This window comes from Nesoenas mayeri (assembly GCF_963082525.1).
Source record: "Nesoenas mayeri genome assembly, chromosome: 8".
In the NCBI taxonomy this organism is placed as follows: domain Eukaryota; kingdom Metazoa; phylum Chordata; class Aves; order Columbiformes; family Columbidae; genus Nesoenas; species Nesoenas mayeri.
The window spans coordinates 35822704-35894305 of record NC_137554.1 but is presented as its reverse complement, the minus strand read 5'-3'; the positions used below and the strand labels follow the sequence as shown (position 1 = coordinate 35894305).

At 42.5% G+C, this 71602-nt stretch overlaps 1 protein-coding gene and 1 long non-coding RNA gene across 3 annotated transcripts; one reads left to right on the top strand and one right to left on the bottom strand.

The window, feature by feature from the left end:
* Nucleotides 1-245: 245 nt before the first annotated feature.
* On the bottom strand, nt 246-1748 carry LOC308042894. Its single transcript, XR_013922430.1, has 4 exons — nt 1674-1748; nt 1408-1492; nt 1065-1195; nt 246-264 (listed from the first exon to the last, which is right to left on the bottom strand). It is a non-coding gene; the product is annotated as an uncharacterized lncRNA (long non-coding RNA).
* Nucleotides 1749-12524: 10776 nt separating this feature from the next.
* On the top strand, nt 12525-63469 carry EPS15 (epidermal growth factor receptor pathway substrate 15; the record flags this gene model as incomplete). 2 transcript variants are annotated; one of them, XM_080348661.1, is made up of 25 exons in its annotated part: nt 12525-12566; nt 20092-20133; nt 21488-21577; nt 21908-21955; nt 22939-23034; nt 23434-23499; nt 23965-24090; nt 24526-24585; nt 28268-28468; nt 30015-30160; nt 31043-31202; nt 35104-35189; nt 42403-42475; nt 46407-46568; nt 47174-47371; nt 49553-49750; nt 50309-50386; nt 50719-50809; nt 52257-52292; nt 53169-53305; nt 54435-54504; nt 55649-55722; nt 56219-56381; nt 61175-61353; nt 63219-63469. In XM_080348661.1, 25 exons carry the CDS (start codon nt 12525-12527, stop codon nt 63363-63365), a joined length of 2769 nt encoding a protein of 922 aa, XP_080204787.1. In that variant the 3' UTR covers nt 63366-63469. The 2 variants fall into 2 exon arrangements, with proteins under 2 accessions (XP_080204787.1, XP_080204786.1); XM_080348660.1 differs by lacking the exon at nt 12525-12566 and adding an exon at nt 12798-12888.
* Between the last annotated feature and the right edge of the window lie 8133 nt (nt 63470-71602).

Sequence of the window (71602 nt, the reverse complement as noted above, 5' to 3'; positions counted from 1 at the left end):
ACAGACGTCTCGTGCTCTTTCACCAGCGCGTGCAGCAGCAACGAGAAATCTGGAATGAGCGTCTACAGAAACACGTACGTATTTACCCAATTCAGAACAATGCGTTACATCCGCTGGCCGTACTTCATTGGCAGTAACCCCTCCTGGATTAACACCCTCTGTGGATGGCGTGGGTGCCAACTGTTGGCAATCAGGGCAGGACATAAGAACGCTCCTGGCCTGATCCACTGTCATTTGAAATTGTCGTTTTAACGCCTTTGCACTCTGGTGAAAGAATTTATGTGATCATTTACCTTGCTCCAAGGCTTTAGGCACAGTGAGCGGCACAGCTCGTGCATCGGCCCTCCTACTGCCTTCCGCAAGCGGTCCTGGAAGGGCCGTGCGAGAGCGAGTGTGCATTGCATAATAATGATGATGTCTATGAATCATTAGAAATCATAGCATTCTCAATTCAGCCATCGAAAAAGGATTATCTTCTTCCTTAAGAAAAGAAGCTTCCAGGCGGTTAAGTATGCCAGCTGCATAATATGAGGCAGTGACAACATTCAAAGGCTCGTTACAGAACACCTCAAAGCGATCCTAACAGCTGGCAGCTCAAGAACTTGTTTGACTCTTGGTCTCTTTTTCTACCTTGTGTTTGCAGCACTGGGTATCTGAGTTTAGCCACGTCATTACAACTTTACATGAGCGACCAGAGGCATCAGTAAATACAGTCTTGTTGCTTACTGGTCATTGCTGACAGCAGCATTTGCTACACAACGGTAAATTACCAATTTCAGCCCACAGTTTATGTTGAGGGTAATAAACTGGTACGTTCCCTGCATATGTTGCCAACGCAATCTGGAAATTCACATCCTCAGTTAATTACCATTGCGAATTCTCCTTTGTTGTAGGAATAAATATACCTTCAGGTCTATCCCATACATAGCATATAAACATCCTCTGCCTTTACTTATCGGTTTTGCATACATTTCTTTTACTATCCAAACTGTTTTCATTGGGGTGTGAGCTAGAAAAACCCATACGGCCACAATCACCTTCCTCCCTCCTTGAGCTCTCCTGACCTGCGGTTCCACCACCGGTGTCTTCCTCCCTGATCCCTCCTGCCTGGCAGGTGCGCTCCAACCCTCTTTATCCATCACTGTTCCTCATGGGTTCGCCTCCTTCCTTGCTTTTCCTTTGCACGCTGCTCCACCTGAAGAGAAACACACGAAGGACTGAGCTACACCAGCAGGGACAGATTACGATAGACAAAAGATGTGTTATTGGCAGTAACTTTGGTGGGAACACAAAATACTTCGCTTATGTAATGTCTAACTTAGCTAATCAGCAAATGCTTGAGCAAGCATCATAGCGAGTATAAATGCAAACCTGAGTTTGTAATTACTGCCTCTCACGGCACCTTACCGTGAGTCACGCCAGACTCGCTACACTCTTCCTCACAGGCTCACCACCTTCCTCTGATTCCTTTTTCCTTTGCACGCTGCTCCACCTGAAGAGAAACACACGGAGGACTGAGCTACACCAGCCCAAGGGCACTACAGTCAGACAGGGGACAAGTCTGGGGGCTGACACCTCCCCACACCCCACAGCGCGCCCACCTTGCCTTGGCCCCGGCCCCTGCACATGCCTTAGAGATGTCACAGCTCAGTACAAATGCCCACGGTCCTCACCTGCTCTTTGGTACTTGCTGGACCCCACTGTCCCGGGTTAGAGATGTCACAGCTCAGTACAAATGCCCACGGTCCTCACCTGCTCTTTGGTACTTGCTGGACCCCAGTGTCACGGGTTAGAGATGTCACAGCTCAGTACAAGTGCCCATGGTCCTCACCTGCTCTTTGGTACTTGCGGAGGGTCACGTCGCTGTGCCCCAGGGCACTGGCCTGCACGGCCCTGCCCGGCAGCGGGAGCGTCTGGAGCTGCCGGCTGGTTCTCCAGCTTTAGGGTCACCCGCAGCAGCCCGCTCTCCTCAGCTCTGCACACCCAGCCCGTTGCGCCGCCCAGGCAAAGTCAGCTTCACCCTCTGCCCTGCACCTCACCTGCAAACAGCCAACTCTTCAGCTGACAACCGCCCAAAACCCACCGACAAACCCTCCAAATCTCAGCCTTTCCCTTTCAGCTGCTGCCTCTAGTGCATCTCACAGACAAGCCAGAGAGGGACACGGACCCCACCAGGGGAAGAGGCCGTGGGCGTCACTCCTGAGGACGGGGAAGGTGGCGGTCAGAGGGAAGGCGCCAGGCGGGCAAGGGGAAGGCGTGGGGACTAGCCCCTGCCCTGAGGAGGAGAAGCCATGAGCACCCTGCAGCCAGCGTCGCCCCTTGTACAGGCAGGAGCCGCGGGCTGCTGGGACAGCTCCAAACCAAAGCTCAGGAGGGGCCTTGGGTACCTGGGGAAAGGCACCGGGGAGAAGCTAGGGCTGATGGCAGAGGCCCTGCCCTGCCCAGGGGAGAGCTGAGAGCTCCTGGGGACAGGAGGGAGGCAGCAGCGACATTAGTCCCACCTGAGCAGCAGGATCAGCGCTTGGGGACACAGCTTGCAGGGTAGAGATGCCGTCAGACAAGATCCCTCTCTGCCATGGCCCCGGGGAAGCCCGGGGCATGGAGGGGAGCCCTCATTCCTCGCCTCACCTCATGGTCTTCCAGCTGTTTCAGTCGAGATTTCCCAATGGCCACAAAGGTGTCAAGAGCCTCAGGGACAGTCCCGGTTGCCCAGTCTTTGTCCTCAGGACTGGAGGCTCTGGACGGGGGACACACGCATGGACAGAGAGCTGGAAGGGAAGAAGGAACCAGTATTGCTGTCCGCAGAGCTTCCAGCAGGGGGGTGAAGGTCTCCCAGCCTCCCCAGCACCACCAGCCTGTGCTGGGCTGGCCTGGCAGGAGCAGTCGGTGGGATGAGAGGAGGGAATGTGCCCCTCGCTGCAGCACTGGGCAGACCCCCTGGGGGACTGGGCCCAGTCGGGGGTCCCCAGTGCCAGGACAGCAGAGACATGCTGGAGGGAGCCCAGCGCGGGGCTGAGCTGGGCAGGGATGGGCACGGGGCTCTGCCAGGGCGCCGGGAGGGCTGGGGCTGGGCAGCACCACAAGAACTGCCGGGCCAGGCTGTCTCGGAGCCATCCCAGGCTGCTCCATGGAGGGCCGGGACAGGACGGAGCCCTCAGGGAGGTGCCTGGCAGCAGGACGGGAGTGGAGGTGATGGGGACACGGCCCCCAGCATCTGGAGGGACAGATGCTGCCTCAGCTTCCCGCCAGCCCCTCACCTCGTAGCGCCCTCATCCTCCTCATTGCTGCAGATCTCCCAGATCAACGCTCTCTGCTCACCACGTTCTCCTCCCTCAAATACCACGAGAAAACAAGGCAACAGCAGCCCCAGGAGGAGGAGATAGTACCCAGACATTGTGACCTTACTGCAGGGCATGGTGCCTGGCCCAGGGCTGCGGTGGCACAGGGACACGTGCTGGGGACACACCGTGGAGCAGGGACCAGACAGGACCAGAGCAGGAGGAGTCTCTGGTAGATCCCAGATGCAGCAGTTTTCTCCAAAAGAGAAAAATCATGTCAGGTGGCTTCACTGGAGGAGTCTGGGGTTTCCACCTGGGGTCTCCACTTCCTATAGGAAGTGAGGTGACTCTGCGAGTACCTGGGAAAAGTCGTGGGTGGATCCTGCAGGACAGAGTTTCCACTCAGAAAGAAAAATCATCTTGGGTAGATTCACTGGAAGAGTCTGAGGCTGCCACCCAGGATCTTCTGTTCCTAAAGCAGAGGTCAAAATACTCCAGGAGATGCCTGGGAGGAGTTTTGGGTTCTTCTCAGAGAAGCGAGCTTCTAGCCTGAGAAAAGTCATCTTGGGTAGCTTCCTTGGAGGAGTCGGGGCAGCGAGCTGGGATCTCAGCGAAAGCAGAGCTCCAACAGCTGCAGCAGAGTCTGGGAAGAGTCTCGGTGCGTTCTAGAGGTCAAAGCTTCCTGCAAAAGAAAAAAGTCTTCTCCGGTAGCTTCTGTGGAGGAGTCTGGGGCTGGTACCAGGATCTTGAGGCACTGTCAGAGGAGCTCTTGAGAATCCAGGAGATGCCTGGGTGGAGACTTGGGTGGATCCTGGAGGAGAGAGATTCCTACAAATAACAAAAACATCCCAGGTAGCTTCATTGGAGGAGTCTGAGGCTGCTGCCCTGCATCTCAGATGCCTAAAGCAGAGGTCAAAATTACTCTGGGACACACATGGGAGGAGTATTGGCTGTGTCCCGGCAGAAGAAGCTTCTATGAAAAAAGAAAAAATCATCTCGGACAGCTTCCTTGGAGGAGTCTGAGGCTGCTACTGAGAAATTGAGGTCCCTAAGGCAGAGGTCCAAAGACTATGTGAGATACATGGGAGGAGTCTCAAGTTAATCCCAGAGGAGGGAGCTTCTAGCAGAAGAGAGAAATCATCTCAGGTAGCTTTCCTGGAGGGGTCTGGGGTAGCTCCCCCATGAGCAGGGGTGGCTCCTGCACACAGACCTGCTGAACAGAGTGGGTTTCCGACACACATGCTGTCCGGGGGGGGTTCTGACACGCACAGGCTGCCCGGGGCGGGGAGTTCTGACATGCACACGCTGCCCGGGGCAGGGGGTCTGACACGCACACGCTGCCTAGGCGGGGTGGGGGGCGGGGCAGTTTCTGACACGCACACGCTGCCCGGGGTGGGCTGGGGTGGTGGTTCTGACACGCACACGCTGCCCGGGGCGGGGGGTTCTGACACGCACGCTGTCCAGGCCTTGCATAGAACAACTCATGAGGTTCAATGTGCTGGTATTTTACACATAAGAACTTTTTTCCCCAAAATATGAAGGGGGGGGGGGAGGTGGGTGGAAAATAACTTTTGTAAGCAAACACATTAATTTGTCTATCACTTCACTGAATTTTTTTTTTTTAATTCAGAAAGCAATATATACAGCTTAGAAAGCTTTTTATGTCTTACTATAAATAGATATATCTAAGCAATAAACTTGAATGTCATTCCATCAAAGCTCTCCAAAGTATAAAATGAAATAAAAATCAGTCTGATTTGAAAACCAGCCAGATCCATATGGTTATCATCTTCCACAATGACACCACTTGCAGCACCAATACAAATATTTGTTTACATTGTTGCCTGAAGTACTATAAATCACTTTACAACATATAATTTTGTAGTCTAATGAATTCTAGATTCATGAAAGAATGCTGTAAGTCAGTTCTATCTCACAGTGGCCCAACAGTTTTAAAATCTGTGTCTGAAACAATACACATGGGGTTTTTTTGTTTTTTTGGTTTTTTTGAAGTTGACCATTCTTTTTAGAAAAATGACAATAAAAGAGTACAAAGAATCATGTCCAAAACCTCTCAGTTTGAGAAAGATCTCCCTTTGAATGTACGGAGTTCAACTCCTAGAACTCATACAATGACCTGGGACATGTTTGTTATCTGCAGTTTCTTTTACGCATGTATCTTAAGACTTATCCACATTTTAAGTCCTGCAAAATCTCTGTTTCTCAGATCATTCTTTAGTATCAATAAATTATTTTACAACATTTTGCTGATTTTCAGTTCTCTCGACTAAAAAACAATATCGCATCCTTAATCTAGGTTGGATAATCGCTTTTTAAGATTAAAAAATAAATAAATAAACAGAGGATTTCAGCTTAAAAATTAAAAAAATTCAGGTATTAAGAGACATACAAAGCCAAATAGCATCCATGTAGATTTTTTTAATCAGTTCATTCAAAGTTTGGCAGTAGAGACTTTGCCATTATCTTAGAGTGTACCGAATCTGGCTTAATATGGGGAAAAATATAATTTAAAAAAACATACGAACCAAGCCACCTGCAGGTATTTTTTAAAACCAACATTTAACACATAAATTATGCCATACTCCTATTAGCAATCTAACAGGTTTGTTGCCTTTTTTTGTTGTTTTTTTTGTAGGACTTGTGACTGATAATGCACATTACCTGAGAACATGTTACCTGTTCCAAACTTATGCCTAATGGAGATGTAGGTACCTCAGAATACATTTCAACAAGCACTAGAAGTATTTCTAATTCTTTTTATAGTTGCTCCATTGAAAAAAAAAAAACAACCTATAATTTGAACAATTTTTTCCTGCCTGAGAAGCCAGGCTTCGCGAGCAGGGCCAGGTTTGCTGAGCGGGCTGAAGCCCCCGCTCAGGGCACAGGAGCCGCTGAGAGGTCTCGAACTCGCAAAGCAGCTGCACGCACAGGGCAGCGCCTGCAGCTGCGGGGTCACAACGTCTCAACACGTCCCGGATAACGGCCCTAAAAGCCATTGCAAAGGGCAAGCCGAGAAAACCGAACACCTCCAAAAACAAGCAGCCAAAAAACAATCACAAAACCAAAATCCATAACCAGCTGAAACGTGGTTCACATCTCCAGTAAGGCAAATATCGTGCTGCAATTCAGACCAGTTTGTGATCCCAGCAGGGAACTCGGATACTGCGATATTTGGTAAAGAAAAATAATTAGTTAAATATTTGCAAGAAACGACTACCATTGTCACAACAGAGGAGCTGTGCCGGTGCTTGGAACCGACCAGCAGAAAGGCAGCTGGGTAAAAAAGGGGTAGAGCCCCGCAGGGAGACGGCAGCGCCGCCGCCCCGCCTCCTCAGCCGGGAACCGGCGGCTTCGCCCCGGCAGCCCCGCCGGCAGCGAGGGCTCCACCGCAGGAGCCGCCCGGCCCAGCCCGGCCCCGCCGCTGGAGCAGCCGCCGGTGCTGCCCCCCGTGCTGCCCCCCGTGCTGCCCCCCGTGCTGCCCCCCGTGCTGCCCCCCGTGCTGCCCCCCGTGCTGCCCCCCGTGCTGCCCCCCGTGCTGCCCCCCGTGCTGCCCCCCGTGCTGCCCCCCGTGCTGCGCGGCGCCTGCAGCAGCCCCAGGGCGTAGCGGGACATTGCTCCCCGCCCACCCGGCGCGGAGTACCCACGAACCGTGCGCGGCTCCCCGGCGGCCGCGCCACCTCCCCCACTACGGCCGCCCCGCCCAGCGCGGGAAGGGGGGCTGCTCCGCGCGCGGCCGAGGCCCCGCCCCCCGTGAGGGCTTTGGAGAGAAAACCCCGCACAGGGGGTGCGGGAGCGGCCGTGGCCGGAAAAGCGATGTGCCGCGACGAGTTCTGCACAAACACGCCATTGCGGACGGTGAAATGCAGAGAAACGTTCTGCTGTGCTCTCTGAATCAGGAGTAAAGCATCTGAACGTGATCTGTCCCACATTCATGCTTCAACACTCAGACTCTTTTAGCAGGAACTTCACAGATGTTTCCCCCTGCCTTGCTCAAAGGTTTAGATACCAAAAGATCCCAATTGATACCAAAAACTCGTCAAAAAGACTCTTTAACGCAGTTTTGAAAGTGTTAACAAGCAGCACTTTTATTACAGGGCGCCAGATGCTCAGAGGACTGCTCCTCTAATCGAGTATGCGTGTGATTCGCACTTTTTGGTATTTATTACATACACCTATTGCACATTCATTTGTTTCTGCTGTTTAGTTAATGCATTAAACATTAATTATTTTCACAACCCCACCTTTTGCTGGCAGAACATCTTTGGTATTCCAGAGTCTCCATCAAGGGTCTCTCTTGGTCCCCAGGGTCTTTGCAACCTGGTGCCCCCAGTGTCAGTTTCTTGACCTGATTTCCTGAGCATGCACATTGCCATTCTGCGCTGCTGCTCTGCAAAAGACAAGCAGCTCAAGTAGTTCCGTTTAGCAGATCATTCCGCCTTCCCAGCTTGCCAGCCAAGGACATCCCGCTTTGCCTCATGTCCAGTGGCCACAGACCTGTTGTTTCTCTGTCAGGTTTCTATTACATTAGGCCCCATCTTGCTACATTTGGCTTAGGGGTTTCTAAAATATTTTTGTTCTTCTTATCAAATCCCCTCTTTTCTTGAGACTTGTTCTTATAGTACATGCCTTGTAATTATTAGATTCCATAATTTCTGTAGTGGAGTTGGAAACAGATATCACTGCACCACCTAAAACAGTGAATTGAAAGGCAGGCTCGAATGCAAATTACAAAAATGTGTATCGCGATTGCAAATAGACTTTATAACAATTTAAGTTTGGTAGCCATGAAGTTGTCTTCCAACTTGTTTTAGAAATCAAAACTCCTAAAAATGTGTCGACTATACAGGTAAAATACAGTAGCTGCACTGCGAAAAATGTGTCGACTATACAGGTAAAGTACGGTATGTGAACCACGAAAAATGTGGCGAATATACAGGTAAAATATGGTTGCTGCACCACTAAAAAAGTGGTGAATACTCAGGTAAAACACAGTAGCTGCACCGCTAAAAATGTAGTGAATATACAGGTAAAATACAATACTTAAACCGCTAATAATGTGGCAAATATAGAGGTAAAATACGGTACGTGCACCGCGAAAAATGTGATGAATATACAGGTAAAAAACGGTAGCTGCACCGCTAATAATGTGGCAAATATACATATAAAATACGACAGCTGCACCGCTAATAATGTGGTGGATATACAGGTAAAATACAGTAGCTGCACCGCTAAAAGGGTGGCGAATATACAGACCTACGAGTCTGTTCTCTTGGGTTTCATTCTTTGATTGCAAAATAGTAATTGGGGGGGGGGGGGGGGGGGGCAGAATTTTGTGTGCTCGTGCATATGGTTCATTTTGTTCTGTAAAACTCAGGATTTTTTAATCCTTCTGACATTTAAGTCCTTAATTCTGTATCTGTGGTACTGGAGCTACTAATCTGCTTTGCATTGCATTTCCAGAAAGCTGAGTACATCATTTCATGTCCAGGTATGCAGGAGGCAGGAGTGAGTCATTCCTCTAGTCATCCTCCCGCGTGTTCGTGGATTGTAACAATACGTTTCCTAGAACGAGCAGAACAAGTCATACTAAATGCCTGTGTGTTGTTTCGGAAAAAAAAAAACAATGGACTTCCTGTGTGCTGATCCATGATGTAAACAAAGCTATAATAAAGGAAGCGATGGACACTTGAGATGTTATTTCCAGGGAGACCAGGGGATATGATTAAAATGTTATTAGCTTTACGAAGACAGATATTTGGCGATCATAAGACATATAAAACACAGAGGTCCTTAGTGGCTGACTCTGACTTGTGTAAGGCCTTTCTACGTTCTCTTGCTGTAGCACAGGTTTCAAATTGAAGTCAACCATACTAGAACAAGTCACTTTATAGACTTATGCAGTATCTTACAATGACACCAAAACGGTAATGTTGTGGCTTTTGTAGTTGCACTGGTGCAAGCCCCATTCTTCACAAGCCATTTGGCTGGTTTTGATTTATTGGTCGTCACTTGTTTGTCCAGTGTAGACTTAACTTTGTGCATTGTACTTTTGAAGAAACAATAAAGAACATAGATATGGTACACATTTGCCAAAATGTCAGTACTTAGAAGCATAGAAAATCCTATTATATTTACAAATAATAGCAGGCTAATACTGTTCTCTGTGTCCTTTTGGTATTAAAAGTGTCCCATACTAGAGAATCTCATGACAAACAGATCAACCTATATCAGTTATGACAGAGCAGATTACAGAAAAAACAGGTTTCCTGCAGGAGAATTCATGTTGACTGTGAGAAGATATAAAACGAAGCCGCTAATACGAAGCCGTTTTTACCTAGTTTGTTGACCTTTTGACTTTCTTATGTTCTTAAGCTTTCCCAAAAACCCAGCACGTAATCCCACCACCCCTTCAAGAGCTACACAATTATCAGTGCAGGAGGTACTGCAAAGGGCCCAAGGGTTCTGCAAAGGGAGAGACAAAAAAACAGAGTTTCGACTGAGAAGCAGATAAGGGGAGAGGCACATTTACTAACCTCTCCATTTCCAGATTTCAGGAGCTCTTCCACATCAGCCAAGCCCCAGTGAGCTGCTTGTGGCAAACCCAATAAGGCAGGTGGAGTCCACTGTTTTGCAAGCCCGCTAACGGTTTTGGGTAGATTTAGTAGCCTTAATTTTTCTCTTGACAGAAAATAAGTATGAAGTCCAGTTTTATGACCCTACGTCAGGTCATGACACTTCAATTCCAACCTAGAAGCAGACAGCTGTTTCCTTTTGGGAGCTGTCATTCCAGGTTCATACAGATCTGCTGTACCACAGGTTGTGATTATTGCCATTGTGATTATTACAGAGATGTTGGAGGCCGCGATATAGTTGTTCTATCTCAGATGGTTGGAGGGATCCAAGATAATGTTTGTCTGTAGGAGACACAGAATGCTCAACAATAGCAAAGATCTACATGACTACAGCAATCCAGTGTTCATGGATGGAACTCATTATTATTATAATTTACAGAGGCCACAGTGATTACCTTGAGTGATTCTTGCACTCTGACTCTGGGCAGAGTGGTCATGTATGATGACCACGTGTTTTGAACACCTGTCCACCTCTCTGAGAAGCCAAACACACCATATGCATGGCCGGGGTGTGAAGGTATGTAACCACGTACCTGGCACTGCCCGCTAGTTCCTAAACAGAAAGTACAACTCGTAGTCTGCTCCTGCTGCCCAGGAGAGCTCAACAGCAGCATGAAGATGCTCTCTGCAGCAGCAGTCTCTTGTGCACGTCACAGTTTAAGGGACCAAAATGGTGCATTTTTTGTGTTTCTTTTCCAGCCCAGAGGCTCCAGGAAGGTCAGGCCCGCAGGGGCAGTCATTGGGCCGGAGCAGACGTACCTTCTGGACAGCACATTCTGCTCAGAGGGGACATGGGACAGTTAATCGTGCTCTGTGTGAGGCTGCCCTGCATGAAGGACTCTTGGGAGAGACAAGGACCTTTACAAGTTCCTGTGTGTTCCTTCACATCCTTATTTCAGTAGCTTTGCTGCAGCTGTGGGTCTAGTCCTGGACCAGATGGGAAACACTTGATGCAATACCCAGCAGAGAGAGTGGGAACAGCAGCAAGAACACATCTGCTGAGTCAGCCTGCTCACAAAATCCTGCTTGCAGCAGCTCTCAGCATCAAGCCTCTAACTCCAGAGCCAGATCTCATTACGCTGTTTTGCTTTTTCCTTCTATTTGCAATGAGAACACATCAGCCTGGGTGGAACCTCTCTCCTGAGAGGCCACTAGCCTGTAAAGCTCCAGCTGTTCTCCTCACGCAGGGAGAGGACACCGAGAGAAGAGAGAAACAACTGACAGAGGAAGGAACATCCACACAGGATCGTGGCAACAAATAAAAACCTGGGCCCTCCAAATCTCTACTGATGGGGCCCCTCCCAGACACTGACAGGCTCAAATACCGGTGTCCTCGGGAGAACCAGCTGTAGTTTTACAATCTTCTGGTTTAATTCCCAGGTATTGTTGTGGGATATTATTCCTATTTTAATCAAAGAAGAAAAAAATCAACCTGGATGTATAACAGTCTGTGTTTTTTCCAGGGATTTCACTTAGGAAGAAATGAGCATGAAGTGGAGACTGTGAACAGTGTGAATATTTTTATATCTATTCTGTTTGGCTTTTATATTATTCTTCTCCTCCATATCTTCTTTTTCTTGCTGAAACAATGACTGAGAAATAGGTCAGTGAAGCAGAGCTTCTATAAAACCTCTATGAGAAAATGGGTGGGAAGGAGGGATCCCACCTGCTTCCTGACAGATGACGAGAAATAGCAGCTCAGAGTGACTGCCAGCTGAGGGGCAGGAGGATACAGAGGTGGGGGTGTGAGCATTAGCACAAGCACAAAACTGAGCTGGAGGAGAAAAAAGTGCAAAGTGGTGGAGAATTAAAAGAAAGAAAGGCAGGCAAATTTTGAAACCTTTCTAATAATCAAGTATGACTCCAGGTAATTTCCTTTTGTTAGTACAAATGTGTATTTCAAGTTTAAATTTGTGCCTGAGCCATCTTAGGGTAAAGTAAAAAAATAAGAATGTTTTCTCCCCACCCTCAGTGACTGATGTGCGATATGGTTGTGTAAAGAGCTCAAAATAGTAGTTGCAATATCCAGTGGGTGTGAGTGTGCAGGTGCAGGATGAGTTAGTGCTTTCTTGTTCCCTGGCTCTGTTGTGACAGAGGAAGGTTTTCCTGGGTGAAGCTGGAGCCCTGAACCTGAGAAAGAGCAGGAAAATAAGTGGTGACATGAATATCACTTTCAGCCAGTCTGTGCACAATTGTTTCTCATGCCTTAGGAGAATGGGTGCAGTTGTCTTCCCATTCCAGCTTGCTCCTCTTTCTCTCATCGCCTGTGTTTGTTGTCTCATGGTTCTTCCTGTCCAAAGCGTTGCTTGTCCCCTTTCTCCTTTTCCCCCCTATAGGACCCACTGTTCCCCATGCTGGTGTACAAACAGCCTGACGGGGAGGTGGATGTATACAGCCAGCAGTTGTCTGGGTGGGCATATAATTTCTGTGAGCGGTGAGGTCTGGGGGAAAGAGGCAGGAGGCCACAGTAATCAGTGTATCCTGCTGGCCTCACTGAATTGTGTTGCGACTGAACCCAGACCTGATGCACCTCCTGTTCTGGGAGTTCCCCTACCTGTGTCATGACTAAACTAGGACACTGCAACCGTTCAAAATGCTCGAAGCATCTGCAGCAGAAGCAGGGCCAACGAAGAAGGTAAGGAAAAGGTTTGCAACTGGGAGCAGAGACGTTGGTCGCCATGTCAGGCCAAAAACTCCGGCTCCGCGTTTTTGTTGCAGCTGTCTTTAGTGAGCTCCGGCGAGCGCGCTCCGGCGCCTGGTTTTGCCTGCGGCTTCCGCTGCTGTATGGTGGAGGGGGAGGCTCCGGCCGCCGGGGATCCGGTGCCGGGTTTTGTCCGGGGCCGGCTGGGGAAGTTGCCGAAGTTGGGCCGTGAGTGCCGGGCCCGCGGCGCGTCCTTCCTGCGGCCCGGCCGGGGCATGATGGAAGCAGCATGGCCGCCCACCTCTCCCTGACACAGGTACCTTCCGCCGGCCTCTGGACGGCGAGGGGCTCCCCGCCCCTGCCCGCCGCTCGCCTCCTTCAGCCGACGCGCTCGGAGGCCTGGGCGCCCACCCGGGGGAGGGGCGGGGGACAGCGGCGGGGGACAGCGGCGGGGGACAGCAGCGGGGCCCGGCGCTGCCCCGCTCCCGAGGCGGTGCTGGGGAGCGGCGCGGTGCTCCCCGCAGGGCTGCGCGCCTTTGTGTGCCCGCCGCCGCCCCTCAGCCGTGCCCGCCGCGCTAACGGCCGCTGTCAGGTGTCGGCGGGGCCGCGGTGTGCGTGAGGGAGCGCGGGGGCGGCCGTGAAACCGGATCCCTCGCGGCTGCAGGTGCCTCTGCCCGGGGCCGGGACGGGAGGACCCGGCCTGGGGAGCGGCCCGCGGAGCTGCGGCGGCTGTGGCCGCGGTTGGTCTTTTGTCTTTTATAAAACACACAGAGCGCCTGGTTTAAACAACCGAAAAACCCGCCCCGTGGATTTCGAAGGCAGATGGTGAACTGGGAGCGGAGCGCTCGCGGGGGGTCGGAAACGCGACCGCCCTGGGTCAGGTACCCTCTGCCTGGGACTGACCGCGGGGTCGGGAGGGACGGCTTGGGGAGCGCTGTGCAAGAAGGCGGGCTCGGGAGGGAGAGGTTAATTCCTTCTTTTAACAGAAAATTAACTGTAAGATACTGGTTGGAAGTAATTTTGCCTTTTTTTTTTTTTTTTTTTTTGGTGGGCCCCAGTGCTTTTGCATGTTAGTAATGAAGAGCTTTGCAGGAGATGATCATAAAACTTGGAGAATCTTGGCACCAATCTTCAGGCGTTGGAACAGGCTGCCCAGGGAAGTGGTGGAGTCACCATCCCCAGAGGGGTTTAAAAGGCGTTTCGACAAGGTTCTTAGGGATATGGGGTAGTGCTAGATTTAGGTTATGGTTGGACTCGATGATCCTGAGGGTCACTTCCAGCCAAATTTATTCTATACCATTTGATGATCTCACTTTGCTGATATCTTTGTTGCTTGCATTTTTCCCTGATGGTTTTAGAACTGCTTCATACTCTTAAGATAGTCTCTTATTCCCTAGAGATTTGATAGCAAATAAACTGCACCGTTTGGTACTTTTTTGTTTCATTTAGCAGTGACATGAGAAATTTGGATTTCTACCTAACACAGGCCTGTTGGTGCACATGCTCCTGACTTGGGATGCTTCAGTCCAATAATAAATTGTCCCATTTACAGAAAGTAAAGCTGGTAAATAAGCGTGAATCGCTTAAGCACGTATAAGTAAGTTTACAAAGTTAGCAGCAAGACTACTCAATTTGCAGCTACTTATGTAGTTGATTTTTGAGAAAATCATCAACTCTTTCAAGGAGAGAAAGGAGGATAGTGCAATGGAAAGATGAAATTCAAATATATGCAGAGAATAAATGTGTCTTTAAGGATACATAGTTATGAAGTATAGTATATTCTGTGAAAGCTTGCTTTAATATTACAAAATGGCAGGTTAGCCTTCACTATGGCTTTTTAAACGGCCTAAAAGCAAAAGAACGTTTAAAATATCTCCTTTCTGTAGAGGAAAACAATTTTCATAGACCAGCAGCCTTTAAATCTGCTGGTCTAAAGGCATGGGCTGTTCTGGGCCTTTATTTGGGGAGAGGGCAAGAGTGTCTGTTCTGGTGTGTTCTACAGCAAGACATTATTGCTTACAGGCTGTGTAATCCTTTCATTGTAGAATTAATTTACTTTTTTTGTCACATGGAAAGGGGGACTAAATACAAATGTTGATAATGTTGACAGAAGCGGAAAAATTGTTAGTATCCTCAAAACCATTGTGACTACAGCTGTCATCAGTGGTTAAATAGAGGAAGCTATTTCTGTCGTTGTTGACCATTTGTGTGGGGATTTCATTTTTTTGCTTGTTTGTTTGTTTTCTTGTTTTTCTTCTTACATTGCATGAGAATCATCTTAGAAAGTCAAGCAAGCCTAAAGATAATTTCTTCAGTGTGGATTCTACCTTCTGGAATGTCAGCGTTATGAGAAGTCACAACAAATTGCCAAGTGTTCTAAATCTGTTTCCATGAGCATGAGGAAGTGAAAATGACAGTACGGGGCAGGGGTACAGTTACCAGCTGCTTTTAGATCAGTTACTAACACCAGCAATAAAAAGTATGCGGAGAGGTACTTTCTGCTGTAAACCACATGCAGAGAATTAAGGGTAAATTAACCTTCAGTCAAGCTCACAATTGTGTCAGATTTTCTTTTCTCCTTCCCTGTTTGGTTTGACTGCGATTTAACAGGGCTGGGAAGTTGGGTATTTCCAAATGAGACTTGGGTGTTCTCAGATGACTTTGCAGCTGCAGTGAATGAGCAGGTTGGGCATCCTTTGTTTGCATATCAAAGCTCTAGTTAACTAATTTGAAACTTTTTGGTGCTAATTCTATTCTCTTGGCTGCTCAGTAAAAATATTTCAGGACCTTGGAACTGTAGTGAAATTTATTACACCAAATATGCTTGAAAGAATGTTGCAAAATGAGGGTGATTATCTCCACCTCCTCTTCCCAATTTAGTAATAATCAGAAGTATCTTTTATCTCCCCATTTTGAACCTATTCTGCAACATCTTGTTGCCACTTGCATTTGCTGGCTAAGTGTCTGAGTCAGAGCATAACTGTGAATGGAATAGGGAACTTCTAGCAAGTGAATATTTTGTTGTGGTTGCCTTTAGTTTGTATCAAGCCAGCAACATCAGTGAGAAGGAGCTGTTCCTATCTCGAAAACTGTCATCTGTTGCTGGAAAACTCAAATTAAGCCACAGCCAACATGAGGAGTTGTATTTTTGACCTTCCAAGGATGATTGCTTAATTGTTTAATTTCAGAAATGTAGGGACGAAGGAACAGAAAACTGAAGATGCAGAAAATGCCTGTTAAGAGTGGGGAAGATGTTTGTTGAAAGCTGGCATAATATGAACGTTCAAAAACTTATTGTTGCTCTTGAAAATGGAATTTGTGGTTTATAGTTTATTCTGAAAAACTGCCTGTGTGCGATTGAGGGGGAAGCTCACAGTTCAGGGAAGGACGGTAAAGAAATATTCAGGGAGAACAGGAAGATAGCTTCTTGTGTTTGTCTTCCTGATGTGATGAAATGCTTTTTGTAAAAAATGTGGTAAACTTATTTGTTGGTAAGCAAGATAAAGTCACGTAATATCAATTTGTATCCTAATCAGCTGCAAGTCTCAGAAGCCTCAGGTGGCTGTGTGGTTGTGTTTGTGGTGTTTTGTTTGCGTTTTTCAAGAGAACAACAAAATTAAGATCTTAGCTTGTTCTTTTTACTGGAGTGAGAGATCTGTTGTTCCTCTTTCTGTCCTCCATGGGCGATGAGGAAATCTGAGTATGTGTGTATGTGTTTAAACTCATGTCTAGAGGAGGCCGGTTGCTCCTAAAGCAGATAGAACTTTAAAAGAATTATTATTATTGATAATGCATCAACCATTTTAGTAGCTGCATCCAAAAAGGCCGTGGAGCTACCCTTTCATGTTATACACGCTTTGTTCAGTACTGATTAGAAGGTGGTGGAGGTTTCCTGTAGCAATTTGAGAATGAAATGGAACCATTCTTAATTATGCAGTGACAGACATCTATGCAGAGAGAAGATGGCAGAGCTTTTGTGCATGCTTCAGCTGCTCAGTGGGAATGGAAGTGCTGAATTTTGAAGTACTTGGTAATATTTGAATACAAATTGATAGTAAATATTTGTTATTGCTGTAGGAGACATGCTTGAAAGCAGTAGAAAGCATGAAACACTTTGGATGAGACAGTAAAGCAGTCGAGGGAAAGAGACAAGTTGATTATTATTTGGAAAGGGCATTATAAGAAGACCAGTTTGCCTTAAACTTACCTGGTTTTTGGCTGGCTGACTGTGTGAAGAACATTTATGACTGAATTTTTGTCATTTGGCCTGGAAACTCTTAAATGAACCCTAGAGTTTGCATCATGATAGGATAAGCATTTTGGATTTTAATCAAGCTAGAATAGCTTGTTTCTCCTTTTTTATTTCACTTGGGTTGGAGGGGGAAGTTGTTTTTTCTCAATGGACAGCTTTTTGCTTGTTTGTTTTTAAATCTTTTTGTGTGAAGGAAGGTTGAGGATGGATGGGGTGGAGAGACTGGTAGTAGTATCTTATTACAGCTAAAGAGGGGTGTGCCAGAGGGATGTAAACATGAGGATGTAAAGGCTTGATTGACAGCAGAAGATTAAAAGGGCAGGTGTCCCTGAAGGTGTTTTTTATTTCCTAGGTTAGTATTCTAAAGTTCATAGATTTGTAACAAGGGTTGTAATTACTGGAACAGACATTACTGTTATGAAGTTATAAACTTCTAAACTGAATCGTAATAATGTATTTCTGGTTTTGTATGCTGTGGAATCTGATCTTTTCTCCCTCCCTCCTTTTTGAATTGAAAACAATTTGAGTTTACTCTTTGCAATTGGTTGTTACAAATCACATAAAAACCAACTTTGCCAAGTAAATTCTACACTGAAACACTGAAAAATATCGAGAGATATTTTTCTTCTTATCCCAGAAGAATATCCGAGACTGTATTTGTACCTGTTGTGGGGCACACTTTGAACAAAAACCAAGTCTGTTACTAGTAAAATAGCCTGGGAAACTTTTTTACTATTATTATTTGATTTGACGTCACAGGAAATTCCAGTTACTGCAGTGATACTGATGTTAAAATGAATATTGGAAGCACTAATGAAACAGATAAAAATTACTGGCTTGTACTCTAAGTACTGAATGGAAAGATTGTTTTGCACTTGGTGTTTTCATTGCACGACTTCAACATGATATTTCCTGTCCAGGAGCGACAATGATCGGTTTGGCTGTAATAATGAAACATTTAGCAGAACAAAGGGTGCTATTGGGCAAGAGGGATGATGCATGAGAGTTAATACTTGTAGTGTATGCACTGGCCAGCTCTGTTCTCATTTTCTGCTCATAGCTTTAATTTGATTCTGTGCCTATATTTTTACTTTATAATGCAGTAGTACTTAGTAAAATACTTGAATGTTTAGGAGAACTACCCCTCTAAATTGTTATTCAAAGCATATCTGAGTTGGTAAGTGCAGCATTGGAGGAGGTTTCGTTAAGAAAATACAGTATACTGGTTGAAAGTGTTGTTGGTTATGTTGACATTATCGTAGTCAGAGATCTGGCAAAACATGAATATATTTCATCAGGCCATTTTAAGGGATGTGTAAGTGCCTGCTTAGTTGATGGCTGAAATCATAGAAGTCTTTGGGTACCAGAGCAATGTCAGAGCAAGGTTAAACTATATAAATGGAGGTGTTGCAGTGAATACTAATGATGGTTTTCCAGCATGTCTAATTTTTAATGTCTGGCTGTGTGAGAGGTATTTCTCACCCACCCTACAATAAACAAACAAAAGCTTACCAGCCCCCACCCCTCCAAAATAAAAGGCCAAACCAACTAGAGAATTGCAGATGCTGTGTAGCTCTTAGAAGAAATTGAGTGTCTCTGTAGCAATGTCTCTTTAAGTGTCTCTTAAAATAATAGGATCATTGAGTCCAACTGTTAACCCAACACCGCCAAGTCCACCTCTAAACCATGTCCCTAAAAACCTCATCCACGCGTCTTTTAAACCCCTCCGGGGATGGTGACTCCACCACTGCCCTGGGCAGCCTGTTCCAATGCCCAACAGCCCTTTCCATGAAGAAATTTTTCTTAATATCCAACCTAAACTTGCTGATTAAGCAGATGTCAAGGTCTGAGTGAAAGTTCTCCTGTTATTTCTAGCTGTTCTCTATAATTTATCTCTCAGGATGTTCTGGTGATACTGAACGTTTTCCATAGTTGAACAGTATCACACTAAACACCTGATTTCTATCAAAGTTCTCCTCATAATACTCTTTGATAATCAGTACCTGTGAACATCTAAGTGCTTAGCCAGAAGAGCAACTGTATTAGCTGTTGCTATAGGAAAATGTATGTGGTTTTATTTAAGCTGTCACCATTTATAAGTGCTGTAGTAAAGTGTTTTCTACAACTATATGAATGTCAACATCTAAAATATTGTTAGTTTCTATATTTCAATGCAAACTTCTGAATTTTAAAGCCAAAGAAACTACCTTGTTGGATTTAGTTTGTACAAAGGTCTGTAAGTCCTGGGTTATAAGACAATATTCCTCTTAAGGGGGAGAATTCTATTTTTGGATGATTTTCCAAGTTATGTGGTTTGGGGTTGGTTTTAGTATGTACTGTGTAATTGACTTGTATTATGCTCAGTTGTTCCAGCTGGGTTTGTGAGGGCAACACATTGCCATAATTCTAGGATTGTCCTCTGCATAAATGCACCCAGCCTTTGGTTTAGGAAACAAGCACTTCATGAAAATAGGACCTAATTTTGAGCCTGTTTTTACATCGTGGAAGAGAGGTAACCCTAGCAAGACATTCCGTGGGAATCTCTTTGGCAAGGATATTTGGTATAGGCTAAAATATTACGTTTTACGTGGTTCCGGGCCTTGGGCTTTTTTGGAGTTTCTAAAAACAGTTTAAAAAGAAATTCATAAAGATACGGCCAAGAAGCTGTTTTATCTTGTCCATCCAAGTTTAGGTGAGCAGTGAATGTCTGGTAGATGGCAGTGGAGTTAAGGCAGAAGTTATCTGGCAAGGAGTCAGGTTTCAAAAATCTTAGTTAAAGCAGTAGTCTCTCTTAATTTGATACCATTGCTATGGATTTAGTTGTGAATCCAGGAGTTAATTGGATATCTGAAAATTTTACATACTAGTTGCATATGATGCTGAATTATAAAAAATGATGCAGTGGAGAACGAAATAAAATTACCTTGCATTGTAGTCATTAGAGAACACTTCCTAGCCTGTATCGTTTCAGGTTTCTTCTTCTGCCTGTAGATGATCTTGCTTAAGAATTCTTGTTTCATGTTGGTGACCTGTCTGACAGTAATCTGATAGTGGTTAGTATCCCTGACTTCAAAACAACAAGTTAATCTTCTAAAAGCTGCAGCATTAAGAGCTGTTGTAGTCCTCATCATTTTACAGAATGAATAGAATTCTATACATGCTTACTGCTTCTTTGAAGACCAGTAAAAAGTATTTTATATCTTTATTCAGGGAGAGGTGAATTGAAATATAGATCTTTAAGGTTAATTTTATCTCTCTCCTTTACAGCTCTCAAGTGCAAATCCTGTGTATGAAAAATTCTATCGACAGGTATGTGTGTTCTTGTTGAGAGAACAAACATTATTTTGCTGTGGACTTCAGCATGGCCAGCAATGTGTAAACAAAGTTCAAGGAAAATTGTTCTACTTTAACATACATTATTATAGTAAATTACACTTGGGTCTGAGCTATACGAGTATAAATTTAACAGTGGTTGTAAGGTGACTTACTTAATTTGCTCGTGAACTGCCAGGTATGTGCGACATCTGTAACTTTACAGTTATAACAGGATGGAATGGAGTAAATTCTTGCAAAATACTGTGTTAATATGTTCTTGATTTCTTTTTACAAGTGAAACTGAATTTCTTGTGTTTGTAGTGCAGTTAGCCTTCTGTAAGACTTGCATCTCTCTGGCGGTATCCCCAGAGGTTCTTGCAGGATGCTGTAAGGACTGAAATTTGGATGGAAGGTCACAGAATGCCAAAAGAATGCATGGAGTTCTTGCAGCTTCACTCAACGGATACCAATCCTTTTACTTTATAATGTAAAAATAAAATATTATATATATAAAATAAATTCTAATAATATACATTTTATTTGTCCCCTGTCTTTTATATTCAGGTCCAGCAAGAATAAGGTGTATTAATTTCTGTAAATACAGCTTTTTAAAAAAATTGCTGGGTTAGCTACTCTGCAATAGCAATATTTTGTATCATCTACATAATGTATATTATTTTACAAACATGGATAATATGAAAGCTTTTAAGGAAGTGTAAACTAATGGGATGACTGTATAAAACAATTAAAAGAGATTATATTTTTAATAGAAAGACCTCATGAGTAATTGATGACCCCTTGGGGAAAAAAAAAAGGGTGGGTTGTCTCCCATAATGTGTTTTCCTCAGTTTCAAAGTGGAATTAACCTAAATTTTCACTGATGACCTATAAGAATAAGCTTGTGACTTGGGAGACCTGGGTTACCTATCTTGCTTCTGCCCGAACCTGGGTCATCTGGGCAAAATTCTTATTTTCTCCGTGTCTTAGTTGCATACTGATAGATGGAGATAATAGTGTGTTTTTCTGAAGCACTGTAAAACACATCACAATGTGAAGATGCTTAGATGTATATGCATAATATTTCTGAAATTTGGCAGTGTTACTTCAGTGTATCAGCCTCCAAAGCCTGATATGAAATCAAGAGCAGCTAGTTCAAAATGTCTTTTAATGTAACATTATTTTTAAAGAAAGGAGTTTATCTTTTTTTTTTAAAGAGTCTGAAAATTGTTCTCGAAGTGATTGTGTTAACTCGCGTATTCTTGTTTGCCAGCTCTTTGAGAGCCTGTGTTAAAGAGATCACATCGATTCGAAAGCTAGATTGTCACGTGAGGTTTTTTCCTCCTCCCAGGTTGACGCTACGAATGCTGGAAGAGTGTTAGCTTCTGATGCAGCTGTGTTCTTGAAAAAGTCTGGATTGACAGATTTGGTACTTGGAAAGGTATTTTTAATTAGCCTATCTCTTGCTTCAGTTAGTATTCAGTGTAAATTAAAGTACTTAGTGGTACTACAGGATACATGATCTTTCCTAGTGTGTTTTCAGTTGTGCTATCCGATAGTTCCCAACTCCAGTATCCTTGCTTGTTTTACTATGTCTGCAGCACATAGTGGAAACTACAACAGTATTTAAATTTGTTGTGACAAATAAGTGCTATCAGGAAAGTTAAGACCTGAACTTTAATTTAAGAATGTGTTATTAAATAGAGTGGCAACTTGCCAGCTGCCTCTCAATGGTGTAGAACACTTTGTGTCTGGATTTTTTCTGTTTTAGATTTGGGACTTAGCTGACACTGATGGCAAAGGTATCCTGAACAAACAGGTATGATTATTTATATGATGTATGAGGTTACTTTAACCATTAGCAAGGCTTGAAATAAGATAAAAAATAAGACTTCTGGTTCAGGAAAGTAGTTTTCTAGCTGATTTTTTTTTTTTTCAGATTTTTGTAATTGGAACTGGGTATGTACTTCCCAAGCTACAATCAGCTACCTCAGAGTTTTTCTTTAAGTTGTAAAATGGGCTCCTCTGTAGCTGCCCAAAACAATACTCTGAGAAGTAATTTAAGGGTTAATGTACTGTATTTACTACAAAGGTGACTTTTCCACTTAATCTTGGAGGAAACTTAATGTGGAAATTAAAATTCTAGTAAAATCTTCAAAATTGTTATCTCTCTGTTTTGGTGGGTTTCACATTAGTTCGTTCACTTTGGAGTTGTTCTTCCGAAGTTGCAGCAATGAGCAGTCCAACAGTCAGGCTTGTGTGCCAGTGATGCTGCTGAAAAGCTCCGATGTGCCTTCTTGTTTGATTTGAAGTGTAGTTACTTCAACAGCAGCCTGCGGAGAGCTCACTGCTTCATCCTGTGTAGGAAAAGGAGGAGATTGTCTCATCTACTGAACAGTTTTTTGTTTTCAGCCGCTTCCTTTTGGTTCCTTTCTCTCATGTGTGTACCTTTCTTTCCTCTCGTGCCATCACCTGCCACCTTTGGGAACAACTCAGTTCCTCCAAGACAAATGGCTGTAATTGCTATTTGAAAATGTCACTGCTCTGCTATAGAAGAACCGAGTGCTGAAAACTGGTTATACCAGCTAGGAAGCTGCTAAATGCTTGGAGCTACTGGTTACAAACTTTGCCCCTCTGAAGGAAATCAGCAGTTTCTGACTGCAGCTTTCTGTCACTTTGTGACTCCCTTTGAAGCTATTTGCAACCCTTTGTATATATAGCAATACTAGAAAAACTCATAATTCTTCTGAAATTTGAGTATTTTTGTATAATAAATCCTTTTAAATTTCATGTTTCCTGTAGGAATTTTTTGTGGCTTTACGACTTGTGGCATGTGCACAGAATGGATTGGACGTTTCCCTGAGTAGTCTTAATTTGCCTGTTCCTCCACCAAGATTTGTAAGATTTCTTTTTTAATTGAACATATCAGCTCATTAATAAGAACCACTTTTAAGTGAACAATTAGGAAGGTTTAGTATAAATACCAAATGCCTCTGAAAGTGATGTTGGAGGGCAATATCGCCCTACAATAGGGGAAAATTGAGCTATGTGAAGTAAGAGTAAGGTGCTACACGTATAATTTAAATATATGTGTGGTATTTGTTCTATTAGTGTTTTCCTTAATGGAAAATGCATTTAAATTTTCTTACTGCAAATTTTGGTATCCTTAACTAAGGTAGAAGTGAAAAAAATACAGTTCTGGCTTTGAGAAGGAGCCTCCTCTTAAATAAGGGAGTGGTTTTGCAAGGTCAGAACTATTTTTTTTAATGTGGATGTTTTTCCTGTGTTTTTCTTTAGACTGATACTAGTAGTCCCTTGCTACTCAGTGGAACAGCATCAAGTGATGTACCGTGGGCTGTTAAGGTAAACTGAAGAGCAGGCTATGATGTGCTTTGCAGGAAAACATAAATGTGTTTGAGAAAAATATGATGCTACACGTAGCTATAGTTAATGAGTTATGATAAATTACCATTCATGTCAAATCTGTAATTGGGCTAGTAGACCTAATTTGATAAAAACACTTGTCCTTTGGGAAGTCTCTTTGTGTTTAGAAATCTGATTCATTATGAATAGTTACCTGAAGCCATGAAAATAATTGAAGAATAAATCTCACTGGGTTTTGGATTATTCTCCAGCTGACTTAGAAATAATATCTTTTTCGTATTTTCTTTTAAACATCAGGAACGGTCATCTGTGTGTTTCCAACTGTAACTTAAAAAAATTAATACTTTTTAAAGAACCACTATTTCCTAGCCTATGAGTGTGACTATATCTTAGCCTATAAGCGTGACTGTTTCCATAAGTAATATTGTTCTTCTGCCGCTGCAGCTGGAAGACAAGGCCAAGTATGATGCTATTTTTGACAGCTTAAATCCTGTGAATGGACTGTTGTCAGGCGATAAGGTGAAACCTGTACTTCTTAACTCCAAACTGCCAGTGGACATCTTAGGGCGAGTAAGCATATCTTTCTACTTAATTGTTAATTCACAAATAATAGCTGTGCTACACTCAGCAATATCTGATTTTCATATTGAAGACTTGTAGTAATAAGCCCAGCTATTGAACAGTATCTTATGGGGTGGCCACATGTATAACAAGTAAAAAAATTGGAAGTTAAAAATGGATAGGTTGACTCTTACCACAGTTTATCAGTTACTCTTTCACACTTGGTTCAGGGCAGGGTGCTGTTAGTGTGTTCTGTCTCCAGCTCTCTTCTTTTGCATGGTTTATGTGAATGTATGGTGCTCACTGAAAACTAATGCTGTTAATGTTAATAGAACTTAGGATATGGTGGAGGGAGGCTGTTCTCACATTCATTTTAATGAGATTTTCAGTAGGAAACTGCTGCAGACTAGGTAAACATCCCTATATTCTGCTTTTTCTTGGCAGGTGTGGGAATTGAGTGATATCGATCGTGATGGAATGCTGGATCGAGATGAATTTGCAGTTGTAAGTATCTTCTGCCTCCTGGTGTTCTGAAAGCCTCATGACAAAGGTTTAAAATAGATGCGTAAGATTGACTGTTTGTGTGGTTCACTTATTGCCTTTATTCAAAGACATTAATCAAGTTCTAGTACTAGCTAGTATTTCTGTCAGTTTATTGAATGTCTCTAACTGCACAGCAGTAACTATCTTTGTGGGCTGAAAGAGCCATTAAAACTTACACCTGTGATCTGCTGTCCCATGAGAGACCGAGTGATTTCACCAAGTTTTACCTTAACCTTCAGTGTTTCTAGGACTTGAATGCTTCAAGATAACTTTGAGGAAAATGATGTATCAATTCTTCAAAAGTTCATGGCAAATTAGAATTTTAACACTTAATGCCAGGACTGCTGAAATAATGTAAGAAGCGGTGAATAAGTTTCACTTCCCTCTAGAGATGACATGTCTTGCTTTTGAAGATTCTCTAAGTCTTGAATGTGACAGTAACCATGCATCAGCTTATTCTCCAGATTTTCAGCTTGTTTTTGCATGTAAGTGAATTGAAGAGGAAGGAATAATAATTCCGTCTAGAGGAGAGGGTGTCGTTTTATGCAGATATACACCAAAGTTTAAAGGTCTGGAAAAGCTGACACATAACTGCAGTTCTGCAGTGCAAGAATCTTGAAAAAGTAATGTGAGCTTTCTGTCCTTAGCCAGCCTTTGATTGATACAAGAAAACCTGCTGCTCATCCTTTCAGAGTCAAAATTTAAAAATACAATTAAAAAAAGTTAATACCGGTGTAATTGTCAGAATAGATGTTATGGACAATGTCAAAACCTTGCTTTTTTTTTTGTTTTGGTAAAGTCAATATGATGAATTTACCTTTTTCTCCTGTCAAATATATTTTTGAGAAAGGATAAAAGCATAAGAATTGCTTTCTTGAATATTTTTCTAGTCATTTTGAGGCACCTATATGCTTCAGTTTCTTCTGAAAACTGATTGCTTTAAGATTAGTATTAATAATTAACTGTTACAATACTTGGTTTTGTGTGTTTATGCTGTAATTCACAGAGTCACAGAATGTCAGGGATTGGAAGGGACCTCGAAAGCTCATGCAGTCCAATCGCCCTGCTGGAGCAGGAACACCCAGAAGAGGTTACATAGGAAGGTGTCCAGGCAGGTCTTGAACGCCTCCAGAGTAGGAGACTCCACAACCTCCCTGGGCAGCCTGTTCCAGTGCTCTGTCACCCTCACTGAGAAGCAGTTTCTTCTCAAATTTAAGTGGAACCTTTTGTGTTCCAGTTTGAACCCATTACCCCTTGTCTATCACTGGTGGTCACCGAGAAGAGCTTGGCTCCATCCTCCTGACACTCACCCTTTATATATCTGTAAACATGAATGAGGTCACCCCTCAGTGTCCTCTTGTCCAGCTCCAGAGCCCCAGCTCCCTCAGCCTTTCCTCACACGGGAGATGCTCCACTCCCTGCAGCATCTTGGTGGCTGCGCTGGACTCTCTCCAGCAGTTCCCTGTCCTGCTGGAACTGAGGGGCCACAACTGGACACAAGATTCCAGGTGTGGTCTCCCCAGGGCAGAGCAGAGGGGCAGGAGAACCTCTCTGACCTACTGACCACCCCCTTCTAACCCACCCCAGGTACCATTGGCTTCCTGGCCACAAGGGCCCAGTGCTGGCTCATGGCCACCCTGCTGTCCTCCAGTACCCCAGGTCCCTTTCCCCTACACTGCTCTCTAATAGGTCATTCCCCAACTTACACTGGAACCTGGGGTTGTTACTGCCCAAATTCAAGACTGTACACTTGCCCTTGTTCTATTTCATTAAAGTTTTCCCTGCACAACTCTCCAGCCTGTCCAGGTCTCTGATGGCAGCACAGCTTCCAGTGTCACCACTGCTCCCAGCTTGGTGTCATCAGCAAACTTGCTGACAGTCACTCTATTCCCTCATCCAAATCGGTGATGAATATATTGAATAATACAGGCCCCAGCACTGACCCTGAGGCCCTGCACTGGATACAGGCCTCAACTGGACTCTGCCCCATTGACCGTGACTCTCTGGCTTCTTCCCTTCAGCCAGTTCGCAGTCACCTCACTACCCGGCCATCCAGACTGCACTCCCTCGATTTAGCTGTGAGGATGCTCTTGACTTTAGCTGTGAGGATGCTCTTGACTGTGTCAAGTGCCTTACTCAAGTCGAGGCAGACCATGTCCACCACTCTGCCATCATCCATCCATCCTGTTATGTCCTCATAAAAGTCAATGAGGTTGGTCAAGCACGACTTCCCTTTGGTGAAGCCATGTTGACTGCCCCTAATGACCCTCTTATCCCTGATATGCCTTGAGATGGCACCAGGGACAAGCCGTTCCATTACTTTCCCAGGGATGGAGGTGAGGTTGACCAGTCTAGAGTTAGCCGGGTCTTCCTTCTTGCCCTTTTTGAAGACTGGAGTGACATTTGCTTTCCTCCAATCCTCGGGCACCTCTCCCGTTTCCCAAGACTTGGAAAAGATGTTGGAGAGCGGTCCAGCAATGGCCTCAGCCAGCTCCCTCAGCACCCACGGGTGCATCCCATCCGGACCCATGGATTTATGGGTGTCCAGATTGCCCAGCTGCTCCCTGACCCAGTCCTCATCAACCCAGGCAAACTCCATTGTCCTGCCTTCCTCTGGGGCCTCAGCGGTGCGGGTTCCTCAGGACAGCCCCCGGCAGAGCAGACAGAGACAAAGAAGGCGTTCAGTAACTCTGCCTTCTCTGTATCTTCTGTCAGCAGGGCACCCACCTCGTTCATCAGTGGGCCTGCATTGCTTCTGGTGTTAGTTTTATCTGCCACGTATTGGAAAAAGCTCTTCCTGTTGTCCTTGAGCCCTTTTGCCAAGTGTAATTCTAAGGAGGCCTTAGCTTTCCTAGTTGCCTCCCTACACCCTCCGACAACAGCCTGATATTCTCCCCAAGTGGCCAGCCCCTCCTTCCATGATCTATAAACTCTTCTCTTCCACCTGAGCACACCCAGCAGTTCTGTTTAACCACGCAGGTGTCCTGGCTCCCTTCCTTGACTTCCTACGTGTCGGGATGCTCTGATCTTGTGCCCGGTAGAAACAGTCCCTGAACACCAACCAACTATCTTGGGCCCCTTTACCTTCAAGCAGCCTTACCCATGGGATTTCCCTTAGCAATCGCCTGAAAAGGCCAAAGTTTGCCCTGCTGAAATCCAGGGTTGCAGTTCTTCAGAGAACAGAGGATCGGTGTGCTCTAGGCAAATGGTGGAGATAAACTGATAATGTGTAAAGTTCTGTGTCTTGAACAACAGTCATAGAATTATTAAAACATACAACCACAACAAAAGAATAGTCACTAAGTGGGGTGACTCCTGCAAAAACAGTGAATATAATAAAATAAAGTGTTTAAAGTGTTCTCCCAAATAAAATTCCACAAGTGGTGGTACAAGCTTGGTAATATTTAGGAGAGTCTTTTTAATGTTCTAAAAGATACTGAAGTTCATTTGCTAAGTGCCGAACCTCAAAAGCAGAATGATAAAGACAGGTCAGAAGGCAACGAGCTGCAATTCAGGTGAGGGGGGCCTGTAAAGGAGAAGTGTAATGAGAAAATGCTACGAAGTTATTTCTTAACAAATGATTTTATTTATATATATACTTATTTCTTATATTTGCATCCACACACCTTGTTTTCTTGCTCAGGCCATGTTTTTGGTGTACTGTGCTTTGGAGAAGGAACCAGTGCCAATGTCCTTGCCTGCAGCTTTGGTGCCACCATCCAAGAGGAAACCTCTTAGTGTTCCCGGAGCGGTGCCGTTAATTCCATCTGCAGCAACTACCAAAGAGTCTCATCAGTCCTTGCCACCTGTGGGCATTTTAGCTGCCAAACCACCTTTAACACAGGTATAATTCTACACTTACTTGGGGTTAGAAGATTTCTGGTTTCAGTGCTGCACTTTGGATGTTGCCTGTATGAAGAGCCTTGACACAGGTTTTTAGTTCCTATTTTGCCATATTTATTGGTTGATGAAGTAGAGGAGGCTGATGAGAAGACCAGGTGCAGAGGTACAAAATTTATTTTCTGCTTTTTGTAGATGTCTTCAGATATAAACAGTTGGATAAAATAATTAGTAAAGATTATTACAGTATTTCTGAAATAAGTTATTTCAAGGCATCAAACTCAACCCAAAGGTCAGAATTTTAAGAAACCAGTTTAAAAATACAGACTAGGTACACTTCTGCAGAGTGCAAGTCTTCTGGCTGAGGATGAACTTGAATGTGGACAAGTTTTTAAAACAAATTTTTGCAGGCATGTGTGTGCAGCTGTATGCATGTGCATGCCTGTAATTTGAAGAAGACAAATGAAAATGGAGTAGATAAATGCAAGCAATGGGTAATGAAGATAAAAGGTCTGGCATGTTCATCTAAACACATGAGATTTGGTAGGTTTTTTAAATGTTATTATTAGGGAACTTGATGCCTTCCACTCCTTCAAGCATCTTATTTAATCCCGGTCATTTTGGAATGCCGAATTTGGGAAGATGTCTTTCCGAGTAGATTATAACTTAGTTGCTCTGTTTAAAGAAAAAAACCTGAGAAGAGAATCTATGGTAAGAACTGTAGTACTTACTGCATAAGATACTGCTTGGATGTTTGGATATCCATATTTGAGTAATCAGAAACTGGCATCCTAATTCTGTAGATGCCAAAGTTTTCAATGTGGTGAGTCTGGCTGTGTATCAGGAAGAAAAGCCTGTATGCTTTGTGTACGGCGCTGTTTGGGATTCATCTAAATGTCTTCGTATGCTAAAATTAATTAGCATCCACAAGCTTGCTCCTGAAGGTACTTTCACTCAAAAAAAAAAAAAAATCTTTATAGTAGCTTAGTGTTTGGAAAAATTGTTGAAGCAAGAGTAGTAGCTCTAATTCGTGCCTTTACCTTGATGGGAGATAAATTCTACAATTCAGAAGGTGCCGACTATCAACAATCTGGGCTTGAGCAGTTCTTCAGTCCCTCCAGCTGAAGCTCTCCAGCTGTGTAAAGAGGAACAAAGCTGATGGAGCCAGACAGTAAGGAGGACGGTGCCTGAGCACAGGGACGGGGGTCCAGCCCCACGCTGGGAGGAGACCTGGGCTCCAGGGAACACTTTGAATACAAAAGCAAAGAGGCAGAGCAGCGTCAGCCAGCCTTGGAGCTTCACTGACGGAAAGACTTTGCTTCTGTTTGTGCAGTGGCTTGTGGATCTCTCTGCATCTCTGTTTTGGAGGATAGAACTGGTTCATGAACGAGGCACCTATGTCACATCTTAAATCTGTGCTGTAGCCCTTGAATTATGTAACTCTGAAAGTAACTGTCGGAAAATAGAAGGGCCTATATCTTAGTGTTGTGGTTTTTTGTTTTGTTTTGTTTTGTTTTTTTCTTTCTCCTTTCCACCCCTACCCCCTTCAGTGGGTTGTATTGCCTGCAGACAAAATTAAGTATGATGAGATCTTTGTGAAAACTGACAAGGACATGGATGGATTTGTGTCAGGTGTGGAAGCCAGAGAACTGTTCTTGAAGACAGGACTGCCTTCTGCTCTTCTTGCACATATCTGGTAGGTTTGTTGGGTTTTTTTCCGTGACAGCTGTTTAGCCCATGGCATGGTTCTTGTTTCTTACTGTATTGACATTTCTGGAAAGTGAAAGTTGTTTTTTATATATAATAGCATGGCTTCTGTATAAGCAGTGGTAACTTATTTGCTTCTACTTTTGGACAGAAATGGGGGGAAAGCAGGTTTATGCTATGTGTCATCTCTTAAGGGAAGAAGTAAAGCACCCAAACACAGATCATTACAAACAAATGCTGCACTGCAGCTAAATCCCTGTACTTAAGACATCATAGTGTTGCTGTGTTACATTAACACAGAGACTATCCCTATACTGGTAATGGGAATTATCTGTATAAAATTCTTAGCATGAGAGACTTATGGCCCATTTATTTCTGCAACTTGTCTTTCATTACAGCTGGTAGTGACACTCGCTGTGTTTTTTAATTCTTTCCTACTGTAAGATATTCCAGGGCACTCTAGTAGGAAAAACTTCTTTTTTATAAGGAAGTATGGTTAACCTTTAATTTAGGGAAATTTAGGAAAATGGCATAAACTTGTGTTGGCTGTGAAAAGTTCTTTATTTTAGAAGGAGCTTCACTTGCAGATACTCAGGTGGTATTAGTGACTCATGGCCTTGATTCTGCCTTGCACCAGATCGGAACTTACTGTAACCAAGCTGTGGGCCTTAGCATGCCAAGGGAAGCTGGTCGTGGATGTTTGAGTCATGCTGCCTATTTATTACCATGCCTTATTTCTATATTGTGGTTTTTTAGAAAAGGAGATACACACTAGCAATCTTCCCATTTTTTTAATGACAGCAAGTACAATAAACAGGGCTATACTTGCAGAAGTGAGGATTTGATTTATTTCATGTGCATCTCTGTACAGGGCTCTCTGTGACACGAAGGACTGTGGAAAGCTTTCAAAGGAACAGTTTGCTTTGGCTTTCTATTTAATTAATCAGAAGTTAACGAAGGGCATTGATCCACCTCAGGCGCTGACTCCAGAGATGATTCCACCTTCAGAGAGGGGTGTTGGGTTACAGAAGGTAAGGATGGATTTGGCATTTTTGGTATAAATCTCAAACAAAGAATGTTCGTTTCAAAGGCTACGCATGAAGCACCACAAGTACCTTAAATTTATTGCAATATCAGTAAGAAAACAAGTCTTAAGTGCAAAGAATTGATAAAGCACTGTTCCATTCGTGTTTCAAAATGAAGCTGTCATTTATTGCGCATGCCAACCAAGCAGAGATGTTATGTTGAGAAAGCATTATTTCCTTATTTTGAAATAAGTTTTTCCTATTACCTGTCTAAAGAAATTTTAGTTTGCATTTGAAATTATATGCACAAGTTCAATGTTTTTCTCGTAACATGTTCACAATTACCCTTTTTATGTCTTTCTTTTTTAAGAAATCTGGAAACAATAAGAAGTAAATAAAGTTTAGAGTGATATATTTAAAGTTTTAAGAGTAAGTGGGCCTCCATTTTATACTTCACAGATAGTTTAAATGTCTTCATAGTTTGTTGGTTGCCATCCATCCTAATGCAGCCGTAGACGATACCCCAACAGTTCAAGTTGTGTTTATTGGAATGGTAGAGGTCACCACAAGGTCTTACTTGTTTTACACATCGCGAAGTCTGATGTGAGTTACCTTTTCTTGGTTGTGCAACACATTGACTTAATTCTACAACTTTCTTAAACAGAATGAAAAATTCACACCCGAAAAAACGAAACTCAAAATTTGGCACTACTTTTGAGTTTCTGTAACTGGTATTTCTTTTTACATTCTGCTTTTAAAAAGTAATTGCTTTATTTGCAACTCTACTAATCTTTTCTGTATGTTTGCTTTCCTTTCTATGTCTCTCTTCTAGTTTGGACTATTTTTTCCATTCTGCACCACTCTGCTTTTCATCCTTATTATTCTGTCAGTTTGTTAACTCTGCTTTCTCAAGGTTAGAGAATCTTTGCTTTTCTAATATTTACTGTCTGTTGGTTTAATAATGCACATCCTTCTAAGACTCTTGCATAATCGTTGAGATATCACAGCCCTTCTCTGAAGTGTCACAGTATGTTGTGGTCTCAGATTGTTGCTGATTTCCATTGTTGTTCAAGGTTCTTTCTTGAACCCGGACCTCTGTGGCCGTCACCTGTTGGTAATACGTGCTGCTTAAACTGAACAGAAGATGCTTTACCTTGTTGAAATTGCTGGGGAAGTGGTGACAGTAGTAACCCAACGTGACAGTTGACGATTCTCATTAGGACTAATCCCCATGGTTTTATTGATTATACCATAGAAAGCGTAGGGATCGGAACACGTTAGATGAGGTCAGTGTTAGTTACTGCTGTTCTGAGGGTGCACGTTGTTTTACAGAACTCTGCAAGACATCACTGTGATGATATTTTTTTTTTCATTACTAACATAAACTATAAGAGTTAAGAATATTGTGAAAGAGGGTAAGAGCTCTTTTAGTTAGCTCTGTAAACCCTTACCAAGAACTGATTTTACTGGACTGAGCTTGAACTTCAGCTCATTTTGAACTTTTTCAAAATAAATGTTGTCTTGTTATGAAAAAACCTGCTTGTCCAACATTATTGCTCAAGGATTCAACACAGAGAGTAAGTGCAGGAGGCAGAAATAGCCTTTTTTTCTGGTTTTCTTGGAAGTGGAGTGACTTACACTGTAAATCAGGGGTGTGAAACTCATTTTCATGGGGGGGCCACATCAGCCTTGCGGTTGCTTTCAAAGGGCCGAGTGTCATTTTAGAACTCTGGAGTCCTACAATTCCGTTTGGCTCTTTGAAGGCAACCACAAGGCTGACGTGACCTCTGATGAAAATGAGTTTGACACCCCTGTTGTAAATAGAACCGTAGGCTTCATCATCTAACTCGACCAGTATGAAGTAGTAGCAGAAGTATCAGTAACAGTAATCCATTATATTGTAAAGTAGGGAAAGTTAACTTGTGATCCTTCTTGGCAGATGTTCAGAATGCGTGTGTATGTATATTGCTGTTATCTAATGTTTGGTTTCCTTACAGAATTTTATTACCACAGTAGTGTGCAACTTTTATGTCAGTTTGGAGGTCTGAATGCAGATCCCTTGCATGGGACACAGCAGCAGTCTAGGACTTGTTGCGTTTCTTTACCTGGGATTGTTTGCAGTCACCGAATTGCACCTGCATTACCGGCCATAAAATTTAAACTTATATGCAATTTTCTCTTTTGAGGAAATTTGAAGAACTTTGACAGTAATTTACTTTTATTACTATTTTGAGTTAAAAACTTGAAGCCTTATTTACATGTATATTGCAGTCTAGTAAATGGCAGCAAGAGTTTGAAGTTTTGTCAGTTTTAACTTGCGTGTTGAGGGTAGAAATGTTGGCTTTTATGTTGCTGCCCCACACCGGTTCTCCTGAACAGCAGAAAAGAAGGTTAAATTATATTTTGTTCAAGATTGCTGGCATTAGTGTGCAGGATTTCTTTAACTGATGAGAGGAGGAGGCCTGGAAGGAATTTGAATTTGTAGCTAATGCTCCATGTTTTCCTTCTGCCCCTTCCTAGGAGAAGTAAAAACTTTCTCATTGGAGCACCGTGAGCAGCTCTGCAAAACTCCTGTGAAGCTCCTTTAGAATAGGATTGAACGTCATAGCTATTTTGCCCGTTTGAGAAGCTGTACACTGACCAGTTTAAGAATAGCTGTGTGTTTGGGTTTTTTTATTCTCAGTCTGTGCCGTTTGCTCTAGTAAAATGTGCACTGATGATGTGCAGTTCTGCTGCATGACGTCCCCTGCCACGGTGTGCTCAGTTTCACTGTTGATGTTTTTTTATTTCCCCGACACAGTGTAAGCTTGAATAAACACAGTCAATAGCATCTTGATTTATCTTTAGAGAAACTGCATTTAAAGACTTTTGTGGTTTTCGGGGGATATCACTTGTCTTTTTTAATTACATGTATATACATTTCCTCAGAACTTTGTGTTTGTCCTGGATGACTTTATTTAAGGCTTGAAGGAACGGATGTATTTGTAGAAGGTAGTTACAGTGACTGTGGCTTCCTGACCATGTTCATGTTCTGTTAAGGCACAGTAGAACAATTGGAGTGTTTGCTAATTTGTCTTCAACATTTGTTCTCTAGCCATTTATGTGTACTCTTTTGAAACAAATAATTTGTATTACATTGGTTGTCTTAATAGAAAGACATTAAATAAATAGGAACTCCTGGGTGTAACTTACCTATGACTTTGTATTGTTTAAGTTGCATTCAGTGCTGTGGAGGTTGACATTGAACTAGCTCAATATCACTTAAAGCATTGCAAATAAGTGTCTATGGTCTGCAACAGGAGGATCACCAAGGTGAAGAAATATAAATATAAAAGTAGTAAACAAACAGAACCATTCTTAAATGAATGATAGAAAGCCAACTAAACATTAATAGTAAAATAAATCTCACTTTAGAACTATATTTTTTTTGTTGTTTGATCACGTGGTCCTGCGCCTTTGTGGAAGATGTCTTCAGGAGTTTATAGGAGACAAAAATCTGTGAATGGGGAGAAACTTCTTTATCTGAGGGTGGCGGAGCCTGGCCCAGGCTGCCCAGAGCGGGTGTGAAGTCTCCTTCTCTGAGACATTGCATCCCGCCTGGATGTGACCCTGCGTGATCTGCTCTGTGACCCTGCGTGAGCAGATGGCTTGGAGCGGATGATCTCCAGAGGTCCCTTCAGCGCCAGCCATTCTGTGATTCTGCGAATTACTAGATGCATTGTGTGCGTGTCGTGTACTGTTAATACAGCATCCGGACTGTGTTGGGTTTTTTGAGGTTGAAGATTTGAAATACAATACTACCAACAGTTGTTACAAGAGGATATCATGCTGTCACAAAAAGTGAACAGAATTGTTGGGCAGCATAAACTATAAACTAACAGTATTTATTTTTATTTTTATCTTTCAGAGTACTCAAGGACTGAATTCTGTAGCAGATTTTTCTGCCATTAAAGAACTTGATACGTTGAACAATGAAATAGTAGACCTGCAGAGGTAGGTAACGGAGGAGCAGTCATAGTTGCTTTAGATTTTGTTATGCTACTTACTTTTTTAAAAAAAGGAAACAAAACAAAACAACAAAATCAATCCAGTGATTAAGAGAAAAACAGGTGGTTATAGTCTGCTTTGCTAAAATAAATGGTTAGTCTGTCTGTAAATGTCTGTAGTGCTGATTAACACTTCCACTCGATGCTCACTCAGATGAAAGGTCTCTCCGTCATGCCTTCTGGCTATGCTTTGGAGAGCTGCATATTTTAGCATCCTGAGTTGGAAATACTCCTTTTTGTTCATCTTAATTGGTAGATGAGAATGGAGCAGATCTTTAGGATGCTGGAACCGTGATATAGATTGGTGTTAGTTGTCTTTGATTTGTAGAGGGAATTCTAAGGACTTCTTGTCTAGCGGCAGTAAGGAAGTGAGATGGGAAACATCAACAAGTATGTAGGGTAGAGAGCAGGAAGATAACATTTTGTATGTGGACCTCTACCAGGGTTTTGGTGGTGGTAAAGATGGACATACCTCACTTCTGTTTATAAAATAAGCTGTTGCACTGAGGAATATTGTTTAAATTTGAAGTCTGCAGACCCTTGGGTTCCATTAATTATTTCTAAGGTAGTGAAGAAGATGACTTTAAGTGACTATGAAAATCAAGCTTATATATGTTTTATAGTCTTTGTCATACTCTCAAGACACAGTATGCATTTTTCTTCAGTGATTTTTGTTGTTGTTGTTTTTTGTGCTATCATACATCTACAGAAAATTCTGTTAAGAACAGTTAATTCTACTATGTTATAAGTGAGGGTGCTTTGTCGTGATGAAACCTGCCTGTCTAATTCATGTCACTTGCAGGAATTATTGAATTTGGCAATCTGTCAAAGCACAGTCTGTTTCCTAAATACACAAATGTTTTTTCCCTTGGCTGCTTATTCTCCCTCATTACTCCCACTGCCTCCTCACTTCTCCCTGTTCTGCCTTTGTCTCTTATTCTTTAGGTTGTATTAAGTCCAATTTTGGACTCTCACATTTATTAACCTGAAATATTATTTAGAACAGTGTATATTTGCTGTTAGTATCTTAGAAGGAAATCAATTGTTCACTAGCATGAATTTTTAGCTGAAGTTGGTTTTCAGTAGGTGGGCTTGCAGCCTAAAATGCAAGCCAGTCTGTTTATGTCTTGTTTTCTTACTGTGGGGTACAAAGGAATCGTGGCTTTTGGAGGTTATTGCTTCCATTTCTTCAGTGGCAAATGTACTTGAACAATTATTTAAGACACATTTGAATGATAATAGATTGTTGAAGATCTGGTATGGGCAACTCTTAGTATGTGTTTATTTTTAGAAAGGTGAATTTTACTTGGATCTGATTTAAAACAGGATTAACAATCAGAGGCTTAAGCCTGTATTGACAAACTGAAACATAATAGTAAGAGTTTTGTGTGGTTTCATTGAGAATGACCAGCAAACTCTCAAAGTCACGAAGTGAGTTTTGGTTCAAGTAAAATGTTTTGATTTTTTTTTTTTTTAATTTTTTTATTTTTTTAAAAAATTTTTTATTACTTGGAAATCCTTCAGTGAATTATTTTGGTAGCAGAGTAACTGTTACTTTTCTGCACCTTCCCCAGCACAGGTGCCAGTGCTAGGCAGCAGATTAATCTCTGTGCTAAGGGTAGGAAACTTTACATCTTTGGCAAATCCACATTTCTGTTATTACTGGTAAAGTACTCTTTCAGTCTGGATAGTTATACAAAAATGTAATTGAACCTTAAATTATTTTTGTTCATTATTAAATAAGATATATTGAGCAGTGTAGGGGAAAGGGACCTGGGGGTCCTGGTGGACAGCAGAATGACCATAAGCCAGCACTGTGCCCTTGTGGCCAGGAAGACCAATGGCATCCTGGGGTGTATTACAAGGGGGTTGGTTAGAAGATCGAGAGAGGTTCTCCTGCCCCTCTGCTCTGCCCTGGGGAGACCACACCTGGAATCTTGTGTCCAGTTGTGGCCCCTCAGTTCCAGCAGGACAGGGAACTGCTGGAGAGAGTCCAGCGCAGCCACCAAGATGCTGCAGGGAGTGGAGCATCTCCCGTGTGAGGAAAGGCTGAGAGAGCTGGGGCTCTGGAGCTGGACAAGAGGACACTGAGGGGTGACCTGATTCATGTTAACAGATATATAAAGGGTGAGTGTCAGGAGGATGGAGCCAAGCTCTTCTCGGTGACGACCAGTGATAGGACAAGGGGTAATGGGTACAAACTGGAACACAAAAGGTTCCACTTAAATTTGAGAAGAAACTATTTCTCAGTGAGGGTGATGGAGCACTGGAACAGGCTGCCCAGAGGGGTTGTGGAGTGTCTGTCGCCAGAGACATTCAAGACCCACCTGGACATGTTCCTGTGCGACCTCACCTGGGCGTTCCTGCTCCAGCAAGGGGACTGGACTAGATGATCTTTAGAGGTCCCTTCCGATCCCAATCATACTGTGATACTGTGATATTGCCCAGCTGTTGAACTCAATATGTTATAATTCTGGTCCATGATTCCACTGAGAAGTATCTACGAGAGCTGTGTTCCTGAGACCCAGTAATAGACATTGAATCTGTTCTTGACGTGCACTTGCCCTTTTTAAGCATGGGGGTTATGTTTCCCCTTCTCCAGTCAGTGGGAAGTTCAGTGGACTGCCCCAGCTTTTCCGATCTGTGGCTCAGCACCTTCATGCACCAGGGCACTCAGGGCCCCTGGATGCATCTCATCGGGTCCCATGGACTTGTGCACCTTCAGATTCTCTAGGTGGCCTCAAACCTGGTCTTCTCTTACAGTGAGCAGTTCTTCATTCTCCCAGTTCCTGCCTTCGCATTCTGTGACTTGGGGAGCTCTTGCTGGTGAAAACTGAGGCCAAACATGAAACAACCCTGGCCAGGTTTCTTCATGGCCAACACTTAGAGCCACCTTAGCTAGAAAAGCAAAAACAAATCACAGGTCTTTCCCATAATAAGTGACAGACTACTCACAGAGCTGGCAGCATTATCTACACTCACAGTTGCCCAACATTTCTTATTTTCACCTACAACTGTAATTGTAGGAATTCCTTGTGTAGTAGTTCTTCAGTTTGTCTTATTTCTTCTCCTCGTTGTCCCCCACAACCTTTTCAGCTACAACAGCTCAGTTACTTCCAAATCAGAAGTTTGAAGAAATAATCTAGCCTATGTTAAAATTCGTACTGTTGCTTTGTTAAGCAGGTATACATCTTTGAACTTTGTTTCAAAGGCTTGATGTAAGTGTATGGCAGGGAGAGGTCGCTCTGTTTTTCTGGGGATATTTTGCTGTTTCCTTACCTTAGAGAGACCAGCTTATCAGCTTTATGGTCCTTTTAACCTGATTTACATTCAAGAAAAGATAACTGTTGCTGTCCAACACATGTGCAGGATGGTACCTCTGGTGAGATACACCAACTTAAGTTCACCTACTTAACATGCTTAGAGAGGAATGTAGTATTGGTAAAGCTCAAAGAAATTGCACTAATTTGTGGGCTGTGGGTAGCTTTGAATGCATGAAAGCAAAGAAGGGTTTGCTGAGGAAGAAGAAGGTTTTTATGGCTCAAAAAAGAATATTAAAAACATCTGGTCTAGTCTCCCATGACGCTGATCAAAAAAGCTTCAAATAGCTTTCTAAAAATATAGTGCAACTGAAACAGAATTTAAAGGCAGCAGTGCTGACAGGCTCGAAATGACAGATTCCACAACATCCCTAGGCAAATCATTCTCCTTACCAGAGAGGAATTATCCTTGCTAATAAGTGTTCTGCATTTTATTCTTCATCTGATCCTACACCTCCAACTTCCCGATGCTGTTTCTGTTGAATTGGATTTAAAAGCTATTGGCTACCAGAACTCTTTCCCACACTAACTGTTGAGCTGCAGACACGCCACCTCTGTATTCTTTGCTCTGTCTCTCAAGGAGCCATGTTTGCTACACGTTGTCGTTCTGGGCACTTCCTCTGCTGCCTCCATTCACCCCTGAGGCCCTCGGCGTGAGAGGACATGGGCCCGTTGGAGGGAGTCCAGAGGAGGCCAAAAAGGTGATCAGAGGGCTGGAGCGCCTGTCCTGGGGAGCCAGGCTGAGGGAGTTGGGGTCGTTCACCCTGGAGAAAAGAGGCTCCAAGGACACCTTATAGTTGCCTTCCAGTACCTGAAGGGGACCTACAAGAAAGCTGGAGAGGGACTTTTTTACAAGGGCATCTAGTGATAGGACATGGGGTGATGGATTTAAGTTGAGACTAGATTTAGGTTAGATACAAGGAAGGAATCCTTCCCCACGAGTGTGGTGAGGCCTGGCACAGGCTGTCCAGAGAAGCTGTGGATGCCCCATCCCTGGGAGTGTTCAGGACTGGTTGGACGGGGCTCTGAGCAACCTGGTCTAGGGGAAGGTGTCCCTGCACACAGCTGGGGGCTGGAACTAGGTGGTCTTTATGGTCTCTTCCAACCCAAACCATTCTGTGATTCTGTGCATGCTTCTACTGATGTGGGACTCTGCAGTTGTCAACTGTAAAAAAATACTTGCAGTGCGCTGGCTCACATTTATAAATTACTCCATTCACAAATTGGTATAAGGCTTATGGATTTACTAAGATTATTTGGTTGTAAATCATGAACTATCTGCACTGCAGAAACCATCTGTTAGTTTTGGAGGTGTTTTTATTCATTGCTTTTAGTTTTTTGAGATGAGGTTCTCCTGACCTGACTACCATTAAAATACACAGGGAAATTGTATTGTTCTCATAACGTGACTTGAATTGGTTACAAGTGTCCTTTATTGGAAGACCACAGTTCTTTTTGGGTTGGTTGTAGGGTTTTTGTTGTTTGTGGTAGTTGTGGTGGTGTTTTTTTTTCTTTCTTTAAGCGCTGATATAGTAAGGGACTTTATGTTCCAGGAAATCTGTCACATACAATAAATGAATTTTGTTACTTGTTTTGGGTTCTTTCAGTTGCTAAGTATTCCTACAGAGGCATACTAGATAGTTTGTAAAAAACATGGAGGCAGTCAGAAAAATTAGTGAATTAAGTAGGTCTGTGTCGTGTTGGTTTGGTTTTATTTTGGAAACAAAGACACACTACTGGGGGGAGGAGGGGATGTGTTCCGTGTAGGCTATATAAGCTCAGCTTGTTTTCCTGTGCCCAGACTGCTGCCTAAGCTTTTCTTGTGCTGCCTGACAATACTTCTTTCAATTGATGTTTTTTTTCCTCCCCCCAGTTCATTGTTTCTGTTGTGATTTGGCCAGTGTGAGCTGCCTGTGGGTGAATGCTGCAGCCTGCTGCTTGCTTAGCATGGATGAGATTGCGGGGTTTAGATACCTGGCTTGGCTTCTGCTGACATAAAAGGGAAGTGATGCTCATCTCTGACAGTCTCGCAGGCATATGAGTGACAGTAACATAGAAAGTCTCTATATTAAAGCATACATGCCTGCTTGCATTTCTGTTTCCTGCTCGGTTTTCATACCCAAGCAGGAGAAGTAACAAGCATTTGTTTACCTAGTCAGTTATTCTCTTCTGTCTTCAATCAGGAGTTATATGCCTGAGTTATTGGCTGTGCTCGATGCATGTCTGTGGGCTTGAAGGTATTTTTCAGCCCAACTTGTATTCAGATCTCTGGAAGTGCCTTATTGAGACTGAGGCCCTTTGTTCATGGAAAATTATGGAAGGCAAAAATCAACAGAACTTATTTCAACCCTGTGTTGAAACACTTTAAATGTCTAAGTACAACTATGCCACAAATACTAGTTTATTGAGCTAGAAGAGTGTGCTATAGCTTTCATGGATATGGTAAAGATTTGCTTAGAATTTCCATGGTACTTTCTTTGTATGATGAATGGAGAGGGAGGAATTTTAGGAAACTGAAGGTTCACACTTAATGAAATAACTAACCATGTTCATCAGTCCCTTTTTCTTCATCTTTCCATTTCCTTCCATTTAAATGTTCACCTTGGGCACAATCAGCAAGTTGCTCTTTAATCAGGTGCTGAGATAAATAATAGCAGAGCATAATGTATAGTAATTATTTTTTCTGAGTGAATGTACATTTAAGATCTGTGACATCTGGATTTTTTCATTTTCCATTGGATGTGGTTTAGCAGTAAACAAGAATTCCTCAGCTTGAGTAAAGAGAACTTAGACTTGCTTTACTTTGGGGACAGAACTGCTTTCTTCTGTGTTAATAGGAATAAACAGTAAGGTTAATAGTTTTAGATTGATTACCATTCTGCTGCTGTTAAAATACGAAGTTACCTTGATTTCAATACGTACTAGTAATCTAGCAATAGCTTTTCACTGTGGCATTTCTCTTTGTTCAAATTCCAGCTTTTAATGTGTGTGCTAATTTATTAACAAAATCTTTATGAAAGTGAATTCCTGTATACAGAAGATAGTGTTAACACTTTAATGCTTAATGCTTTTCTGCATCTGTGAAGGGTGAAAAGATTCCATATATTGTCTAGAGATAAACACTCATAATTTTTTTAAACAGTAACACTTCTGGGTTATGTTTTGGTTTTTCTTCCCTTTCATAAAGCTATTGTTACGTCTGACAGCCAAGAATTTATTGATGATAATTCCCCTGTCATCAGTAGTTGCTTTTAAACTTGAACGAACGTCTGTAGAGACAGAGTTGATATGACACAGCAAATAGCTGCGTATGGAGTCTTCAGGCAGATGGCGATTCCAGAAACTGAACTGTGTCCGACTGAGCTCACCAACACAGATCTGAAATCTGATAGGCAAAATTCATTGATCAGCCGGGTTGGCCTGCTGAAGTTTTCTAGCTGCTGTTCACTTAGGAATTGCTGTGTTTGCAGGGGTTAATAGATGGAATCTGATGCAATCCCTCCCACTTTTCCCAGCAGTTTTCATTAGACAAGTGCTCCATAGCAACAGTGAGATCACTGGAGACAGGATTTCATTGATTTCTCCCTCCCGCCCCCTTCCATTTTTGAGCCATTCCTATCACTGAAGTGCAGTTGGGTGGAAAGACAGGGTCTTTTTATGCAGAACGCTTATGCGAGCTTCTGTCTCGTAAATAATTTGGAAAGCAGAAATCCCTTACATCTTTTGTGTTTAATGTTTCACCATGTATTTAAAGAGAGATACAGGCTTAGGGGGCTGGATAACTGTACCTGCTGTAGCTGATGTTCTGAAGTATTCTTGCATTGTTTGCTGGTCTTCTAGGGAAAAGAATAATGTAGAGCAAGACCTGAAGGAGAAAGAAGATACCATCAAGCAGAGGACAAGTGAGGTCCAGGTAAATGAGACACACAATTATTGTTCAGACACCTGATATTGCACCGTATGGTGCTTTAATGGCAGTGGGATTACTGAGTTTTTAGATCATGTCACTTATTTAGTGAAAAGAAAAAAATGGGCGGCTAAGAAGATCAGTGTACTTTGAAGTGTATTTTCTATAGGAATGTGGGTTGGTGTAGGTGTGTCGGTTTTTATAAATGTGCAAGCTCCTAGGACATGGAGAAATTTAAAAATATTATAAGAGAATTCTTTTCCTTTTTTTTTAGCAAGGCTATCTAATGTGTAGTTAAAACTAAAGAAGGCACTGTAGCACTGCAAATTAATAAACTGAAGTGTCTGAATTAAGAGGGCTTTTATATGGGCTGCTGCTTAAGCGTCACAGCAATGACCAGTTTGAGATGAATGTTGCTTCAAGTTTATTTTGCCTGCATAAGTGAACTTTAAAAATAATGTTTGATTTTGATTTTTATTTAAAAGCATGACACTGAATATCCAGAGTATCAGAAGATTCAATATGTACAAGTGTTTTATGGGGATTAAGAATTATACCTTCAGCGTTAGTGTTTAGGGTGCTCGTAGTCAGGCCAAGCTCTGAATTAAATGCTGCAAAGCAATATTTCAATTAAATTTTAAGCTGCAAAAGCAACTGGAGTTACTGGCTTAAGAAGAAATAATCTTCAGTATCATATCTGATCGCTTACATTTATTTCTACAGTTATTTTAGGAATCTTTGCTTTAAATAGTATTTATTTGATTAAGAGCGAATAATGCAGGGTTTCTGCATTTTACTTTGTGTTGGGCAGAAAAAGAGCCAATGTGGTACAACCGTTGTGAATTTTGTGCTTGGCTGTTTCAATATCCTCAGAGCTTGGTGCTAATTAATAGTCTGACCTTTCAGAAGATAATCAGATGCTGGCCTGTTAGTCACGACAGCAGCTGCAGGAATGCAGGCGGAAGTTGCCCGTGTCTTGGTTCGGTCCTTCCCCTCCCCGCTCTGCAGATCACCTTTTCACACCGTTAACGATTCTTAGAGGTATCGCGGGTTCTGTTAGCGTGTTCTGGAATCGGTGTGTGTTCATGTGAAGGTTCAGTTCTCTGGTGCCTTTACACAAAAGGTATATAAAGCTAAATAAAAACCTTACCTTTAATGTTACACTGTTAGCATCATCGGGATGTGTTTAGTGTTTGATAGTCAGCAGCAACACAGGACAATTAAGTCACTGTATCTAGAGCAGTAATGTTGGAAGCTATTGTCTCAGGCCTTTAACCTCTTAGTGATCACACAAGATATTTGTCCGTTGTTAAATATAAGGTTATAGGGCACTGTCAGTCTGCGCAAAAGGAACAGTCTGTCACTAGCTCGTCTGAAAAATGAGAAACCATCAGGATCAAAGGGGACATGGCTGCAGCATTTCAGCTGTTGGCCCCTCATCCTTGATCCCTTGCTTGCACCTGAATGTTGGAGGACCTGCATGTTTCAGGAAACTGTCTAGAACTTCAGAGACCAGTGGTGACAGGCTAAGAATATCTTTACGTCATGCTTTTTTCTTCTGGTTTTATTCTAAAGGTGACATTTCCAAAGGTGGTGCACAAAACCACCAGTGAGTTCTAATCTGCCACCTTGGATCCAGCTGGTTTCGTGGCATCACGCTCCTGGATTTCTGATACCAGAATTATTTCCATGGACACAAATACTAATCTAAAATACAGCCATGATCTGTGATGGATTGAACTGATTTGTATGGGAGGAGGGAGAGAATGATGGATTTATACTCTGAGTATCCCACTCAGCATTGGTTTGTCCTTATTCTTTCTTTGTGGCCATCCACCAAAGCCATTAGAAAGTCAGTGAAGTCGAACTTTTCTGTGCTCTTTCAGGTTTACTGGTCCTTAGCACTTCAATCATTTTGAGAAGTACAGGCTGGCAAGCTATTAAATCCACAGACTGTCTGTGGAAATACAGATCTCTAGACTTGCCTTGCCCTACACTACATCAGCATGGAGGGTTATAATGATTGCAAATCTAATGCAAAGATTAGTATTACCATAAAAACACTAGTTTGCACGACCTCAAATATGTTAATGGTCTTTTATATAGAATCTCATGCAGCGCTTGAACATTAAGATACTGCTTCTCTGCTGAGAAATCAAAGCTTGATTGAAGCTTCGTTTACTTCATGAGGATGTATCTTTAAGTATTACCCCCAGTTCTGTGCATCGTGTCTACTCTGGCCTCTAATTTTGGAATAGTTATGTGAGCACATTTGTGTTTTGGTCGTGATTTTTTCCCTCTTCTCTCTCCTGGGAGCCATCGGGCTCAGTCAGGTCTCTTCAGTGCTTCTCTACCAATGTGCCCAGCACCGACATTGGGATTCAAGGAACAGAAGCAGGGCGGGGGGTGGTCTATACTTAGCTTGTGTGCATGTGAATTCTTGCTTCTTTTCAGAGAAAGGAGACTGAAATCTCTTTAAACGGTTGCGTTTTCCCTCGTCGTTCGAGTGTCAGCTGGTGCTTGCTTTCCAAAGCAATGTCAAAAATGAATGGGTCAAGAGTCTCCCAGTTGTCCCAGCCTGCTGTAAAAGCTGTGTGTGTGTGTCCTGGTTTGTCTTTCGTAAACTAGAAATAATCAGTCATTCACCTGGTCTGACTGCTGTACATCAGTCATATACCCTTTACTGAACTTCACGTTTGATTTGGGGGGTTTTGGGTGGCGGATTTTGTGTGTTTTGTTTGGTTTACTCTTTTTTTATTTTTTGTTTTCCCATAAACGAATCCTATGATGTTTCTTGAGGCAGTGTCCCAGTTTTGTTAGGGTTACCTATTTGCAGAGCATCTGACTGCTGCACCATATGCCTTCCTAGTTCTGCCTGGCTTTTTGTCTTGATTATCTGGAGGTGTTAACACACGTGGATAAACTAGCGCTCTCACCCAAAAAATCCCAGGCAAAACACCACTAAAAAAAAGACAACAGGATCTTGAGCTAGAGCAGCACACAATTGTATGATCTAATCAGAAATTCCTTCATTTTTCTCTCTCTCTTTTTTTTTTGTTGTTGTTTTTCGTGATTCCTCCTACAATTACCATATTTTGTCAGAGGCTGCAGTCTTCTCTTTTCATCTAATACTTTTCCTTTTGTATTAATCCTTTTGATCTCCTTGTATTGTATCTTCCTCTTGACTTTGATGATTCTTTCTTCTTCCTGAATTCTTTTCTTGACATTTTGTTCAATGTTATCTCTGTGGTTTGTTGAAGTATAACCATTCCTGTTGCTCAGAAATGAACTGATTATTATATGATGCTACTTGATGTACTTGGAACACAAGATGCATACTTACTGCTGCTCCATAAATTAAAAGATGCCGTATTGTTATGTAAGGAATGTGCGTTTCTTACCAGTACTGGTACGTGGAAAATAAGTTTTTGGCTGATTTTTGAAAAATTAGAGGCGGGGCGGTTCTAGAAAGGAGAGCACTGGAGTTAATAATGCACTGGCTTGGTCATTTACCGTGTTGAATAAAACAAGTTCCTCTTTTTGGACATGCATTTTCGAAGGGGGAAGCGGCAGAACAAAGAGTTTCTGTTAAGGAACTCAGTAAAGCATACTGCTGAGACACAGGAGAGAGACCACGTAGCAGCCTGATTAAAGACCCCTTCTGAATTCAAAACGAAACCCTCACTTCTCTGAGTAAGAGAGTTAATCTCTGCATCATCTTCAGTATTTCAGAGAGATTAAAGCAAATAACCGGATTATTTATATGCCTTACAATTAGAGTTTGAGAACGCTTGCTTGTCTGACATGTAATAATTGCAAGCATTTGAAAGAATTTGTTGATACTTTGAAATCCGAGTTAACACTGCAGTTTATGCTGTGGAGTTCAGTGGTTAGGAGGAGAGAGGGATCAATGCAAAGCTGATCTGTTCCATTACAGGATCTACAAGATGAAGTAAAACGGGAGAGCAATAACCTGCAGAAGCTGCAAGCCCAGAAGCAGGAAGCACAGGAAATCCTTCACGACCTCAACGAGCAGAAGGCCAAGTTGGAAGAGCAGCTGAATGACATCAGGCACAAGTGTGCAGAGGAGGCCCGTCTGGTAAGGTCTCTGGTGATGGCCCCTGCAAGAGCAAAGGCCTCATCTTGAACTCAGCCATGCGGCGTTCCAGATGTTGGGGCAGCAGAAAAAACCTTTAATGGAGAAACAGCCTCAGTGTCGAGATTTTGACGCCAACAGAGAACAGGAAATACGTCACCTCAGTGTCCTCCTAATTTAGGATCGATGTGTCAACAAATTTACCGAGCTATACTTGCACACAAGCTTACGTGCAAACAAATAATGCAAATTTATAATACAATATAAGTGTAATTAGAAGCACTAATTACTGGGACTGATTTCTTAGTGGTTAAAAAAATCGTCTTATGGTTAGATAGCTTTTTACTAATATAAAGCTATGGTATTTCTTTAAGGTCTGAAAAGGTATTTACAGTATTGGAAATATCTGTGTTGGTCAGGAAAACAGCTAGAATACTGTGATCTTATTGAGACCAATAGGGAGTTAGCCTTTCATTCAGATGTGATCTATCATCCCTGCAATAGCTATGAGGTGTTTACTTTTTCTGGTCATAAAGAATAGTATTTGGGTGGTTTTGGAGGTGGGGATTTTTTTTAATATGGCTTTGAAATACTTGTCCATGCTTTAGATTGCCGTGCTGAAGGCTGAAATAACAAGCCAGGAATCAAAGATTTCAGCGTATGAAGACGAACTGACCAAAGCTCAGGAGGAGCTGAGTCGCCTGCAGCAAGAAACGGCCGAGCTGGAGCATTGCATAGAGTCTGGGAGAGCACAGCTGGGGCCTCTTCAGCAACATCTGCAGGATTCACAGCAGGAAATCAATTCAGTAAGGCAGTGTGAAAGACAAAAAGCAATGTAGCTGACAACCTTTAGTGTGTTTTTTCTTAAGGGGAAGGCATTGTTTTCCTTTTTCTTTGCTGTTTGCTCATGTCTGTAGTTGCTCACACGTGTTCTGTGCTAGTCATGGTTAGGATTATTGGAGGCTGACTCAGGTCACTCAAGATACTTCATGATTTTTCTCCAAGTTTTTTTTAATAAAAAAGGATTAACTTGTTATACTTCATAAATAATTTGTCTCAATGTAATGAATGAAAAATTTGTAATGCTTGTTCAGATTCTCTGTGTTCAGGAGTCACTTCAGCTTTCTTCCTCAGCCATGGCCTGGGGTGTGCTTTCACTATTCTTTAATTGATGTGATGTCAGTAGAAAATTACTAATAACATTTGCTTAGTGCAGTGTTGAAGGGGGAAAGTAAGGTGAATGTAAGAGCAAATTGGATTGAGACAAGATACTGAGACGTGCAGAGATGGTTGTGCTGGTTTTGAAGCACAGAACTGTGCTTCGAAGTGTCTGCCGTTATGTTAAAGGAAACTTTTAGCTCCTGTCTGTAATCAGTGATTTGTTATTACTTCAGTGATGCGTTAGCTTGCACACCCTTTCCTCATCGTTATCCTCCTTTGACTTGCCAGCTCTCTAATGTATTGGCCAGTCACATCATTGCCAAGTTAAACACAAAGTGAAAAACCTTCCTGTTGCCTCTGAACCCTAGGAACGGCTGACTTTTGGCCTCTGAACCCTAGGAACGGCTGACTTTTGGCCTTTGAACCCTAGGAACGGCTGACTTTTGGCCTTTGAACCCTAGGAACGGCTGACTTTTGGCCTCTGAACCCTAGGAACGGCTGACTTTTGGCCTTTGAACCCTAGGAACGGCTGACTTTTGGCCTTTGAACCCTAGGAACGGCTGACTTTTGGCCTCTGAACCCTAGGAACGGCTGACTTTTGGCCTGGTCATTTCATACAGCTCAAGTCTGTAACTTGTTAACAATTGTTTTTTCCTCAAGACTTCCATTGCTAGTGTTCGTGCAAGAACACTTTCTTCTGTTGAAGAGCCTTATAACATATTAATAGATATTATTAAACTTGACTTGGAGGTTTAGAAACTGAGAAGTAAACACATGGATTTTTCCATTGTTCCATCGCAGGTAGAGAGCAGGTTGTGCTATTTTAATATACTAGCAACAGGTCCCTGCAATGAACAGATTTGAGGTTGATAATGGAAGGGGTTATGCCTGACTGTACTGCAGACATTGGGGTTTTGATAGTTTTTGTCAGTACTTTTGGTTTTATTGCTCTTGGCTCACAAATAATGAACCATAGGTTGGTCTGAGGTCAGTGTATTTGAAAGACTCCTGGTGTTGCCTTTGCTGCCACTGGACTTGTGACACATACCAAGGCAAGGAAAACTCCATTAGGTGTTTTTTACTAATATAAAGCTATGGTATTTCTTTAAGGTCTGAAAAGGTATTTACAGTATTGGAAATATCTGTCAGAAGTCAGTGGGATCTTGACACCTAAACATCTGAACTGTGTTCATCCTTCTGCATAATCCGCCCAATCCAAGAATCCCTTCGTAACCGACAAGTTGGTTGTAAAGTTTGCTGGGAGGCACTGCATTAGGCATATTGCTGAAATAATAACATGTGTATGTAACGTCCACTTAGGAAGACGTACTGTGGATTTTGTGGACTTCAAAGGTCGTGTGGGAGGAGATAATGAACTTGTGATTTTTCTTCTTGGAAGATGAGAATTCTGATAAAGCAGCCTTTTTAATTTAGAGTTTAAGGCAATTGCAAATACATAATTTAAAAAAAAAAACACACAAAAGCTCAAACAAAACCAAACACTGTCCCAAACAAACAAAAAAACCTGAAATTCTTCTTATGAGTTAGAGTAGGAACAAAGCAAGAAGTCTTGTTGTTGGCAGTGGTGCAGTCCGCTTCCTCTGCTGGAGAAGGTTCTCAGATCTGTCCTTCAGCCACATTATATCTCTTCTAAATCGGGTTTGTGTTCATCTCTCAAATTTCATCCTTCAATTGAAAGAACATGGTTTTTATAATATTTGTTTTTGGAAATAAGAATTTCAGATACATAACTTCCATCTCATAGTCAAGAGAGGATGGCTTCTGTGTGCTGCCATCCTGATATGTATACATTTATGTGTTTACAGGTGCAGACAAAGCTTCTTGAGCTCAAAGAGTTGGAAAACAACCAATCTAGTTGGCACTCTGAGCCACATAATACACTTGTTAATGGAACTGCGGATCATTCTAGTCTTAGCAACAGCAGCAGTGAAACTGCGAACCTTAATGAGAATGCTGAAAGGGAAAGTATAGCAGAAGATGAACAAACAACCAGTGTGTCTCCAGTGAGTAGTGTTTTGCCTGTTTGATCGTGATGCAATGCAGCTGTGAAGCTGGAACAAGTTAAGAATGTATCAAGATTGATGATATTTTTAAACACTGGCACAAGTGACATTTCAGGGTGTTATTCTGAGGGACTATGTTTCAGCAATCTGAAAGTTGATAAGCAGAAAAGGATGCAATTTTAGCTTGCCTAGAAAGTGTCAATAAAAAAAATTTCTGTGTTTGTTTCCAAGCAAAATACCATAACTCGAATAGTAGAATTAACATTAAAGGAAAGCAGCTGTCTCCATGGAATAAGGAATAGTACAGAAAATCTAAAGCTGTCTTGCTTTAAATGTGCCTCCGTGTGTCCCAGTAGATTCTTGATTGATTTTCTTTTTTAAACTTTCACAAGATTTATGGAACATTTTGTTGTGTTCTATAGTAAGAAAGAACCTCTTGAAGTGTCCTTTAGTATGTTTTTAGCTATTTAATACTTAAAATGGTGTGTATTCTGTGATTCTGTATCGAGTAGTCTGCTGTTTACTTCGTTGCGGTGAATTGCTTTTATCCCTCTACAGGTGAGGAATAGTCCTGAAACAACAGCCCCTGTTGTGGAGGAAGAGAAGGAGACCCCAGCTGCAACTGCTCCCAAAAAAGTGAGTTTCTTCAGATTTGGAGGAAGAAGAAGTAAAAAAACTGTTTCAGGCTTGTATCACGTCACTTGCATGATGGTCACAGAACAACAGAAAAATAAAATTGTCATTTATTTTTATTTAGAGTGTGATGTTATGAAAACGTTTCATCTCATGTAGCAGGCAGGTGGTTGTTGAGAAATACTTTGCAACTCTGTTGATGAATTTTGTAGAATTCTAGCTGTCCCTTTTTTTAGCCTTAACAAACCACTAAATGGTAACACGAGACGATGTGTTTTTCATCCTGCACATCTTATAAATTTAATTCCTTTCTCTCCTTCTATTTCATTGCCCAGGAAGATCCATTTGATGCTGAATCTCATCCATTGCCTGATCTAGTTTCTGAAACCAGCTTAGAGTTCTTCCAGTCTGACCCTTTTGTTGACAGTAAGTGAACCTTTCTAGGTGCACATTTGCAGAAACAGGTCTTGTATGAACACAGCTCAGACTAATCGTCACCTTGGAACTGCTCTTTGTAGAAGAAATGTGGAGGTGTTTGGGTGACAGGAGTGTGGAGCCAATAGCATTACAAAAATAGAAATTATGGAAAGGAGAGTTCAGGTTGTTTGTCCTTCCTTCATCTGGACTTTCTAATTACCTGTGAAAATTGAATTTTTAGAATATTTTCTTTTTTTTCCCCCTTCTTTCTGCCCCGCTCCCTGGAGGTTGCCTTTTCCTCTCAAAGGGGTGGGCATACGTGCGATAACATGTGCCGTCGCTCGTTTAATTTGCAGCCCCGATCCACAAACAGATCAGCCGGGGGTTCAGTGAGCTGTGGGGTGGGGAGGGCGTGGGTGGTTGCGAGTGAATGGCTGTGGCCTACTTATGGTGAGTTTGGCACTCGGAGAAAGGTAATGTGGGACTGCACCATCTGTTTGTCTTGCGGAAGTGCTGTGCTTTATTTTCAGAACTTGCCACTTACGAATGCTGCTGCTCTGATTTTTATTTTTTCCTTTTATGTTGGAAGAAGTGATCTGTCTATGTGGAGCCACTTGGAGAAGGGGAGTTAATTTGGATTAACTGCTGAAGCAGATGTTTTCAGCCACTTTAATATGATTTTACATGCTTTCAGAATCAGCATGATCTGATCAATTTAGCTCTTATCACTTCAGAGGGAAAATAAGCTAAATTTGTTTCAGATCACTTGGCTTCTGAAATAATGTCAGTGCATATTTAATACTTCTAATGGATAAATCAAACTACTTTAAAACAGCTTGAATGTTTTTGTGTAGATATTGTTTGATTTTTTTGCTGACAGTGAAGTGGTCCTGCTCACAGCACTTGGCACGGCCTTTCTTCCAGAGGAGAAAGCTGCATCTGTTAGTCACCAATCTTACGGGCTTTGTGTGCTCAGTGATGTTCCGGGGTAGAAACCTACAGCTAAGAGAAAATACATCGATGTCTCTTAGAGGTAGATGAGGGAGTAGAAGTGATACAAATAGCACCATCTCTTCAGTACAGCAATGAGCACTTAGGTGCTACCATCCACAGCACTTGTCAGAATTAATCAAAACTGGGACTAAACTTTCAGTGGTTTGTCTGGATTACAGTGCTGGTGAATACTGCATAATGTGGGTGTTTACTGACAGTAGCCAACAGAAATATATCTTGGAGATGGCTGCTTTTGTGTGTGTTTCATGGTGGTAAGGAATTACTTAATGATATTTGCTTTGTCTAATGCTAGTTCTTGTAGTTCCACTGAAAATAGTGAAACTGTTCCTCTGAGGGAGAGTTGTTTAAATTCTAGCTCTAGAAATGAGTTCATATCCAAAAGGCTTCCACTGGAAGACATGCTGCATGATAAGTTACTTTTTCCTTTTCTAAAACAAAACAGGTGATCCCTTCAAAGATGACCCTTTTGGGAAAATTGGTAAGTAACTTTGTAGGTTCTAATGTGTTTGTTTTTCTAAATGATTCCTGCTCAAAGAGTATGTGGGGGAAAGAAAGTGTCACCACATTCGGCACAAAAAAGATGGAGATGTCCCAAAAGTCACCGTAGGATAGATAAACATACAGCAGTAGCAGCTGGCTGCTTGTGTTAAAGCTCTTCAGAGAAGCCCATTGCCAGTGATGTTCTCTCGCTGTTAGAAGTACCTTCAGTTGGGATTTGAGTGTGTGAAAGTGGTGAACAGGAGGCCAAAACTCTCGCTGCCTTTCTTGTATGGAAACAGGTAGGACCGTACTCCTTTAAAGGCTCTTAACTTACCAGCTTTCTTTAGAATGAAATATTGAAGAGGTGGGAAGTCTCTCCAGGTGGACAGGCTGTATAGGCAACATCATTGCGTTCTCTTCTTGGTCCTGAACAGAGTTACTGGTGATGAGGCAGCAAAATGGCTGGTAGGAAGGCTCTAGCAAAATAACATTGTGCACCATGTGCCAAATAAAAGAACATCCATTTTGTTTGGGGCGTGAGGGAGAGGAGGGTAGGAGAGTTCTGAGAAACACAAGTTTTTGTAAAATGCTTCATTTTTAGGGGGCTTGGTTGAAGAATCTCTATGCTCAGGTGATTCTGGAACTGAACCACTGGCAGCATCCAGAGTTTTAATGATGTGCAGAAAGTGTTGGCTTGTCTAATGTTTTGAATCACAGAATACAAATTATTTAGAGATTAATTTCATACTTCAGAGATCCTTGGTCTTAAGTGCGTCACCGTCTTGCAGTATGAAAAAAGCAATATAATGTTTAGGTTTTAAATATCAAGCTTAGTCAAGGTGGCAGAAATGTTAATGAGATGTTTACCTTTCAGATCCCTTTGGTGGTGACCCCTTCAAAGGCTCAGATCCTTTTGCAGCTGACTGTTTTTTCAAACAGTCCTCCAGTGATCCTTTTGTGACTGCTGGCACTGATCCGTTTAGCACTGCAGACAACAGCAATAATATCACAGTAAGTTTGGTAGCATTTCTTTTAATTCCTTCTGTAGATGAGTTGGACAAAATAACCTTTTTTTGTACATTGGGACACACCTTAAAAAGCTGATATTCAGAAATCATATAGGTAAAAGGTTACCTCTTACCCCATGGCTTTGTCTTGTCTTTCGTGTCCTATTTTCTAGACGTAGTTACAGATGAAACAAAAAAGCAAAAATAAAAACATTTTTTAAATGTTTCAGCGTGGAGCTTTATTGCTTTATTGTAACCACATTTGAGAATAAAGAACTAAACTCTATTGGTAGCTGGCAGAACTTACTAAACATTGAAGGAAACCTGAGATTGATCTTGCCAAGTTATGTTGAGACATTTGACTTTTGCCTCCAAAGCTTATAGGATCAATAAGTATGTTACATATCTTATCTGAAATCTGATGTGGTATGGGGTTTCCCCTCTGAAAAGACAAATTGTTGTATAGGTGTATGTTGCTTGGGTTCTGTTGGGTTTTCTGTGGTTTTGTTTATTTGTTGGTTTGTTTTGGTTTTGGTTTGTCGGTGGAATTTTTTGTCTTTTTTTTTTAATAAGAGTCACTGAAGCCCTCTCATAATGTGGAGTTTCTTACTGAACGTACCCCTTTCAGGTATACTTGGGTATATCTTTCAGCTATTCACATTACAACTAAGCAGTTATGGATTAGTCTTGAGCCTGTCATAAGGTAGAATTGGGCATGAAACCTTCTCTGGTGTAGGATGGAACTTGATGAACATGAGATGGTATTCAGGGCTGATAGATAAACAATCTAAGAAGCTGAAATTCTTCATGTCATAAGTTTGTCTCTTATCCTTTTGCCATCTCCTTTCCTTCTCAGTTCTGCTTCTGTTCATTCTTCACTTCCAGTTTTGTGTGTGTGTGTAAAATGGGTAGAAGTATACGCACATATTGTATCTTTTTTTCCTTTGAAAGCATTAATTGCTGTTTTGAGGAGGAGTTTCTGTTGGCAGTCTTGTTTACTGATACTGGTAAAAGCTACTTCCATAATACTTTATCTTAAAACTTCTAAGTTAAGATAGTGATTGTATTCTTAGAAATAGGAATATTTTAAGCTGAAAAACAAATTTCCCTCCAAAGACATTTTTTAATTTTAGACAGAGATATCAAAGAAGAATGACCCTTTTGCTCCTGGTGGAACAACTGTTACTACATCAAATGATCCAGGTAAAAGCAGATTATACATGTCAGACTTCCTGGGGTTTATTTTTATTTTGTTTTGCTCATTTTTGTTTCTAGTCTTTTAACTGAATTTGCAATGGAGCATTTTAGGGATTTCCTACATTTCCTGGATTTTCACGTAAAGTATGACATAAGGTGCAAGTTTGCAGGGGGTTATTTTTATAAAGTAAAACTGTCTCATATCTGCAGTGCGTATCACTGAACACTGATACTGCTAAAATGTTCCTCTGCCTTACCAAACACTGGTGAAATATCCTGATCTAAGTGTTGGACTCTTTGAATGGTTGTGCTGCTACCCATTTGGATTGTTTTAAAAGATTTCATGTTACTTTCTAAGTAACATACAAGATAGATGTGGCATAGAACAACTACTTCATCAATAATTTTTACTGTTAAAGTTTGTCCCTTCTGTTTCGCTACGATCCTCTCTCATCTGAGAGATAAAGATGTTTTGGAGAAGACTCTAATCTGCTATTTTCCCAAGTTGCACTGACAATGATAATCCAAAACATTAATCTGTGTGTGATTTCATGTTGTAAACCTGTTCAGGTAAATTGTAGGGAACAAAATGCTGTTTTCTGGAGATGCAGAAGCGAGTATTGGTAAAGCCAATTCTACAGTAGAATAGCACGTTTTACATATTTTGAGGCACATAAGAATGCAAAGGTACTGTTGGAGCAGATTGAGAGTATATGAGGTTTAGATAATTTATTTCACAAATGATCCTACGGTCAGAAGTTTGTTCTTGTTCATGTTTTTATATATATATATAAAATATATTTTTTTTTAAATATATTTTTATATATATATAGTCTCTGTATGTATATGGTTGTATGCACACAAAAAAATACCTCTGTGTGTATACATACATGTATCTCAGCAAAACATCCAGTAGTATGGTTATTTGATACTTTCAGTGGAATCTCGGTACTTCTTTTGAATTACTCCCTGTTCAGGAGAATTATTTTTAATTAGTAACTTAAAAGTTCCCACTTCATAAAATATTTCACTTGAATTAGTCTATGCTGCAAAATATGTAACTGTTGCTTTCTTGTTGTAGGGTTTTTGTCAGCCTCTAAAATATTTAACTTTTAATTTCATTCTGTTGACTTGATTTCTGTGTATTTAGCTACCGACCCCTTTGCCTCTGTGTTTGGAAATGAATCCTTCGGAGGCGGCTTTGACTTCAGCACGCTGTCAAAGGTATGTGAAGCTACTGCTGTTCACAGAAAATACATGAAACTCTGTGGTACCAAGACGTAGGTTACTCTCTGTTACTTTTTTGCCACTACTAAAAATGTATAGGGGCCGACTTCCTTGGAAAAAGGTCTTTATAGTGCATTGTCCTGCAGTTCCACTGGAAAGAATGCAATGCAATCTTTGTGGCTTTATAATTATTTTCTCTATATTTGAAGTGATATTATAATTACTTAAGGGAAGAAAATGAGTTTAACGGGAGCTGTATTACTTTTGCGTGTTTAACTGCACTGACCTTTCTATTGCTGTGCACAGTAACCATTCCTGATTTTTCTTTATTTCCAATCTCCTGAAGTATGTGGATGATGTTAAAAGCAAACAAAAGTGTTTGCTTTTTGCATTAGTCCAGCCTTTTAGTTCTAAATAAATATTGCGTGATGAGAAGGGGAAGCATACTAGAATTGCACTGAAAATGTGTATGTTGCTGTTTTCTTTGTTGAAGGCCAGCAACGAGGATCCCTTTAGCTCTTCCACATCGGGTTCTGCCAACAGCGTGATCATAACTAAAAACTTATTTGAGGAACCACCAGCTAAAAATGAGGATGTTCCTCCTGCATTGCCCCCGAAAACAGGAACACCCACAAGGCCCTGCCCACCACCCCCTGGTAAGAGTGGACACTGAGATGTTGTTGACAATTAGTTGCTTTGATATTGGCAGTAGGTCGGTAATTATGAGGGGGTGGTCAAGTGTCTGAATTTAGAATGAATGAGCAAGATGTGAAATAAGTCTGTTCCTCATCTGGGGCGGTTTCCTCAGTTGAATTTTTCGTCGTGTTTGGGATCATAGGCTGGTTTGGGTTTGTTGTTGTTTTGGTTTTTTTTTTTGTCCTTGAAGAAAGAAAGGATTTAGAAAACAAGCAAAACCAGAGTTATTACAAGTACCTGCAAGAACGTAGCTTGGCTGCAAATGAAATGGTTACTAATGTGACACATTGTGAATCTTGCATTAAATTATGCATGAATTGTGTTCTATTCATTGCAAACCCTTTAGTTTTAATGCAAAATGAATTAAATAGGGTTAAATGACTGCCTCAGGCTTTCAGATGAACGTCTTCCCAGCGGTCTGTGTCAGTGAGCCTGGCCAATGTCGTAGTCAGAAAACCTGAGTTTGCTGGGCTGTTTTGTGTTCGGTGAGAGCTGAGTCCTCTGGTCTGCTCTGACACAAACCACCCTGCTTTCCGGAAAAGGCCGTGGTCATCAAAGACAACGACACCTTCGTGTGGTTGCAACAAGCCCATGTTACAGCAGGCTCCTCACTCTCAATTTGTTTTTTTGCATAGATTGGAAAATACATTGCTAGTATTCCTTTTTAAGTTTCTGTGCTTAGTTTCATTTGCTTTAAAAACTACTGCATCTTTTTACTATTATCCTATATGGATGAATGTTTTGGAAAACTGTAGCATGAAACTTAAACGTGTATTCATCTTTTTCCTCAGAAGAAGTGAAACACAGTATATGTGGGAGTATTAATAGTAGAGTTTAAACTGAGGTGTTTAATTTCTGATGTTGGTGTGAGATCTGGTTCATGTTCATGCCTTGCAAGTAGTCAGTTTCATTTTAAATAACATTAAAACAGTTGACAAGTGATGGTAATTTGAATATTTCATAGCATTTCTTCTTACCCTGGTCCTTACTTAAAACACAAAAAGGATTTATGAACCCATTGTGTAGGAGTGGCTATGCTGTGGTGAACAGATGCGCTTTCAGAGCGGAACAGCAGCATCCTTATCGATGGATGACCAGAAAAAAGTGGCCTGTTTTCATTTGCACATGTTCAAAATGATTCTGTGGTTACCTTGATAACCATTCCAAATAATTAATTTTCCTAATGGAAATATGAAATAATAGAATTTTCAATACTCAGAGATGCAAGGAGAGCCTTTAATAAAACCTCTGCACTGGGCTTCCAGAGGGCAGATGTTTGCCTGTTCAGAAGCCTAGTTCAGAGCATTCCCTGGGGAACAGTGCTTAAAAACAAGGGGCCCAGGAGGGTCGGACACGCTTCAGGCAGGAGGTTTGAGAGCACAGGACCAGGCTGTACCAGTGCGCCGAAAGGCTGCCGGCGGGGGGGACAGCGGCTCGACTAAACAGGGAGATTCGAAGGAAATCAGAAATAAAGAGAGAGTTTACTGACTGCGGAAAAAAGGGCTGGCTGTTTCTGAAGAATTTATGAAAATGGCTAGATCATGCAGAAAAAAAATCAGGGAAACAAAAGTGCCATTTGAAGTTAATTTGGCCAATTCTGTTAGGGATAATAAAAGGTCCTTCTTTAAATACGTTAATAACAAAAGGAGAGGCGAGGAAAACCTCCATTCTCTGTTGGACTTTGAGGGAAATATAGTTAACAAAGATGAGGAGAAAGCTGAGATACTTAATACCTACTTTGCCTCAGTTTTTACCAGTGAGACAGGTGGCCCTCAGGACAGCTGGCCTCTGGAGGTGGCTGACAGAGATAGGAAGCCAAATAGCCCCCTTGTATTCCAGGAGGAAATAGCTGGTGATTTACTGAGCCACCTGGATCCTTGCAAGTCTATGGGACCAGCCGGGATCCATCCTGGGGTGATGAGGGAGCTGGCAGAAGAGCTCGCCAAGCCGCTCTCCATCATCTTCCAACAGTCCTGGCTCACTGGGAGGTGCCATACGATTGGAAATTGGCCAATGTTACCCCAGTCCACAAAAAGGGCTGCAAAGCTGACCCTGGCAGCTCCAGGCCTGTCAGCCTGACCTCGGTGCCTGGCAGGGTTGTGGAGCAGATCATCCTGAATGGAATCACACAGCACCTTCAGGATGGACAAGGGACCAGCCCCAGCCAGCATGGGCTTAGGAGGGGCAGGTCCTGTCTGGCCAACCTGATCTCCTTTGATGATCAGATGACCCACCTGGTGGATGAGGGGAAAGCCGTGGATGTGGTCTATCTGGACTTCAGCAAAGCCTTTGACACTGTCTCCCATAATATACTCCTGCAAAAGCTGGGAGCCCGTGGCTTGGACAGGCGCACTCTGCTGGGTGAAGAACTGGCTGGAGGGCCGGGCCCAGAGGGTGCTGGTGAATGGGGCCGCATCCAGCTGGCGGCCGGTCACTGGTGGTGTCCCCAGGGGTCAGTGTTGGGTCCAGTCCTGTTTAACATCTTTATTGATGATTTAGATTAGGGGATTGAGACCATCATTTGCCGATGACACCGAGTTGGGAGGGAGTGTGGACCTGCTGGAAGGCAGGAGGGCTCTGCAGAGGGATCTGGGGAGACTGGAAAAATGGGCCGATTCCAATGGGATGAAGTTCAACAAGGCCAAGTGCCGGGTCCTGCACTTTGGCCACAACAACCCCCTGCAGCGCTCCAGGCTGGGCACAGAGTGGCTGGAGAGCAGCCAGGCAGAAAGGGACCCGGGGGACTAATGGACAGGAAGCCCAACATGAGCCACCAGTGTGCCCAGGTGGCCAAGAAGGCCAATGGTGTCCTGTCCTGTATCCAAACCAGCGTGGTCAGCAGGACAAGGGCAGTGACCTTTCCCCTGTGCTCTGCACTGGGGAGGCCACACCTGGAGTGTTGTGTTCAGTTCTGGAACCCTCAGGTCAGGAAAGAGATTGAAGTGCTGGAGGGTCCAGAGAAGAGCAACAAGACTGGGGAAGGGACTTGAACACAAGCCCTATGGGGAGAGGCTGAGGGAGCTGGGCTTGTTCAGTCTGGAGAAGAGGAGGCTCAGAGCTGAGCTCAGCACTCTCTAGAACTACCTGAAGGGCAGTTCTAGCCAGGTGGGGATTGGTCTCTTCTCCCAGGCATCAGCAATAGGACAAGGGGCCATGGGCTGCAACTCTGCCAGGGGAAATTGAGGCTGGAGATGAGAAAGCAATTCTGTGCAGAGAGTGGTCAGGCATTGGAATGGCTGCCCAGGGAGGTGCTGGACCCACCGGCCCTGGAGGTTTGTAAACTGAGATTGGACATGGCACTTAGTGCCATGATCTAGTAAACGGACTGGAGTTGGACCAAGGGTTGGACTGGATGAGCTCTGAGGGCTTTTCCAACCCAGTTGATTCTGTGATATAAAATGGAGATACTTAAGTGTATTTGTTTTTAATTACTCTCTTGGTCTGATTCAAAACAAGGGAATGTTTTTTCAAAGAAATGCCCCAAAATCTTTCTCTTAATTAATTGCGCTACTGGGAAGTGTGTGGAGCTGTTCGCATCCCTCTAAAATTATTGCCTTTCTAGATAGTTTAAACACCCTCACTTCATGATTTTTTGGGGCAGATTTAGAAGTTGTAGACTTCATATTCTTACACTTACTAATCCATCCCACATAGAAATAAAATTCCTTAGCTGTCACTTGAAGCTGCTTCTCCCGCATTATTCAAGAAAAAGATGCGCGTTGTTTGTCAGTAACTGATCACCAGCGGGTGAAAGCCACCACACCAGGGTTATCTGCCAAGTGCCCAAATCTTACATTCTCTAAATCACTGCCCAATTAGAATCTCTTTTGTCTATGAAAGAATGTTTAGACTAACTTGCAGCAGTGATATGCAAAACAATAAGCACTTTAGTTTGATTCTGCAGTTTAAAAAAGCAACAGAACCAAGTTTTAAAATATGGCCATTTTAAGTGTGGAACCGCTTGCAGAACCAGCTAGTTGAATTCAAGAAACTGCAATGAAACCTTTTCTGTAAGCAGTAAAATACAGAGAGAATGATGGGATGAAATTCAGCTCAACTGCTCTTGGAAGTATTTGGGTTCATGTCTTCAAAGGTGTTGAAAGCTGACTGGGGTTAAGCTGAAAAAAGAACAAAGTAAGTGGGGGCTTGTGCCTGATTCTGTGTTATCTGCAGCTACTTAAGCAAGGGTTAACAAAATAGTTAAGCCTGTGATTGCTTGTTACCATACTCCTTCATTCTGTTAGTTTAAAAACTACAGAAGTGCCACGTGTTAGGATAGTGAGGGGACATGGTGTTTTGAAGATTTACAAGTATGTTTCTGGTTTCTGAATGAAACTGTGTTAACTTGATCCAAACAAATAATAAAAGAGCCTGGCTGGAATGATCATGGACAGTTGATAAGTAGAATCAAAGAGACTGTCGACAGAAGAGGGGCTCAAGGCTATTAGAAATTGTCTTCCCAAAATAGTTGGTTAGTACATAATGGTGTTCTTGAGTCATTAACATACACTGTTCTTTTTTACCTGATTACCCTTTCAGACACCGTGGACCGTACCGTTTTGGTTTGGTTTTTCGTTTTAGTTGGCAACCCTTCCTCTGAAGTATCTGCAGGTCCACTAAGTTACTAGAAGAGGTTGCATTCTGAGTAGCTTTTGAATTTAGGGGGGCTTGGGGTTGTGTTTTTGTTTTTTACTATTTCTGGCATGTTATTACTTGCTATCTTAAATTTATTTTAAATTCATTTTAATCTAAGGGAAGAGACCTACCAATCAGATGGACTCTTCAGATTCCTTTAAACCGAGAGACCCATTTCAGCCTTTCTCCGCCCCGGACGCTCCCAAAGAACGAGCAGCAGACCTGTTCTCTGATCCCTTTGCCCCCACCAGCGTCAGTAAAGAGACTGACCCCAACAATTTTGCAAACTTCAGTACTGTGAGTAAACACTTTAAACATTTGTTTCAGTGTAATGACAGCTCTGAATTGTTCACGCTGAAGACTTCAGTGTAATTTAAAATAGTAGGAAGTATCCCATTTACAAAAGGGATCTCGTTTCTAGTTAAAACAGTACTTACATTTTGTTTACAGCTGAGGCTGTCCTAAAACAAAATGCTGCAAAATGTTGTAGTTAATGTTTAAATTGTGTTGTTTTCATGGGTTTTTTCATGGAAGCCTCCTACCTTTTAGAAAAAATATCTGTGTTCTAGGAACTATCCATTTTATAAGATTGTGCAGCAGATTTAAATTATACATCTATAACAAGCACACTGTTAACTATCCAATTAAAAATAAAACAGAAGGTGTGATTTTAATTTAGCTGTCACTGAACTGTTTGGTCAATGTACTGAAATACTGATAAGCAGCCTTATAACAGTGTGTGCTGATGAAATATAATGCGATGAGTTTTGAATGGCTAGTAAATTCCAGATGTATGTACAAAATAAGTAAAAGGTAGTAAGTGTCTCTTTATAACCAGAATCCATTCCATAGAAGTCGTGGTGTCCAAGCAGTAGAAGCAAATCTAAAGGTTTGTGCATGCCTATATATTTATTTATTTATTTATTTTTCTCTTGAGCTCTTGCAAATAGGAGTTTTGAAAGACATTGTCTCACTTTCAAGCTTGATACCTGTTAAATGCAATTTGCATTTACAGTATCTCGATTGTAGTGCTTTTCACTTTCGGGCCTAATAAACTATGTGCTGGATTGAAGTGAACCGAGGATTGACGGGCTCTCAGAATTGACTTGCGCTGGCTGATGTCTCGTAGCATGATGATTTCTCAAATGCTGTTATTGATCACTGTTAGCAGTTCGAGGGACTGAGAAGCCAGTTTGAAGGACAAAATGTGAAATGCGGAGGAGAAAGCAAAAATATTAATTATCTTTATGAAGGAAAAAGTAATCCAGCTGCAATTACTGAAAATACTAAGTGAACTATAGAGAAACTCAAGCTTTTCTGTATTTATTTCCCAAAGAAGCAGCTCAACGCATAAACTAGCCAGAGTATATAATGATAACCCTTTCAGACTTAACACTGGGACAGGGATGAAGACACGGGCTTCACCTGCCTCTTGCCTCTTGTGCATGCCGACTAGAAACAAACTTTAGCGTAACCTTTTTTATTTTATTTAAGATAATACACTTACCTGTCTCTGATTTGTAATCATTGTGCCACAGAAGTCTCATTCACGTTCTGTTCACATGGATGTACATAGTGTTCTTTTTTTTCCCCTCTTGTATCACCCTGACCTTTCTCTGTTTTACCACGAGGCTTCTGACTGTACAGTCACCTTATTATTTTGCTGCTTCTTAGCAGAAGCACTTTTCATGTGCACAATTAAACAGAGTCATTCTACAGCTAATTTTTGCAGTCATTGCCACCTGGAAAAATCATCCCTACTGAAAGCGTGGTGAATCAGGATGTCCCACGGTGTGGGCGCAGTGTGTTTTGCAAAGTGTTCTCCTGATTTATTCAATATTTTTCTTACATAGACTGGTTTTTATCCAGAATAGTTTGAATTTAAATTATAGCACTTTCTACTCAGTAGCTTTTTTAAAACTTAATACTGAATTTTGAAACATGGCATATTTCATAAAAATACATCAATTGCGTGGCTTCAATGCAGTCCTTAATAGTTAAGCTTTAGGCTTAATAGTGTAGTGAAATTAAAAAGTAATATTTGAAGACTAGAAAGAAACAGTATTTTGAAAAACTGTAATTGTCCCTTCAACCAAGGACTTGGACAGTATTAGTGATCATTGTATTGTTGATCTGGTTTATTTTGTCTTTTAAAAATGCAGTATTCTACTGAGGAAGACATGATTGAATGGGCTAAGAGGGAAAGTGAGAGAGAAGAGAAAGAACGATTGGCAAGACTGAAACAGCAAGAGCAAGAAGACTTGGAACTGGCTATTGCACTCAGTAAATCTGAAATATCAGAAGCATGAAGTTTAGATAAGACTTTGTCTGATGTCAACTGTTTTGTCCCTGTTCCTGAATACCTAACCTATTTAAATGTTAATCAGAAAATACATATATACAAGAAGCTATGAAAAGGTTAAAAATTTCTGAAAGTGGTGTAAATGTTTCTGCAAAATTCAATCCTTTTGGTTATTGTTTGAGTAACTGTTAAGTTTAGCATTCAATTTCTCTCGAGTTTTCAGGAGAACAAAGTAATTTTCCCAGCTGTAAGCAAATTAGTTGAAAATGCAGATAGCAAGGTTGTAGTTTGACTGTAATCTGTCAGCAGTTGGTACCTGAGCGTGAAGTGAACATAGCGATTATTCTGCAGGGCTGACTGTCTCCTGTCAAGCAGTTAGTCATTTGAAACCTTTTCTCCTTCTAAAGAGATTTTTAGTAATGCCAGAGTTGTGGAGTGCTTTATTTTACACATATGCATATACATTTTCCTCTCATTGAGGACTCCGTGTTTGGATTTGAAATAACAATCTTCATGGAGATTCTTCTTAAGTCAGAAAGAGTGAGACTTTCTGAAACCTTTAATGCTTTCCTTGCATGGTCATAGGTTTTAAGACAGACCTGCTATTTTGTTTTATAAAGCAATTAATTTGAAGATTCATAGACATTTACTGTTGGCCAAGATGACTGTCAGAATATGAGACCCTGCTGCTATTTGAGCCACTCTTACCTGTGAAATATGCAGCTGAACTGGCAAGTTAATAAGTTCAATTTGAAATAGGATTGAGAATAGAAAGAAAAAACAGTCTGCTTTTTGTTCAAAAAAAAAAAAAAAACCACCAGAGTTGTTTTCTGTATATGTAATTTATTGATGCCAACTGATAGTAGCACCTTAAACTGAATGATTTCTTTATGGTCACTGAGTCAGAGTAGGGTTAATAGAATGTTAGTGAAAATAACTTATTGTTCATTTTGAAAGAAATCTTATCCTGGAGAATCAGTTTCATTAAATTCATTCAAGAAGATAATCTTTGCCCTGTGTAAGAGGAATGGATGGCAGCAGCGTGAACAGCAGGAGGGTTTTTCCTTGCACTTCTAACCTGTGGCGTTTCTGGTGACGCAGCTGCAGAGTTTGGACGCGCAGCGCTGGGCGGGCGGGGAGCGCTCGGCCACGCTCCCGCGTGTTTGAGCTCTTCCCACTACCCTCAGTGCAGCTGTTGCACCAGTTTGAGGGTAGTTTTCAGTTTTTCAGGAAAAATGGGTAACCTGACTGGGATTTTTTTTTGCACTGGGAAATTATCATTTAAACACCTGCTCAAAAAAAGTAACTTAAAATTTTGCAAGTATTAAATAGTAATAACTTATCTATACATCTTTGTAATGAGTGTACACTAATCTTTCAAATTATATGATTAACTGGATTACATAGTTTCTTATCTTTTGTTAAAAACGTATACTCAGTGGACCAACATAATGTTATATGTATATATTATATATATATATTCCTGCTTTCCATTAGGGAATTTAAAGTTTTGAGTCACTTGATGTTACATTTCATGTTACTGACTCTGACTATAGTACTTTTACTCAGACACCAACAAGCTGCTGCTGTGAGCTAAATGGCATTACTTTATGAAGTTTTAACTTTTTTTTAAAGAAAAAAACTCGTTCAGGTGGGATTAGCCTCTATTTATAGATTCCGTTTTGTTTAAAAATTCTAACAATAGCCTGTAATTATAAAGAAATAAAGTTTAAGTACATAAGTGTGAACTGTTTGCCTAATTTTTTAAAAGGGTACTCTGAGCTGTAAAGCAACGTGCAACTGTCACGCAAACCATGTCCAGTGTTTGATTGGAGTCTGCTGGGAGTGGGTTAATTTTCCTGGCTGTCACTTGCTCCATTAGTTGTGGCAACTTCAGAGAAAATTCAGGCTGCTCTTGTCTGAGGATTTTTGCCAGCACGAGGGCTGCAGAGCCCAAATGTTTTGATAATAAAGATTTAGCTGTGAAGGTATTCTACGTAAGTGTCTTCTGCTGGCTGCTGCCAGCATACAGGGCTTAAGACATCCTTAGTTGGACCCAGCATATGACTCTTCTAAATGTGTCTGTCGGCTTAATGTCACCCATATGTCAAGGTACAGATTGCTTGGCCAGAGGTTTGGGAATCCAGCAGCCCTTTACAGGTGTCTTTGATCCTCTTGGACCAGTAATGCTCGGTTTTAATACACTCATCTAAGTGGACCCAAATCTCTCTGCCTGTTTTCTTTTAATGAGCTGGGTTGGGCAATGTAATAGCTTTCTCCGTTTCACACACATTCTTGAGGCTGTTTGAAACCTGCAGGCTATTTTTTTCACCTTTTAAGTCCCCTGTCAGGTTTCCATCTTGAGCACGCTTTGCCTCTCCTTGTGCCACTTTCAACCCTCTCTCCCCTCCAAACTGCATGCAGTCTATTTAACCCTTTATCGTGAAACTGAAGATGGTTGCTAATCACCTTGAATCATTTTATATCCTTTTTTCACTAACTTCCTATACTATGAAGTTCTAACTGTCATGTAAAGGTTTCTGTTGTGTTCACAGAAGACCATTGCACCCAAAAGGTTCAAGAGATGCTCTAATGTCCAGCAGATGAACTTGACAGTTACACTCCCAGTGCAAGTTACCTGAAGCAACTTAACTAGAAACTGCATTGGAAGAATGTACTGGGGATTGATGTTAAGTCTGTTATATTACAGTGAAGTATTGACAAACAATAAAATGGCAATAAAGGTGCTTAATGAAGGAACTGACATCGGTTGAATTCAAGTGAAGTTCTCTGGAAAACTGCCTGCTCCACCACAGGTGAAGGTGAAAGGTGGGTGAGGGACACAAACCGAACTCCGAAGCGGTGGCTGAGGTACCACGGCCGCTGGGGAGGGACAGGCTTTCCAGGCGCGCAGCACCTCAGCCTTGGTGCAACAACCAGACGGCCTTGGCATCTTTCTGTGCTCATGGTATCTCTGCTATTCATAGCAGCAGTCAAACTTGCTACCTGAACAGCTGGAAAGCTTGTGTTCCCAGGGAGCTCGGAGCCTCAAGCGCTGCGCTCACTGCAGAACTGTAACTCGGTACCCGCCCAGGGAGGGCACACAGCCCAATATAAAGACATTTCTTATGTGGAGAAAAGTAAGTGCGGGGGAAGGTAAAAAATACTTTCCTCTTGTGCTTATGGACTGACAGATGAGTAAGAGAATCAATCCCTTGTTGCAGGTTTTTGTGGGAAGCTTCACGGAAAATTTTGGCTTGTGTCTATTACCCCAGAAAAGATGGGAAGGAACTTCTAATTTTTCAGGTGACGAGCCATCAAGTCAAGGTCAGTAATACCAGGTAACAGAAGTAATTTTCATCCACCCTCTGTTTAAAGAAACATGAACAATAAAAAAAAAATACATAAATAATACCACCTGCATTGCCATTCCTTGCTCAGAATTACTTGAGAATTCCCCTTGTGCCAAAATTGAGGTACCTAGAGCTGCTAGGACCTTAGATTTTAAACTGAAAACAAAAAGCATTAGTGTTTAAAGCAGGTGATCAGGTAACTAGCTGATAGAGGGAGAAATGCTGCATTGTTTGGGTGTGCGTTCAAGAGGTCAGGATGTTTTTTCTCATTATCTCGTGCCGATTTATTAAATGATTTTGGACAAACCATTTCTTAATGCTGATCTGCTTCCTGTTTTCTAAGTGACAATAGGTCTGATAGCATGTTACATAACTGCTCTAATTTAGAAGGACAATATTGTCCAAAGTAAAAGGAATTTTATCTCATTTACTTGTGTGTATCTTATAGAAGAGATGATGGATGCCAGGACTATACAAGTAACTGGACACAGAATAAGAATTTGACAGAAGTTCTGCTTTGAATAAGGTGTTTTCTTGAGGGTTTCCTAATAGTTTGCTGATAATACAGGGCGAAATTCTTCCCTTTGACACAGGGGTCTGTCCCAGCAGCAGATCCTTGGAACAGCATCTGCAGACCGCTGACTTCCTTGGTTTTGTCTCTGGTGGTGCCCAGGTCAGTACAAGGATTCATCCTGATCGACTTGCTCGGACTCATTTTCCTGTGTGGACAGATTTAATATTTATACTGTTGAACTATATAGCATTGAACTTCTTATATTAAAGCCAAAAGGTCTTTAGGAGTGTTTTCCACAGAATTCGGTCTCTCTTGAGATGTTACTGGAACAGGTGTGGTCCCTCACACAGAAAAAGGTAATTTCGAAAGGCTTAATAGTTTTTTAAATAAAATTCTTCTTGTAGATTTTGGGTTTTTTAATACTTCTCCAAATCTGTATTAATACCTCCTTATTTTTCAGTGCTCTTCTGTAACATAGACTGGGGTCTTTGAGTGCTAAAGAGTTCTGAGGAGCTTGGACTATGAATCCCATTTTGGGCCCACATCCAGTAATAACTTTTACTGAATAAATAATTCAGTTGAGGTTGAAACCAGTGACCTAGAACCCTGAAAACTGTATGGAAAAGTACTAGTTGAGTGTTAGAGTTGTAGATTTAAATTATCTCATTTTGCTTAATGTGCTATCAATTTATTTAAAAATATGTATTTTACTGTCAGATATTAAAAGCACAGCTGTTCACAAACATAAGATAATATGCTCAGGAGAATAATTCAAACTGCAGTTAAGCTAATGATACAAATCTTGTGTTTCTGTTTTATCTTTTTCACCTGTCCCTACAACATAGAATTCCTAAAAGCTGGAAAAAGCGATTTAGAGTATATTCTGGGGTGGTTATTAAAGAAAATGTTCTTTAGGTTAAATGTGGCTGGCTATTGAAAATGGGTTGTGTCTAAAGTGCAGAGTCTTCATTATGAAACCTGTGAGCCTCACAGTTCGAAAAGCTCAAGGTATGTAACAGGTGCTGAAAAATGTGGCTTTGCATCTGCACCAAAATAGCTCTGTGAAGGTGCCTGTCGCCACTCCTTACCGTGCCCATCACTGATCAAAATGTTTGATTTATCCAATTCAATCACGAGTTTCGGCCCGTTGACTAAAGAATCACGCTCAAGCGGGTCCGGCCAGGTGAGGTCTCTGCAGTTGTCTCAGCTTCTCCACGAGCCCTGGGCGCGGGCCCCGGTTCCGCGCATCGCCAGCCACCGCGTCAGTGTTCAGCTAACAAACCCTTTCCTTTTCTAACCTTATACACCCACTGTTCTCATTAACGTGCCCATTGTTTCTAAATGTCAACCCAGTCCTTCTGTTTGTCCTGCCACTCCCTGGGCCGCGCGTACCTTTGCCTTCTTTCCCCACTTACTTCCTTCCACGAGCTCCTTTATTTTGTTAATCTGTTCTTATCCCTGTAATCTGAAGCTGCGTGATTGATACAAGTGGACAAATAAAAACAATTTTTCAGCATTGCATGCCTTTTAGTAATGTCAATTGGTTTAGCTTTTTCGCGTTGTATTATTTTAAATAATTTGTTCATAAACTGATAAATCTGAACTGTAAACGCTGTTGGGTGTTACTCCTTTTGTACAATTCACTGACCGTTGTGTTTCTCCGCCCAGGCAAACACTCTCTTGGGAACGGGCTCCTACGAAGTCTAGGCTAATTAGAAATTCTGCTAAATATTCATTATATTTTCCCGGTTTTGTTTTTTTCTGAAGAGGAAGAAATGACCCTATTCTCGCCCGCAGTAGGTGTTTTCCTCTCCGCTGTTCCTGGGGCTCCCACAGCCGCCCCTCGTTCCCCGGCTGGCTCACCCGCCGCCTGCACAGCGGAGACCCCGCGGCGGCCCCAGCGGCGCGCCGGGCCCCCCCCTCCCTGCCCGCCGCCGCCGGAGGGGCGGGCGCTGCCGCAGCCGCTCTCACCTGCGGGGGCGGGGGCGGCCCCTCCGCCCGGGCCCGGCCCTGCCCGAACATGCGCCGAGGCGCCGCTTCGCAGCACGCGAGGTGGCTGCGGCTGGCGGGGAGCGGCGGCAGCGCCGGCCCTCGGCTCGGCCTCCGTTCCCGCAGCCGCTGCAGTCGGGGACGCCCGTCGTGACGCCTCCATGGAGCCTCGGGCGGGCAGCAGCGGTGACACCCGGTATGGGGCTGGCGGGGGCGGGCAGCGGGGTCTCCCCCGGGGAGCGGCGCCGGGTCGGAGAAGGGGGCGGCGGTGGCGGGAACGCCCGTCCCGGTGCCGGCCGGAGCCGAGGGGACGGGTATGTGTACGAGGGGCTGGTCGCGGGCGGCTGCGGTGCCAGATGGGGCGCGAGGGCGGCTCGTTTCCCGGCTCAGCAGCCGCCTCGGTCTGGAGCCCGTAAGTCGAGTCTGGTGCCTGCCCGGTCACTCCGGCGGCTGCGGGGAGCCGGAGCCTTTGTGGCCTCAGCCCGGCCCGTGTCCCGGCTGCGGCCCTGGGGCCTTTCCCCCCAGGCGCACACAACGATGGACAAACGACTCTCCATCTGCTTAACGACCTGAATGCAGCGGCTGAAGGGGCAGAAACCGTTTTTCTTTCTTTCGGGGCCTTTTTTTTCCTTAGACAAAAGTATTAGTTCAAGCGAACCTACATACCTGTGCTGCAGCCCTTCAGTAATTAGCAGTTCACCTTGGTCTTCAAAGGGTTATTCGAGTGTGGTGTCGTGTCTCCGAAGCCTGCGGAAGACCCAAGCGCTTTCCTTGAGCTCTTTGCACAGTTCGCAGCGCTTTGCCGTGGCTGTAACGCGATGCCCCGGTGCTCGCCCTTGCCCAGGAGCTGCCCGTGGAACTTCCTTTCCCCTTTCCACGGGTGCGCTCCCGCTGCCCCGCACACGCACCCGTCCGCTGTGTGCGGGGGGGGGAGCTGGTTCTTTGCAGGCTGAATCGGTGTGCAAGTAACATTCTTCCTCGCTGATGACAGCACGTAGAATAGTAGATGTGGCTGCGTTAAAGGCCTGTTTGACATAATACCTTTGAAAACATCTGCTTTGTAACACATGCAGGAGTAGGAATTTTTGAGAGTGCAGTTGTTTGAGAGGTCAGCGAGCAGTTTCTCCACTTAGAAGAGAGGTAGAGGGTCTGTTTGTGGCTCTTTGTGCAATGTTGGAAATGGTGTTTTGTTCTTTCCCTGCACGTTTTCCCAGTATTTTAAAGTTTAAAAGAGCAAACCTAGGCCCTGGGCTTCAGTTCATCTGCAGAAACCATGATGGAAAATGTTTCCTGACTTTTAGATGATATAAGGTACACAAGAATACAGATTTTTTGCTGGCATCTGTACTAACATTAGGCTATTGCCGAGACTGGAAGTAGGTGGTCTAGTGGCGCTTAAAGCAGCAAAGTCCTTGCTAATCATCCAAAATGTCACGTATTAGAGTTTCTAATAGCCTTGTTCAATTTTATTGCCATGTTCTCTCTCGATAACTCTTTAGTGGACCATCAAATTTTAAAATTATGTTTTATTTTTACTCTCAATGCCGGGAAGGTGGGCCATATGTTTGCAACAATGGTTTTAAATGGCATTAAGCAACTTCCAGGTCTCGTGTTTGCGTTGACAACAGTAGCAGCAAAAGCTGAGGGATGGCGGTTGCCTTGCGCTTCGGAAGGTCTGAGCCGCGGCACAGCGCTTGCCAACGCGTTCAGCGGCAGGACGGAGGTTGCTGAGTTTTGCTGGGTTGGGCGGGTTGTCCCGAGTCGGACTCTTGTTCCTGAGGCTGCTGGGGAGCTTGCGGGGTCCCATCCTTCCGGAGCTCCATCTGCTGGAACCAGCTCTTGTGTTCGGTTGTTGCACCGGGATGTGAAGTGCTTCAGATGTTTTGGTTGCTGTACTACAAAATGTTGAAAACGTATATGCATATCAGGATTTTTGCTAATTTTTGGAAAAAAGTATTGCTATTTCCCTGTTGTAGTTCACATTTTACTTGAAATGCTCCTTTAAGACCCCAACGAAGCTCCCAGACAGTGTTTTTGCAGGGCTGAGCTTGTGGTTTCTTAAGTTTCAGGCGTATTTTGGGAGCAGATTGAAACGTTTAGCTCATGGTTGGAGGACACGATGGTCTAGTGGACTGGTTAGAACTAAAAACTGAATGCCAGGTTTTTTGAGTAGGAGTGATGGAAAATGACCTGCTGCTTTTGCAGATTTTCAGCTTTTGTCTTCACTTTGATAATAGAATTTTCATCTTTTGTGGAAAAAAACAACTATGAGAAGAGAGTCATTGTTCAAATGGTGATTCAGATACATGTGGATTAATGGCTTGAATGTCAAATGCAGGTCAAATAGAATGCAATCCTGGACCTCCGTGCAATTTTACCTTTCTCTTT